General features: G+C 40.2%; 6 gene segments (V, D, J or C); all 6 read left to right on the top strand.

Moving 5' to 3' along the window:
- Positions 1-18,028: 18,028 nt before the first annotated feature.
- On the top strand, positions 18,029-19,284 carry LOC131923902 (Ig heavy chain V region 3-6-like; the record flags this gene model as incomplete). The annotated part of the segment is given in 3 exon segments: positions 18,029-18,113; positions 18,196-18,504; positions 19,265-19,284. Coding segments are annotated over 3 exon segments (372 nt in total), but the record flags the coding sequence as incomplete, so codon positions are not given.
- A 13,019-nt stretch (positions 19,285-32,303) lies between these two features.
- Positions 32,304-34,765, top strand: LOC131923952 (Ig heavy chain V region 3-6-like). The segment is given in 3 exon segments: positions 32,304-32,346; positions 32,434-32,735; positions 34,688-34,765. Coding segments are annotated over 3 exon segments (423 nt in total).
- A 3,177-nt stretch (positions 34,766-37,942) lies between these two features.
- On the top strand, positions 37,943-39,201 carry LOC131923951 (Ig heavy chain V region VH558 A1/A4-like). The segment is given in 3 exon segments: positions 37,943-37,988; positions 38,073-38,383; positions 39,100-39,201. Coding segments are annotated over 3 exon segments (459 nt in total).
- A 9,552-nt stretch (positions 39,202-48,753) lies between these two features.
- LOC131923950 (Ig heavy chain V region 3-6-like) lies at positions 48,754-49,332 on the top strand. The segment is given in 2 exon segments: positions 48,754-48,849; positions 48,932-49,332. Coding segments are annotated over 2 exon segments (444 nt in total).
- A 5,233-nt stretch (positions 49,333-54,565) lies between these two features.
- LOC131923949 (Ig heavy chain V region 3-like) lies at positions 54,566-55,077 on the top strand. The segment is given in 2 exon segments: positions 54,566-54,611; positions 54,695-55,077. Coding segments are annotated over 2 exon segments (429 nt in total).
- An 8,240-nt stretch (positions 55,078-63,317) lies between these two features.
- Positions 63,318-63,776, top strand: LOC131923904 (immunoglobulin heavy variable 3-7-like). The segment is given in 2 exon segments: positions 63,318-63,363; positions 63,466-63,776. Coding segments are annotated over 2 exon segments (357 nt in total).
- Positions 63,777-65,008: the final 1,232 nt, after the last annotated feature.

Below are 65,008 nucleotides of genomic sequence, written 5' to 3'. Positions count from 1 at the left end.
TTTAATATATTAAATAGGCACCTCAGCCATTTGTTCCATGTTTGAAACTTAACATCCCAGCCTTTTTATTCAATGCCCATTATCTTCTTTGACATAAATTGGTGCTGCCAGGATCAGATCATAAAATAGAATCTATGTTCTTATAATATGATAAATGTCATATTCTATATATCTCTGAAGTGTTTGAAGACATCCTGTCTATCTAAAATATATTTGTTTGATCTTGAAAACATACCTAGTATGACTACAAGTTCAATTGTAATAACTAACTACTAACTTTCATTTCTTTATATCCTAATTAGTTGATAATAGTAACCTTCAAAGACTAGCAATTTGCACTATATTGTTAAATGAGCTGTATAGGTACAATACCTTGAACAAGATAATAAGTGTATGTACAGTATTTTCTAACAAATTTAATCTCAACTTTGTATCAATATACAAAATTTATATACAATATACAAAAATCCAATCCAATGTAAATATTTAAAACTAGAGTTGCTTTTTAATAGTAGATTCAATAATCTTCCATTTTATCTTATATCTATATTCCTGCTTTTTCTTTTCAGACTAGATTCAATAATCTTCCATTTTATCTTATATCTATATTCCTGTTTTTTTCTTTTCAGACTAGATTCAATAATCTAACCTTTTATCTTATCTGTATCTTTTTTCAGAGTAAACTCAATAATCTATGCTTTATATATATATATATATATATATATATATATATATATATATTGTCTTCTCTTTTCTTTTCAGAGTAGATTCAGTAATCTATCCTTTTATCCTATCTTTTTTTAGAGTAGATTCAATAATCTATCATTTTATCCTATCATTTCTATATAATACATTTCTATATCATATCTCTCTTTCTTCTTTTAGAAAGAGATTGACTATGACCAATAACAATTTTTAACCAATCTCTAAACAAAGTCAAACATCCATAATCCATTGTTTGGGAACGTGGGCATAGTTTTCTAGGCTACTTCTGCTGACATGGGGCATTGGTTGTTTTATGGAGAAATAAAGAAAATTTAGGACTATGGCCAAGTCCTCATTGGAGTAGTCTATGAGGCTGTATCATCTCAGCTAGCCATCCCAATAATGTCCTGAGCAGTTTGTAGTCCAAAGTTGATTTTGGGGTGGTGTTTGTCAGCTTCGCATTATCATTGTCCTTATGGAATTGTCATTTTGTGGTCCCATCATCTTTTTGGAGACTTCAAAGATTGCTGTTAGGTGTGGTCATGGTTCACTGAAGAAAATCTTTTTTGTAGGACATTTTTTTCTAGATGATTTGTCCTTTTTCTTTAGATGTCTCATTTGTCCAGTGTTCTTCAGATTCCTTAGCCTTCAATCTCCTGAAAGACAGAAACAAAACCCTTCACCAACCCTGACTTTGGGGAGGTTTCCTTCTTAATCTTTATCAATTTTGCTTTATGGTATCTCCTTAAATTTTTGGCTTATTTTCTGAAGCTGTTCTATCATCTAGAACAGTATGGTTTCTTGCAATAGGCATTAGGTTCTTTAAGTGCTCTGGGAAGGGTTTTCTTCTACAGTAACAGGAAAGAACTGAACAGAATTTGACATGAGGGCCTGCAAGAGGTCCCTCAGGAAATGTCCCAGCAGGAAAGGATAAAGATGACCTTATCTGTCACTTGTTGATCTATATTCATATTTCTAATGTCTGCTTTTGCCAATCCATCAGCACAATCCAGAAGGGAGGCTCATTATGTTGGGTTTATTCCTTGAAAAACCATTATTTCTATGAACAGGTACTTTACAGTCTCTTTTTAGATGACTTTGTTTACTTCAATTAAAACATTCGACATTACTACTTTTCTTTAAATCTCTGGAAATCACCTCTCCTATCCAAGCATCATCATGATCATGGGGTTCAACATTAATTTTACCTCAGATCTATCCCTTGAGAGTGCTGATCTTCCTTTAAAGACCTAATTATCCTTTTGCACTGTGAATTAGCATTTTCAAAGGCCAGAGATTCAATTACTATCTGTCTAGCTTCTGAATTTGGTATCATTCTATTTACTGCTAAAGTCAGTCTTTGTAAGAAATCAGTGAAGTTTTCTTTTGGTCCCTGTATAACTTACATAAATGATTCAATTTTCTTCCCTTCTTCATTTCTGTTTCAAGCATTGAAGGCTGCCATGTGGCATAAAGCCAGCATGTGGTCATCATATAGAAATTGCTGTCTCTATTAACATAATCTCCTTCTCTGGGAGATTTCAAGACCTCTAGTTCTACTTCATTGTTCAATGGTCTTAGCCTCATCTCGACAGCAGGACTCCATTGTAATTGGGGACCAGCCTCTGAGACAGCTGTAACCAAATCTCTCCAATCTTGATGAACAATTCTATTACAAGTTGATCATGAGTTTTAACATCTTCAGGAAAGATGAGTAGATGCCATATGAGACTATTGTTTCTTTGACTCCCCTCAAGCCTAATGTTTGCACAAAACTCCAATCAGCTAGTACACAGCCTTGAGCTTTGGCAGTTCCTGTAAGATTACTGGATAGTTTAAATTTGGCTGTTTGAAAACCTTACTCTTTTTCTCTGTAACCATATAGTGCTGAGATTGGTTCACCTTTAAATTCTTCTGTCTGGGTCTTAATATCACTATGATCTGTTTTAACAAGTTTCTCTAAAGCTTTTATCTTGGCACTCATATTGACAAACTTTTTAAATGATAAAACAAAAATGATCAAACAAATAACATTTATGATTGACATTATATTCATCCCATCAACATTAATTATCCTCTCATTTAATTGTTTTATTTTTAGATTGTCTAATGTAATATCAAATAGAAACTAAACACCCTTCCTTGTAAAAATATTTCCCATTTTAATGTTGGTTAAAACTTTCTTTTAACTAATTCCTCCATTTAAGAAATCTTAATTGACTCACCAAATCAATCTGCTGACAGTGATGATGCAGATGACATTGTGGCAGCAACCCAAGGAAGGGGTCCAGAAAAAGCCAAAAGCCACTAGGAGAGGAAGGAAGCAAAAGATTCAGGCATCTCACAGAGAAAATGTGTGAAATGTGGCTGACTTCTGTGATTTTGGGGTCCCCCCAAAATGCTATGGAATTAGCTGCAGTGAGGCTACAACAAAAACTTAGCCAGTGTGTTAGAGAGTCTGACCCACATGGGTTGAAGACTCAGGTCACATGCAGCTCAGGCCTCAAAGGGGGACTGCCACGCCACAGTCAAGTGAACTTTTCATGAATTTGTACCCCATAAGTGGAATGCCAGATGTAACAGACATTTTAAATTGTCTTATAATAAAAGAAACCATGAGCCAGATACTGTGGTAAAAGCTGAAAGATCAGTGAAGCAGAGCAAGCCACAGCCAACTTCACCTCAACAACTCCTCAGCTGATCCTGAAAGCCTCTGGGTCCTTACTTGAAAGGACTCAGTCAAAAAGAGCCTTTTGTTCCTGTCTCCTCATACCTTATACACAGTTTTCCATGCTGCCATATTACTTTCTGGCTCTATTTTCTCTCCTAGAATGACTTAATCTCATGTAGCTCAGTTGGTAGAGCATGAGAAACTTAATCTCAGGGTCATGTGTTTGAGTCCCATGGTGGGCACCAGATGTTGTTTGAATCTTAAGTGGTCTTATTAATAGAAAACCCTGAGGCAGATATTGGGGTAAAAGCTGAAAGATCAAAGAAGCAGAGCAAACCAAAGCCAACCTCACCTGACCAACTACTCACCCAATCCTGAAAGCATTTGAGTCCTCATGCAAAATTCCTCAGCCTAAAAGAGCTTTTTTTTTCCTGTCTCCTCACAACTTATATAACTGTCTTCACCTTGCCATATTACTTCCTGGGTTGAAAGATATGTGTGCTTCCCAAGCAAAGGCGTGAGATCTCAAGTGCTGGAATTAAAGGTGTGTGCCACCACTGCCTGGGTCAGTTTCTTTCCTAGACTGAGTCAATCTCATGTAGTCCAGGGTGTCTTTCAACTCACAAAGATCCAGAAAGACCTCTGTCTCCTGAGCACTAAGATTAAATGCGTGTACTGCCTGACATCTATGTTTAATCTAGTGGCTTGTGCTGTGGGATGTCTTTCTGTGTGCTGTGAATATATGTTGTTCCCATTGGTTAATAAATAAACTGTGTTGGCCTATGGCAACGCAGCTTAGAGGCAGGCAGGAAGTCCAAGGAGAGAGATAGGAAAGAGAAAGTCGATGTGAGTGAGAAGTGATACTGCCATCCTAGAAGCAACATGTAGTGGGATGCAGGTAAAGCCATGGAACACATGGCCATACATAGATTAATAGTTATGGGTTGAGTTAAACTATAAGAGATACCTAGCAAGAGGCCTGCCATAGGCCAGAGCATTGATAATTAATATTAAGCCTCTGAATGATTATTTTATAAGTGATGCAGTATAGATGTAACCATCTTATTAAATAAGAAACACAGAGCCGATTCAGAGAAGAAAGCCAAGAGGTCAGAGCTAAGAGCCTCACCCTTCCTGCTTCAGTGATCCTCTTCAGTCAAGAGAGCTCTCCAAAAGGGGGCCTACTTCCTGTGTGTATGTCTTTATATAGTCTAGCTGTTCTGCCTTCTCATTGGTTGTAAACCCAAACACGTGACTGCCTCGTCACTGCCTGTATGTACCGCCCTCCAGGTCCTTAAAGGTGTGTGCCACCACCGCCACGCACTTGCTATGGCTCTAATAGCTCTGACCCCCAGGCAACTTTATTTATTAACATACAATTAAAATCACATTTCAGTACAAGTAAAATATCACCACATTTCCCCTTTTCTATTTTAATAAAAAGGGAAAAAAAGAAAAAGGTTATAACTAACAAAAGAAAAACTATATACAAAAGAATAATAACTATATACAATATATACAAGTAATAAATATCTAAACAATGTCTAGTCCATTTGTATTTGACAAATTCAGAGAAAATAATTTCATTATCTATCCTATTTTGTTAAGTCCAAAATGTATCTAATTCACTTTCTATCCTAATTAATCTTCAACTATAACTAACCTTCACCTATAACTAACTAATCTTCAAATCCCTCAGAGACCCAAGAAGGAAATAATATTAGCTAACAAAAATAAAAACAGAAAGTGCATGCAAGCAACTTCCAAAAAATTTGTGAGTTGACAGAAACAGCCAGCTGCCTGTACAGTCACCTGAGGTTTCTCCGCAGTGCTGGGGCATCATCTTCAGCCTATAGGCTTAGCATATCTGACAGACTCATTTGTGAAGTAGGATGTACACAAGGTCAACAGTTCAACCTCACATTGGGTGAGAGCAGTCCATGTACCAGAAACACCTGAATTCCACTAGTGTCATGTCATGATTCAGGATTTTAAATTCTGGAAATTGTTGATGGTTTTTTAATTCAGCTGTCCATTCTTCTTGGCTGTGTATATATGGCATCATCTCAGCATCCCGTTCTTCTCCACATCCCTCTGTCAAATGCCAGTCTACTATTGAGAGGCGTGAGCTTAGTTACTCTTCAAGAATAACTGTTTCAGCTGCTGTTCCATAGCACATCAGAAGCCATCGGCCCACTGCCTGTTCAGCTGCCTTTGAAGAAAAGGGCACTGTACCTTTTCCAAATTGCGAAGGCCACTTCAGGGATGGTGCCATATTGTCCTGGCCTCAGAAGATGCCTTTTGATAAAGCCATAACCACACTTGTTTTGGCAAGAATCATTAGTCCTTTGTTTCATGTCCTGTCTGTCCATTTGGTCCTGTTGATTAGAGGATACTTTGTTGTCCAGTGGCTAACTTTTGCCACAATGAAAGTTAACTCCATATGCAGTTTCTTCAATGCCCATATTTTCTCTGAAGTAGATTGGTACTGCCAGGAGCTGACATGTCTCATAGTCATAACAAAAAAGAAAAATTTTCTAAGTTATTAAAACATTTTAAATGCCATATTCTGTAGATCTCTGAAGGTTTTGAAGTTGACCTGTCTAAAATATATCTGCTCAATTTTTAAAACATATCTAATATGACTTCAAGTTCTATTGTAATGTCTAACTACTAACTTTCATTTCTTTATATCCTAATAGTTGGTAATAATAACACTCAAGGATCAGAAAATTGCATTGTTAAATGAACAGTATAAGTACAATTAGAAATATACATATAGCATTTTCTAACAATATCAATTTCAATATATATAATTTGTATACAATATAAAACAATCCAATCCAATGTAAAGTATTTAAAACTAGTAATTGTCTTTTTCTTCTTCTTTCTTTCTCTTTTTTTTAAACAAGAACCTTAAATCTAATCTGCTTAGCCTTTTTCCTAACCCTTGACAACAACTTGTAACCAACTCTCCTAAACAATGAAAATTATCCCAGACCCAAAACCCATTAAAAAGACCAAAAAACCACCCACCCCACACCACCTCTTTGGGAATGTGGGCATCGTATTCTTAAAATTGCTTCTTGCTGGGTATGGGCGAAGTTATCTTTATCCTGAAAGAAAAATTTTAGGTTAATTGTCAAATTCTAGGAAAGGTAACTATATCCTTCATTATCCAGTCTGTATATAATGCCAAAGTTCAGGGTTTATCTCAAGTCCTTAGTCAAGTAGTCTTTGAGACTGGATCATCTCAGCTAGTCATCTCAAAATTGCTCTGAGCACCTTGTAGTTCAAAGCTGATCTGTAGATGATGTTTGTCAGCTTAGTGATATTATTATTGTCCACGTGGAATTGTTGTTGTTTTTGTGGGGCCCCATCTTCCTCCTGGAGACTTCAGTTGATGTTAGGCCTGGCTGTGATTTCCTGTAGAAAACTGATAAGAGACTCAAACACAAAGACATATATATGCAGCTAATTGAAGCCTTTTTTCTAGAATTAATTAATACTCTATATGACCATTCATATCTTAACAAAGTTTAAAATGTATATATATCTATATATCTCTATATATTAATCTTGTAAATTTTGATATAAAATTTATACTTTAAGAAAAGTTTAAAGAATCAGAATAGAATCAAAGAGTTGAGATTAGTAATAGAATAGTCCCTTAATTAATTTGGCTTTTCTCCTGTCCCATAGCAGAAGATGGCTCTTTTATTCTGGCATGATACAGGGAGTTTGCATTTTCCTTTTAACAACATGCTTGAGTTTAAAGAAGGAGAGAGCCGTTCTCCAACTCCAAAGTCAGCTTTAAATTTTAATTGAACTGGGACTATTAGAAGACCAATAGTGTTAAATCTTTAGAGAAAAGCAGAAACAAACATTTAGGAAGACATAAAATTTTTTAGATAATATATACCCATACACCATTTCACTCTGCTTCCTGGGATAGATGATTTGTCCCTTTTCTTCAGTTGTCTTATTTGTCCAGTGTTCTTCAGATTCCTTAACCTTCATTCTCCTAAAAGACAAAAAATAAAACCTTTCCCCAAGACTAATTTTGGGGATGTTCCTTTTTGGCAAGTTATTATCTGGTTAAATGAAAAGACATGTGTTACTGGTATAAGTTAGTTTAAATTGGATGTTCATGCTGGTTGAAGAACTATCACCTCCTCTAATTAAGAGGTTTCTCTTGTTCAAATTGAACCTTTATCAATTTTGATGGTACCCACAACTTATCTTCTCCTGTAGAAACAAAAGCAAAACATTGTCCCCAATGTAACACATATCCTGGTTTCCATTCTGAGGTAAGCACATCCTTAAAGTATATAGGCTGATTTAATTCTGTAGTTTTTTCTATTATCCAATGTCTCTCTGCAGCTGTTGTTCCTTTCTCATTGGCATTAAGAAAATTCAAAGTTAATAGAGCATTATACAGTCTGTTTCTGGGGGTTTTTGTTACCCCTTTCTGTTTATTTAACATATCCTTTAGAGTTCTGTTTGATCTTTCTATAACTGCTTGACCTGTAGGATTATGTGGTATTCCTGTAATATGCTTTATATTGTAATAAGCAAAACACTGTTTCATTTTAACAGAGACATATGCTGGAGCATTGTCAGTTTTAATTTGTGCAGTCTTAACCGCTGCCACGCACTTGCTATGGCTCTAATAGCTCTGACCCCCAGGCAACTTTATTTATTAACATACAATTAAAATCACATTTCAGTACAAGTAAAATACCACCACAATGCAGGACTTGTGGCCAGGTGGGACTGGAGAAACTTTCCAGCTACATTTGACTGACCAACTTGTTGGCTCTAGTTTCCACCTATAACATGAGGGAACTTAATAAGAGATACTAAATTGGAACCAAAATCAGGTTCCTGCTTCATGTCTCATGCTGGCCACCAAATTTTGCAGCGTTCGCGCTTGAGTGCAGCATGGCAGATTCCTGCCTCAGTACACAGACTCCAAGCTGTGTAGCACACTGCATGGTGGGTTTAGCCTTTACTCGTACAGAAAAAAGGGTTTATGGGCCAGCTGCTGGCTACCTGATGGTACCATGGACCCCAGAGTTGGCGGGGTAAGCGTGACTCTCCTGAGTACCTCCACCATGATGAAAATCTGACGTGGGAGGAGTCAGAAGCCAGGGCTGCCACTTCAGTCATAACCATGCTGCAGGTTGCAACGATCCAAAAAGGGTTATAGATACACAAAAGACAGGTTAAAATGGAATATTCCTCTAAATGGTTTACATTACATGTAAAAATGTACATAGGCTTGGAAGAGAGGAAAAAGAAGGTAGAGAGTTATATAAAGAAACAGGTGAGCTGTTAAGTCACTATTGTGAAATTTCTCCAGCTTCTTTAAGTGGGCATTGAATGCTATGAATTTTCCTTTTAGCACTGTTTCCCATAAGTTTGGCTATATAGTACATTCATTTTCATTGAATTCCTTTAAGTCTTTAATTTCTTTCTTTACTTCTTCCTTGACCCATTGGTGATTCAGTTGAGCTTATTTTGTTTCCATTTACCTGGGTTACCCCAGTGACCAGATCAGTGAATTCCCTAATTGTCACCACAGAGCTTTTCTCCAGTGACTAATGGAAGCAGATGTAGAGATCAACAGCCAAAAACCAGACAGAGATCCAAAAGTCCAATTAAAGAGATAAGAGGGATTCTATGAACAAGTGGATCAAGATCATGATGGGTAAACCTACAGAGACGACAAGACCAAAGTAGTGAAAACTCATGAAAGTTGGATCAACAACTGTGGAACCTGCATGGGAGTGGGTTTGGCCCACTGAATGGTGAGCCAGTTGTGTAGCCTGATCTGCTTGGGGAATCCACTGGTAGTAGGATCAGAATCCATCCCTAGAGCATGAATGGGCTTTTTTGGAGCCCACTTCCTCTGATGGGACACCTCGAGCAGCCTTGAGGCATGGGGAGGAGCTTGGACTTGCTTCTACTGGATGTGCCTCCCCATGGAAGGCCTTGTCTTCTTGTGGGGAAGACTGGGGGGGTGGGTTGGGAGAGGGAGGCTGGTGGGGAGGAGGGAAGAGGGGACTCTTTGATTGGTGTGTAAATGAGTGGAAAATTTTTCTTAATTAAAAAATGAAATAGATAATCTTAAAAAATAAAGTCTATAAAGAGACAGTAAAAGTAATACAAAAAATAAGCTATATAAAAATGGAAATCACACAGAAAGTCTGGTTTATATTGTCTTTGGAATTTTTAACTGCAGAAAGACATTTGATTGTAGGCCAGGCGGTGGTGGTGCACACCTTTAATCCCAGCATTCAGAAGGTAGAGCCAGGTTGATCCCTGTGAGTTCAAAGCCAGCCTGGTCTACAGAGCGAGATCCATATAGGAACCAAAACTATACGGAGAAACCCTGTCTCAAAAAAACAAAAAAAAAAAAAAAAAGGACATTTGATTGTAAAGGCTGCTGGGTTAAACCAGTGTGTGTGTGTGTGTGTGTGTGTGTGTGTGTGTGTGTGTGTGTGTATTAAAGGTATATTGACTTCAAAATTAATGTCTAAGGATGTGTTGCTTTGGAAAAGAGGTTCTACTTTTGTCTCCCCATAAGATGAGAACTCTTGGATTGCTTCTAGGCTAATGAGGTTTGACCAGCCAAGACCCTCTGAAAGGTCTCTGATGGCCCAGATGATCCAACATCCATAATCAGCCTCAAAGAAACTGGCTGATATGATCCAGGCTTCACAGAGCACTACAGCCAAGATTTAACTATAATTTTTTCAGGGTCCCCATAAGACTACCTGTGACCCCAATCAGCAGGAAGTAGTATGTATGAAAAGCTACTCCCAAATTCCCAAAATATTGTTCATAAATGTTTATTTTTATTTAAAGAGGGTTGATTATAAATGCAATCTCTTTCTGAAGAAGAAAAGGGGATAGTATAGATATGATAGGATGAAAGGGAAGAGTATTGAATCTACTTTTAAAGAGAAACAACCTGTTTAAATGTTTTACATTGCATAGATTTTAGTTTATTACAAATTTAAAATTAATTTTGTTATACTCTATGTATATTTCTACTCTTGCTTAAAGATTTATGTTTATGCAGCACATTTAAAATTATAATACATAATTAAAAAATACAGACTAATAGTCATCTAAGATAATGAAACTTACAGTCATGTTAGTTAAGCTTTTAGGTATATAAAGGTATATTTCAATTAGGTAGGTAATCTTCAAACACTTCAAAAACTTACAGAATATGGCATTTAAAATGTTTTAAAACTTAGACTTTCTGGACAATGAGACACATCTGTTCCTAGCAGCACCAATTTACTTCAGAGAGGATGATGGTCATTGAAGAGACTCCATATGGAGTTTATCTTCTTGTCACAAAATGGCCTGCTGGGCAAAGAACTTCTCTTGCCTGGATTGCTTGACAGTATGTTACATAAACTGGACATGCAGAACCCTTAGAAAAATGACCACTGAATTTTACCAAAACAAGGTGAGATGGTCCTTCATGTTATTACTTCTCAGAGGAGACTGCCAGATATTCCACAGGACACATGGAGAAGCAACTTAAATCTCTAGGCTTATAAGCTTAAGATGATTGCCCCAATGTTGCAGAGGAACTTTGGGTGGCTGTACAGGCAGCCAGCTGTCTCTGTCATTCTAGATTTGGAAGTTGCTTACAATGTACTTTCTGTTTACTTAGGTAATATTATATACTTCTGGGCCTTTGATGTAGTTGAAGACTAGATAGTTATCATTTTCTTTGGTTATGATAAAAGATAAATTAGATATGAAACTTAAGATACACAAATATAGGATAGATGGAATATTTTCTTTAATTTTGCCAAATTCAAATAGACTAGATATTATAAGTGTAATTCCTGCTTAATAACTATTCTAATGTATGTAATTTTACTATGTTAAAGTTAAAACCTTACTTTTTGATTCTATAGAAAAGGAGAAGTTCTGTTGAATGTCTTTCTGTGCACTGTGAATATATATTCCCATTGGTTAATAAATAAGCTGCTTTGGCCTATGGCAAGGCAGCTGAGAGACAGGCAGGAAATACAAGGAGAGAGACAGGGAAGAGAAAGGCATTGTGGGAGAGACATGAGACTTCCATCTGCCATCCTAGAAGCAACATATAATGGGATACAGGTTAAGCCATGGAACACATGGTAATACATAGATTAATAGTTATGGGTTGAGTTAAATCATAAGAGTTAGCGAGCAAGAAGCCTGCCATAGGTCATAGGGTTGATAATTAATATTAGACCTCTGAATGATTATTTTATAATTGCTTGAGGGACCTCAGGGCTCAGCAGGACTGGAGGAATGTGGGACCACTGGGCTGGGTGAGACCTGAGAAAATTTATGGCTACAGGTTTGTTTTATTCTCTGATCTTCAGGCATACTTTATTAGGGTATACAATATATCACCACATTTTTTTAGTGCTGGAATTAAAGGCATGTGCCACCACTGCCTGTCATTTGAATCTTATAAAAAACCCAAAACCAGATATCAGGGTGATGGTTAAAAGATCAGAGAAGCAGAGCAAGACACAGCCACCACCTACTACCTCTCCAACTCCGTGAATCCTCAGACTGAAATCCTCTGAGTCCTCATCCAAAAGGGTCTCAGCTGAACTGCCTAAGTTCCTGTTTCTTCGTGCCTTATATACCTTTTTCTTCCCTGCCATGACTTCCTGTGATTAAAGGCATGTGTTATTCCCAGTACTGGGATTAAAGGTGTGTTCCAACACTGCCTGACTCTGCTTCCAGTGTTACCTTGAACTCACAGAGATCCAGATGGGTCTCTGCCTCCCAAGTGATAGGATTAAGGGTGTGTGCCATCACTGTCTGGCCTCTATGTCTAACCTAGCATGTGGCGCTGTCCTTTGATCCTTAGGTAAGCTTTATTAGGTTACACAATATGTCACCACAACTGCATGGCCCTGTTTCTTTCCTAGACTGAGTTAATCTCATGTAGCCCAGGGTGCCTCTGAACTCACAGAGATCCAGACAGATGTCTGCCTACCAAGTGCTAGGATTAAAAGCATATGCCACCACTGCCTGGCATCTATGTTTAATCTAGTGACTTGTTCTGTTCTCTGGTCTTCAGGCATATTTTATTAGGGTACACAATATATCACCACATTTTTAGTGCTGGCATTAAAGGTATGTGACTTCCCAAGCAAAGGCATGGGATCTCAAGTCCTGGGATTAAAAGCATGTGACTCCTAGGTATTGGGATGAAAGGTGTGTGTCAACATTGCCTGGCTCTATTTCTTTCCTAGACTGCATCAATCTTATGTAGTCCAGAGTGGTTTTGAACTCAAAGAGATCCAGATCTCTGCCTCTCATGTGCTAGGATTAAAGATGTGTGTCACCACTACCTGACTTCTATGTCTAATCTAGTGGCTGGCTCTGTCCTCTCCTCTAATCCTCAGGCAAGCTTTATTAGGGTGCACAATATATCACTACAAGGGCTAGAAATTTGCATTACATTGTTAGATGAGTTGTATAGGTATAATACCTTGAACAAGAGTAGAAATGTATGTATAGTATGTTCTAACCAAAAAAAACCTTAAATTTGTATTAATATATAAAAATCCATGGTCAATTCAAAATATTTAAAACTAGCAGATGCTTTTTTTGATTTAAAATTAGATTCAACTGTCTCTAGTACCTAGGCTGCGAGGCACAACCCATGCCCCCCCACTCCACCCATTGCTGCTCCAGTTGCTGGCCAGCAGGCAAGACTCCTATGGGGAGACCTTCCCACTAACACCCCCAATCAGACACTGTAATCTATAAGTCCTAATCCATTCCCCAAACCCAACCATCCTCCAAGACTTAAGAAGCTCCCTGAGACACAAACACTGCCAGAACTGATTGGAGGAAGAGGATGGGTAGAAGCCAGTTCAAGAATAAATTCAACAACATAAAGAGCAATATGGCGCCACCAGAACCTACTGATGCTACAACAGCAAGACCTGTACATCCCAACGTAGAAGAAGCAAAAGAAAATGACCTTAAAAATGATTTTATGAAGATGATAGAGACCTTTAAAGAGGAAATTAAAAATTCCCTTTAAGAAATGGAAAAAAAGACAAATAAAAACTTGGAAGAAATCAATAAATCCCTTAAAGAAAACCAAGAAAATGTAATCAATGTAATCAAACAGGTGAAGGAAACAGTTCAAGACTTGAACATTGAAATAGAGGAAATAAAGAAGACACAAACTGAGAAAATGCTGGAAATGGAATGTCTGAGTAAATGAACAAGAATTGCAGATGCAAGCATATCCAGCAGAATACATGAGATGGAAGAGATAATCTCTGGTGTTGAAGACATAATAGTAGAAATAAATTAGTCAGTCAAAGAAAGCATTAAAGCAACAAAGCCATAACACAAAAACGAATAGGTAATTTGGGACTCCATGAAAAGACCAAACCTAAAAATAATAGGGATAGAAGGAAAAGAAAACCAGCTGAAATGCACAGAAAATATATTCAACAATATCATAGAATAAAACTTTCCCAACCTAAAGAATGAAATGCCTATGAAGATACAAGAAGCTTACAGAACACCAAATAGACTTGTAACATGAATCTTAAAAGGTCTTATTAATGAAAATAAACCTAATGCCAGTTATTGGGGCGAATGCTGGAAGATCAGAGAAGCAGAACAGGCCACAGCTAACTTCACCTCATCAATTCCTCAGCTGTTCTTGTTTCCTCCGGTTGTGGTGGCGCATGCTGGTAGGATTTGCTGAAGGAGGCAGAGGCAGGAGGATCACGAGTTTGAGGCCAGCCTGGACTATACACTTTTTCTCAGGGTTATGGATGATGGTTAGGGTTGGGGGTGGAAGAAAATATTAGACTCAGTATTCTAAAAAAAAAAAGAGAGAGAGAAAAAAGGGAAAAGAAGAAATGGAATGGATAGGTATAAGATATTATGGTAGATTATTGTATATACTAGTATACAAATTTAGTAAAATAGCAGCCTTAGATAATTTGTACTGTAATTTGCACTGTTATGGATTCTTATATGTTGATACAAATGTAAACTATTTTTATATTTCTGTTTAAGATAATTTGTATATTGATACAAATACAGAACTGTATTTGTTAATAATGTACATATATTTCTACTCTTATTTGAAATATTTGTATATTGATACAAATGTAAATTTATACCTGTCATACTTTATGTATGTTCTACTTCTGTTTAGGATATTCGGTATATTGATATATATTTAAGATTATTGTCATATTGCATATCGCACTATATATTCCTACCTCTGTTATAAATATCTTGTGTATTGTCACAATTTTGAAGTCATCGTTCTTTACCATACATTTGCTTATAGACTGTTTACCTTGTTTACGTGAAGCCTTAGTCCTTAGGTTATTTCGTTAGATAAGACTTATAAATTTATAGTCACCTATGCTTGTCATCTCTATAGTTACGTTAGTTAGGTTATCCAGATTTACGGATACATAGGTCAGATGGACAGGTAATCTTCAAACACTTCATAGTATCCCATAGAACCTTCCCTAAAATTCACCACATACTAGGTCACAAAGCAAATCTCAACAGATATAAAAAAATTGGAATAACCCCCTCTATCTTATCGGACCATCATGGATTAAAGTTAGAATTCAACAACAACACAAATTGCAGAAAGCCTGCAAACTCAAGGAAACTGAATGCGCTCAACTGAATCACCACTAGCTCAAGGAACAAATAATGAAAGAAGTTAAAGACTTCCTAGAATTCAATAAAAATGAATGCACAATATACCCAAACTACAAGAAACAGAACTAATACTCTCCACTACTTGAGTGACCAAGAATCTGAGACTAAATAGTCCAGGAACCTAGGAAAAGAATAAATATTACTGTTCTATAAAAAGAAGATCACAATAAAATTATTCACAATGACATTCTTCTACACTCAAAGATCAGTGTCTTGCTCAACCATCATCAGAGAAACTTCCTTCTCCAACAGAAGGGAACACATACAGAGACCCACAGCAGGACAATATTCTGAGAGTGAGAGACCTTGGACACTCAGCACTATGTGAGATGTCTTCATCAAATCCCTCAGGGTCGTGGAACACTGAAGAAGAAGAGAGAAGAGTATAAGAGCCAGAGAGGAGAGACCCATCAAGGAAATAAGGCCTCTAAATCAAAAGGATAGTTGCACATATAAATTCAGAGAGACTGAGGAAGGATGCACAGGGCCTGCATGGGCCTGCACTAGATGGGGTCCTAGAGCTGAAATGATAAGTGCAAAGAGGCACCTATCCCTAGCCCAGAAGCTATCTCCAATTGATAACCACCTGAAAATGGAAAAACAGTTTTCTCTAAGGGCATCTCCCTGAGGAAACCACCTACTCTTAAGTGTAGGCTGCATGTCCTGTAGTAGATGGCCATCAGAAATCATATTCAAATGCATTTTGGAGGTTCCTTGTCTCATAATACTGCATGGCTTTTGGTCATTTAACTTATTTGTTTATTTGATTATTTCTTATTTCATCCTACATTTCCCTTGAATATATACTATTGTTTCTAATTTTTGGTTCTTATGGGATTGCATAGTGTGCAAATCAGGAGGTCTCTGCATCTGCACCTGTTTCTTGTGACCTTTCTTGGGCTCTTTTCTTCTGTTTGTTTCTTTTGACTTGATCGGATATGTTAGTTTTTGTTTGATCTCATTTTATTTTATTTTATTATTATTCATTAGAAGCCTGTATATTTTCTGAAGAGAGACAGTGAAATGTAGCATGAATCTTAAATCGTCTTATTAGTAAGAACAAACCCAAAGCCAGGTATTGGGGTGAACGCTGGAAGACCAGAGAGACAGAACAAGCCACAGCCACCTCACCTTGCCAATTCCTCAGCTGATCCTGTTTCCTCAGACTGGAAGCCTCTGAGTCCTCATCCAGAATGAATCTCAGCTGAATTGCTGCTAAAAGCCTAAAAGCTTAATCAGGCTAGTTTCTGGTCCTCACACCTTACATATCTTTCTGCTTTCTGCCATCATTTCCTGGGATTAAAGGCATGAGTCACTGTGCCTGTGTTTCCAATGTCGCTTTGAACTCACAGAGATCCAGATGGATCTCTGCCTTTGGAATGTTAGGATTAAAGGTGTGTGTACCACCATTTTCTGGCCTCTATGTCTATCTAGTGGCTGTTCTGTCCTCTGACCCCAGGTAAGCTTATTAGGATGCACAATATATTGGGGGACACAATATATCACCACAGTGAGATGGTATGTCTGAATGGGAAGAGAGGTCTTCCAGGTCTGGAGAAGTCCCACAAAAGACCACCAGAAATATGCAATTAGCAAGAGTGTTTAATTCACGGGGATACAAAAAGGTCCAGTGTGCTGGTGTCCTACATCTAGTCAGCACAAAGGAAAGATGGCAAAGACCCCATGAGAAGCTTGCAGGCTTCTTTTATACATAGCTACAGGAATCTTAAAGGAAGTAAAATCATTCTCTCTATGACTTTCATTAGCGACAATTGTTTAGGGATAGCAAGGGCAGAACTTTCCATTTGGGCCAGCTGCAATGAGTCTCAAGGTCTTGTCCTTATTTGGTGGGGGCTGGTATGTGCAGTTTAATAGGAAAATTGGCTGTCAGGGGCATCATCAGTGATTGATTGTCCTTTGTTCCTGGATCTCTCAGTAACTTCCTGCTTAGAATCAAAAGGCATGAATGAGGCCTAGTGAGGCCTAATTCTTAACTGAATTATTTGGAGCCTGTTATTACGTATGCCTGGCTTTCTCAGGAATCAGGATAAATTGTATGAGAAAAAAATCTATATTCAATGAAAAAAAAAAGATTTGACCATAGGTAGAAACTACAAGAAAGATGAGAACAGAGGGAAGGACTCTTATGGTGGCCAAACACTGATACATGTTGCAAACTCCAAGAGGAGCCTCAGTCTGTATAGAGACCTGAGCCAGAAGAATGTCCTATTGATTTTAATCCTTAATCTCTGTGGTTGAGCTATCACACACCTGCTCCATTATTCTGTCACATGTCTAACCTGGGTGGGCTTGAACCAGGACAGGATAAAAAAAATGAATGGGATCCCTAAGAAAGGTTCATGGTATGAAGAATTGCAAGCTGCTTCTCTCAGCATGGGTTTCCTCTATATTTCCAGACTGGATGGTTTAAGAAGTAGATTTGGACCTTGTCCAACAACAACAGGACAGTGTGCCAAATTCCCGGAAAGAAGGAAACCGATCTCATCGGTGAGAAAAGGAAGAAAAGCAGGAGCAGTGTGGGCATACTAATCAGAAAGACAGTGCTCAGGAAACTAGTGTGAAAAGAAGGTTGGCACAGACCTGAGACAGCAATAGTACAGGAGCAGAATGGAGGAGGGGAGGGTGGACTAGGAAGTGGAGATGAGGACTTGCCAAGGTGTGTTTCTTGTGATCCCTGTCGTCCCCATGCTCTCTTATTCCAGACTCATAGTACAGGAGGGCAAAGGAAGTGATGACTACATTGTAATAACCAAGCAGAGTCAGTATCCACCCTCCCCATTTCTAAAGACAAGGCTGACTCCCCACATGCAAATACACCTTCTAGCTCTAAGTTAAATCCCTCCTGGACTGTGGGAGCTCACATCTCTCTCACAGGAGGCTGACCTCTGAGCAAAAGGAGGTGTAGCCTAGAAGATGACACTGTTGGGTCTTCTGTACCTGGTGACAGCCCTTCCTGGTGAGTGTTACCATTTCATACATGTGTCCATGAGGGGTTGTGACAACCTGTGATTGACAGAATTGTCTCTTCTTGTCTGAAGGTGTCCTGTCCCAGGTACAGCTTCAGGAGTCAGGACCTGGCCTGATGAAGCCCTCTCAATCACTGTCCCTCACCTGCTCTGTCACTGGTTACTCCATCACCAGTAGTTACTACTGGCACTGGATCAGGCAGACCCCACGGAAGAAGCTGGAGTGGATGGGGTACATAAGTTATGGTGGTAGCACCAACTACAACCCATCCCTCAAGAGCCGCATCTCCATCACTAGAGAAACATCCAAGAACCAGTTCTTCCTGCAGCTGAACTCTGTGACCACTGAGGACACAGCCACATATTACTGTGCAAGACACAGTGAGAGGACTTCAGCATGAGCCCAGACACAAACCTCCCTGCAAAGGAGGTCTGGACCAGCAGGGGGCGTTCAGCTTTAACCAAGCCCAGGAACTCTAAGACTTCAGAGCTGGAAAGAAAAAAATTGTGGTTTTCTCTGTTTTGGGTTCTCATTCCCTAAGGCCTGGGAGGCTTTGGGGTCATTTTTCTCTCTGATTATGAAAACTGTGTTTTTGTAATGTCACATTGCTTATTTCTCATGTTTACCTGATGTGGTTTTCTGCAATATTCTACATCTGCACTTAAAAAGCAAAAGTGTCTTAGGAAGGTCACAGAAGTACTGGGAGTACCTTTGTGATGGGGAGCAGCAGATCTCTATGGTAGGTGGGAAAGGTCAGCCCTGGAGGAAATAAATGGTTAACACAGGTCTTCAAAACATGTTTTTATCATTGCTGAAAGAATAATCTCAGATAGTATTTATATTTATATAGTAATTCTTCTTTTTGAGGGTAAATCTTTGAGCTTTAGGACTGATATACTGTACCACTGAGCTAGGCTTTAGACACATTTTGTTACTTCAATTCAATATAATTATTATTCGTTGAACCTTATCCTAGATTTCTAATTATTATATTTTAACCTTTACCTAATTTCCTATAAAAATATAAATAATTTATGCAAAGACAGGAAGAAAGTTTACAAATAAAGAGTATAGTAATATCATGCTGAAATCTTATACTTCTATGTAAAACTAGAAACTCATACTAAGTAAATTTTCAAGTTTTTTTTAATCCATCTTACTTCTCTATTCTTTTTTAAATACAGTTTCATGTAGTCCAAGCACACCTCAAGCCTACGAATTTCCTGCTCCAACCTCTTGCTTATCATACAATGGTGGAGATGAACACAGGGCTTCAGGCATGCAAAAACTATTCTACCAACTGAGCTATGTCTCCAGGATAATAAGTGATACTTTGATGCTCTCCAAGGACTACAGACTAGAGAGACTATGCCTTGCCATTTTTTTTTCAAAATACATCTGTGATATCAACACTTATCAACTCATGACACAATTATGTGAGGACATATTTATGTGAATGTTTTAGTAGAGGGAGGAGCCACAGTTTCTTGGATTGATTAAATTTCAAAAAAAAAATAATTGAAGTCTCAAATATCTAATGCTTGGTACTACAAGTGCCACCATTGGGGAGAGAAGTAATCCAGCCACAGAAAAAGGAAGATGTAAAATGTAGTAGCCCACTAGGTTTCCTAGTGGCTGTACCCAGCAGGATTGCATAAGAGGTTGGTTGGACCATGGGCTTGGGTACCAAGTGTCTGTAATGGTCTAATTAGCAAGGAATAGGTCTTTTGCTTTACCCCTTGGCAATGTTATAAATAGACCTAAGGAATCAAGTTCTGGGCCAGTGCATAAGGATTCAGGCCCACCTGAGGCTATCCTGTGTGTTCTCTGTTTTCTCTTCCCTCTTTATTTCTAACTAAGTCTCTTATCCTTCATTCCTCAAGAGTCCCTGGGGTAAATAATGGTGGGTCCTAGTCCACCACAGATGGCACCTGAACAGAGACAAAGAAAAAGATAAAAAAGAAAAAAGTAACCCTAGAACTTTGTGAAAGGATTGCAGGGACGTTGTGAGTGTAGGCATGCCGATAAGGAATTGAAAAATGAAGGCAATGGTATTTTATTCTCAGGTGTATATGGTAAATTGTGAAATGCTGTGAGGCTGCAGAGTAAGATTCTGTCTATACAGGATCTCTCTCTCTCTCTCTCTCTCTCTCTCTCTCTCTCTCTCTCTCTCTCATATCTATAAAAAATAAGGAAGGTAGAATGCAGTAATATAGTGAAGGAAGAAATTTAGAGTTAGGTAGGAAATAGAAATATAATGTAAGAATATTAGGAAGAAAATTTAGCAGAAAGATAAACAACTAGACAGAGGAACAATGGGGCTACGAACACAACTGGGAAAAAAAATCCATCTTCTTTGAGTTGTACCAGCAGAGGAAAGCTCTTCTTTGAGCTCACTGGGTAGAAAAAAAGATTCCTATGGAAGCTTTGGCCTGGGGACACCAAAAATGCTGAAAAAGCAGAAGAGGAAAGAGATTTCCCCTGCATGAGCTGTGGACAGAAGCAAAACTCCTCTGCTCCTTCAGCAGTGCAACATCTTACCCTCAGAACTAGTTCCCTCCTGGCCATGAAGCCAAAAAAGTTTAGAGAACAGAAGTCTTAGGAAAAACTTAATCTTTCTCTTTCACACTAAAAAGCTCTCTTAAAAAACTTAATCTCTCTCTTAAAAGCCTTTCAGAACTTTGTTTTCTTTATGTAAAGGATAAAAATAAGAATGACCTAGAGATAATTAGTATGGCAAATCACCTGTGACAAACCTCTTAAAACAGCAAAACCTCTCTAAGTTCTGTCCTTCTTTCAGGTTTTAAAAATCCTCCCTGCAATGATGGAGGCAGGGCTTGACTTCCCAAAAACCTCTCTTCTAAGCTCTGTCTCTTCAAGCTAGTAAAAGGGAGCAGTCAGAATCCCCTGAGGAAGTGCTTGGGAGAAGCCACAGAGAGCAGGAAACTGCTGGCTAGGAAGAAGGCAGTAAATCCTGAACCTCTCAGCTGCAGCTGAGCTGAGGCATCAAAGATTTTGTTTCTGAGTGAGCATCTATCAGAATAAAAAGGTGTTCCTAATCATCCTAATGCAAAGATCCCCTGAAGCAATACAAACCCTCTCTGGTAGCATTGTATCCTGGCTTTGACCAACAACCGTGAGGCTACTGGTCACCACCTCCAAGTTGGAGTGCATTTGGGGGATACTAGGGCTCCGGCAGTTGTCAACAGCTTCCTCAAGCTTGGAGCTGAGGCAGGAAGGTGCAGGACCCGAGAGAAAACTACTAGTGTACAAGCAAAGCCAAAGCCAGTGGGAACAGCAAGATCTCCTGCCTTCCTGTAAGCCTGGGCTTGGTAGGTGGGGCTATGCAGTGTTCACAGCTGCAAAAAGAAATCTCCTTGAGAAAAGCTCTTTCCTATCAGAGAAAGGACCTTTCTGAGAAAAGCTTTGTTTTCACTGACTCCCGGTGAGGAGAGGATATGAAAGCCCTGAAGTCAGGTTATTGCCTCTTGTGATAAGCTCTGTCTGAGAGCACATGGACAATCCATTGGGTGACAGGGACAGGTGAAATGTAGGGAGGTACACCTGTCCTAATGTGAGCTTAGGGAGAACAAAACTCTTCCCTAATAACAAGCAGATCGAGATGTCTGTCTGGGAGAAAAATCTCTCTGAAGGAGCTGTGGGAAATCTCTATTTTAAGTGCTTTGGTTTCTGACTGTCTGGCCAAGGCAAACACAAACCCCAAGGGAGGCTGATATCCAGAGTACTCGCCTCACACTCACTCTAACTGGGTAGTTGCTATTCTATCCAGGGGCCAGTATCAGAGTAAAGAAAAATGCCTGTTGGGCCAGCTCAGGGAGAGCAGAGATCTCCCACTGTCCCATAGTTGAAAACCTAAAATGCTTGGTTCAAACCTCACAGGCAAAAACTTTGAAAGCAAACCTGGTAAAGGGAACTGGAAGTTGACTCCCAGACCCAAAAAGAACTATGGGAAATGGAGTCTGTAAGGAAGCTTGTAACAGCGGACTGATATTGAAAGATGCATTTTGGGAAAGGTAGTTTTTTCACTAAATATGGCAACATTGCCTGGAAAAAACTTTTTTTTTGGGCTCAAAAGGACAGTCATGGTAAACTTAAAATACAGCTTTTAAAAGAATAAGAAGAAGGAAAATAGTTTAAGAGTTTGTTGAGTGTTAGTTCCAAGGAAAAATTGTACAAATACAGAACTTGGAACATTGTGGTTTTTGGCTCCTTTGAGAAAATACCTTATAGCTGTGCAGAGAGATTTTTTATGGTAGTTGTATTACAAAAAAAAGCTACCTATATGTAGTGGGTAGCCATTCTAGCTTTGATCTGGAAGTTCCAACCCCCATTGAGGCTTTGGTAACTGTCATGCCTACAAGGCGGGGCAAAGAGAGGACCCTGAAGACTCAAGATCTGGATGTGCCACCCTCTCTTGGTTCCTGGACCCTGGATGATAGAGGTAGACCGAGCAGAGTTCTCCAGAGAACACTGCCTGACTGTGCTACATCTTCCCCAGACCCTGCAACCTACCTATCCCTTCATTTGTAAGTTATGCCACTAAATAAACCTCCCTTTTAACTACGTGGAGTGGCCTTAATAATTTCACCAGTATCTGGTGCCCAACGTGGGGTGCCATTTGTAGCTGGAGAGTTTTCTCTCCGGGTCCCTCCAAGCCCTGGCAGTCCCTTAGCCCACTTATAAAATAAACATACAGACACTTATATTATTTAAATTGCTTGGCCGTTAGCTCAGGCCTATCATTGTCTAGCTCTTACTCTTATATTCAGCCCATTTCTATTAATCTATACTTTGCCACGTGGCTTGTGACTTACTGGTACCTTACATCTTCCTTGTCCTGGCGGTGGCTGCAGGCAGTCTCCCCGTTCCCTTTCTGTTCCCTCAATTCTCCTCTCTGTTAGTCCTGCCTATACTTCCTGTCTGGCTACTGGCCAATGAGTGTTTTATTTATTAACACATTTGCCATACAGAACATCCCACAGCACCTATAAGAGCAATCAAGTCACTTACAAATATATTAAACTTTCAAGACAAATAGTTTAGCAGGGGAACTTGCTGAATGATTCAGATCTGGAACCCACCTCCAACTTAGGCAATTACTTTCTCCTGAATGGGAAATTGACTATTATGGAATGACTAGTTATGCAATTCAAAAACAAAGTATTCCTTAAAAAGTTTTTTCTTCCTATCGCTTTTCTTTCTTTTTGGGTTTGTTGTAAACTGAGATAGCTCTTAATAGAGTTGTTATAATACAATATTTGCTAAATCCCAGGGTTGAGAGTGCTGTTAAAGAATTAAACTATTGTTTCAAACTCTCAAGAACTTTTAGAATAATATCAAAGCTGACTATAAACTCTGAAATTTACTGTAAACTCTGAACTTCAGAAATGATTTGCATACTTCTGGTCTTGTTAATAATTTAGCTAAAAAATCTTTTCTAGGTGTTAAGAAATATCTTATAGATGTTTGCTTAATATTAAGTTAGTTCTGTTATATGTAAAGTGATAATAGTTAAGAAATCTCTCACAGATATCTTTTCTTTTTTTTGACTCAGAATTATTCTTTATTTCTTTTTTTTTTTATTTTGCAATACAATTCAGTTCTACATATCAGCCACGGATTCCCTTGTTCTCCCCACTCCGGCCCCCCTCACCTGCTCCCCAGCCCACCCCCCATTCCCACCTCCTCCAGGGCAAAGCCTCCCCCGAGGACTGAGATCAACCTGGTAGACTCAGTCCAGGCAGGTCCAGTCCCCTCCTCCCAGGCCGAGCCAACCAACCCTGCATAGGCCCCAGGTTTCAAACATCCAACTCATGCAATGAGCACAGGACCAGGTCCCACTGCCTGGATGCCTCCCAAACAGATCAAGCCAAACAACTGTCTCACCCATTCAGAGGGCCTGATCCAGTTGGTGACCCCTCAGCCATTAGTTCATAGTTCATATGTTTCCATTCGTTTGGCTATTTGTCCCTGTGCTTTATCCAACCTTGGTCTCAACATCTTTCTCGATAATTGGACTCCCAGAGATCAACCTTCTAAATCTCTTCTAAGTATTAAGAAATCTTTAAGTGTTTGAATAGATTTACAGAATTTCTTTAAAACATGTAGTAATAAATGGCCATGTTAATTGCAGATATAATTTTAAATAAGATAAGAAGTATATTTGCTAAGGTAGTACAAGAAGTATATTTATTAAGGTAGTCCTATAGAATGTAAGACTTAGCTAAGGTTTATAAAGCAGTCCTATAGAATGTAGGTTTAAATAATTCATAGATTTAGTAAATAATAATAATAATAATAATAATAATAATAATAATAATAATGATGTAGGTTTATCCATAGCAGACTTGGCAGTTCCAGAAACCACCAGTAATAACAAGAAACAGCTCCAGAGACCGCTAGCTTCAGAAAATGCAGCCAGGTGTCCATAGCTGAGACCCGTGAAGCATCCTAGTTTCCCAAACAGCAGATGCCAAGAGCCAGGGAAAGCAGAGCCAGCACTTGGTGGCGAAGGTCTGCAGGCTTTGGGCTGTGAAGAAGCTGAGGTGAGAAATGGACATGCTAAGCCATGAGAAAGGCAAATGGCAGGCAACATCTTGGAAAGCCTAGCAGCGATGCGACGCCATGGGAAAAGTGAACTGCAAGCAGAGAAGCGGTGAACAGCAAAGGCAGCAGAGACCAGACTGCTTCCAGGGCCGGAGAAGCAGTGTTAGTGCTGGATGAGCAGCTGGAGACATGCAGGAACTGCTGAATTCTCCAGGCTGAACAGCCAGACCAGGGATCTGCGACCAGGAACTGGTTTGCTGAGCACTGGGACCGTCAACGATGCAGGTAATGGTTTTCCCTCCAAAAGCCAGGATTGCTGTAGGAGAGCCACAGTTTCAGCGCATGGCAGCTGAAGGAACCTTGAGCCCATATGGCTGTGAGGTGAAGCACTATAGCCTGGTCCGGGAGCGACTCGGTTGAATTAAGTTGAAAGAGCTAGCTAATATAAGCTGGAGCCATAGGCCATACAGATTGCAATTAATAAAGGCCTCTATTTTATAAGTGGCTGCGGGACTTTGGGTGGGAGAGTTTTGTCTGGACCATGGGACCGGGTGGGAAGGAGAAACTTAGCCTATATATCATGCCCACTTGCAGATATAGTTGATTGCTGCTGCAGTTATAATTCCCTGTGAATGGCAGTCTCCGTCTCTTTCAGCCTTCCAAAACAGACTTAATATCAGAGGATCTTCTTATATTGTATCTACAGGGAGCTTCCAGGCCCCCAACCCTGATTAGTGACCTTTAAGGCATCCAGTGTCATGAACAGAGCAGCTACCAAGTTCTATGAATACCTAGTGGGCAGTCAGTGGGAAGATAGCCATGGGTTATAAAGTAATATTGCAAATGTGTGTTCGTGTTTCTACATTCCCTTGGTTCTTTCCCTGAGAACACCCTTCCTAGTGCAGGGAATAAGTTCTACATTATACAAATGACTAAGACAACTAGATAATAAGAATATTGATTCAAATCAGGTGAAAGAATAGACGATATTTTTATGGAGACCAGACTGTGAATCGACAAAGTCATAGCAGAGCATCAATTTCTCTAATCACCAGAGCAGTGAAAACTAAAGTCACAAGGAGATGTCACCTCCCACCTGTGGATGTGTTCAAGGTGAGATGTGTGTTCACTTCTGTGACTGTGCTGATGGTTAAACAAGTTTCCATGTGTATGGATGCTTAGCACGTGAGACTACAAATATGTAGCTTTCTCCTATCAAGTACATTTTCTGAAAATAAAACATGTATCCAAACTTGCAGGAACTACTAGAATGAAAGAAAATCAAAAGAGTCCCCACCACAGTGAGGGGACATTGAAACTTCACCAGACACATCTGACTCTGACCAAGAGCTGTCCCAGGTGTCCAGCACCAAGAAGCACAAACCCAGGCACTAGGATGACACACCAGACCTGAGCTTCATCCAGAAATGTGACAGTGTGTGATGCCTTTTCAATTGTATGTTTTTTAAAAGGAGACCACATTACTAGATATAATGTATGACTTGTGTACAAAAAAGTATGAAATGGATAAAGTGTGGTGAAACTTTAACTAGAAAAAGTATATAGAACAACTTCATGATTTCAGCCAGATCTTCCCATCAGCTCTAAACACAGACCAGTCACCATGGAAATGTGACTTATATGGGTTTTTATTGTTGCTCTTATAAAAGGTAATTTATAGGGAAGAGATTCTCTTTGTGTAAGAGGACATGAGTAAGTGAGATAATGGATATATGTGACAGATTTCTGACTATGGTTCTCTGTGTTTTCAGGAGTCCAATGTGAGGTGCAGCTAATAGAACCTCATGGCAGCTTGGTACAGTTAAACAATCTTGTGCAGCCTCTGGATTCACCTTCAGTGATCACTGGATGCACTGGTTTCGTCAAGCTCCAGGGAAGGGGCTGGAATGGGTAGCAACTATAAAATATGATGGAAGTGCAAGATACTACGCAGAGTCTGTGAAGGACCAATTTACCATCTCCAGAGACAATTATAAGAACTCATTGTACCTGCAAATGGGCAGTCTGAGAAATGAAGATACTGCTATGTACTGCTGTTTTACACAGAGAGGAAGGAATTGTAAGCTAAGACACAAACCTCCCAACAAGGTGTTCAAGTCCAGCAGGGGGCACTGAGCACACAGGGAGCTCCAGGTCAGCAGCAGAAGCAGCAAAGGGACATGAGGGGTTAAAATACTCTATGTCTGTTGATTTCAAATCGTAGATCACATTTCCCAGGATTCCTCTATACAGGCATAACCTCTACTAATCTTTGAAATAAATAAATCTCTAAACAAGTCTGTCTTCAGTTCTGATGTACACATTTAAATACACAACACACTGTAAACAGAACAAAATGCTGAGCACTACTCAGAAAAGATTTGACTCTGCTGTGAGTACCAGGATCACATGCTGAGGAAGCATGGAACCAGCCATTAGTTTTAAAAACAAATGAAGTTGGGGGTGAGGGGGTATTTGATTTTCTTGATTATTGAAAGACATGTCATATGTTCCAGAAAGAGCTGGGAGAATCCAGGCCCAGGTTTATTGTTGACACCATGACTAACAAGTTAATAAGTGCATCCTGAGGTAAGATATGCTTATAATTTTTTTAAACAGTATTATCGGATATACTATAGACAATGCCAAATCCCACCATCAGCACCATTGTATTGTGCCTTGCCTCTGTGCCTTGCTTCTAATACTGACTGTCCTTTTGCATAAGGAATTGTTAAACAGTGAGTAGATTTTCCTTCATGAATTTAGAGAGTTTCCCCCTGTGTACTGAAATCCAGAAGACAGCCTGTCTGTTCCTCAGAACTCTGCTGCACCCATGAACCTAGATTGACCAAGGAGGCAAGAGACAGATGCTCATCCTATCTACCTCAAAGGTGCAGAACCTCCTATGGTGATAGGATGATGACCTTCTGGCAATGTGCATCTTCCCTCTGCAATGAATGATGTTTGGGTCTAACTCTGGGTTCCAATTGGAGATGCCTATTAGTCTGCCACACCTGTGCTGCATACAACAGCTTACCTCCTCAGACTGCAGAGGATGTATTGTTCACTACTGACTTACATGGCATTGTCCTTATGTTAGTTAATTAATTACAACAAGTGTTATCATGTAATCCTTCCAGTACAACCAAGGAGTAAATGAAGGAATACAAAATAGTATAAAAATATGGGAAATATGGGTATCAAGAGTTGCTAGAAATTTCACTTGAATGTCTAAAAATGTGTGAACACAAATATTTAAACTGCCATCTTTTGCTGCTGAAATGAAGGAAATCGCTAAGCACAGGAAAGTTTACTTTTCTCACAGATTCCTTAGTGCCTTTGATTTCCTACATTTTCTATGAAGTCTAATGAATTCATCAGTAAAAGGTGCATACAGAAGTCCTTTAGGTAAAACTGATTCATGGTATTCTAATGACACATCACTACATTGTATCATTTTCCATGAACTGGACACAGCTGCCATTGTGGACAAGAATAGGAACTTCATACTAATGGAGCCAGAGCAGTGTGAAGATGGGGGTATTTCCTGTGAGTGTTGGTATCTCCCTTCTGCAGAGAACCTCCTTTCTCTTTCCTCATTTTAACATTCAGTCATTTCTATTGTGGGAGGGAGCAGCTCGTAAGCATCATGGTAAGTGATAGAGGTGCAGGCCAGAGGGTTGTAAAATCTACCACAGCAGGCTTTCTATAACTATACACATCACCCAGAGGTTAAGAGTTTATCCCTGTGGTGTTAAGGCAATGCAAAGGAGCTCATTGAGAGAAATCAGTGCAGCTGCCTGGGAAAGTATCCACTCCCAAGTCGCACACCCTGTCAGAATTTTACTGACTGACACTTTAAAGGATCAGACTATGATCAGTCAGGTTCCAATCTCAACCTCAATCACCGTGACCTTCCTCACTCTGCTTCCCTGCTGCTCTGATCCTCAGCAGCGCAAAGAGCTCCAGCAGACAATCCTGAGCTGACAGTTTTGTTAATGGTTCACGGTTCACGTACCCAAAAGACAGAGAGAGCATCCCAAGTATGTGGAGTGTGAAACTCAATACAAACACATAAAGGGGGTTCTTTCTTGATTTGTTGGCAAAACCTACACAGTTATCTCCTAAGCCATTGAAAGGCCAAGAATGAATTCCCCCTACAGACAGACAGCAGTGGTGCTTTGAGAAATTCACAGGGTTTTCAAGGGATGGAAACACAACTATTACACAAACAGCTAATAAGCTTTTCTTACAGTTTTCAACATCTTGATCCAAAGTGAATTGCAAATTAAAAAAATAGATTTAGATTTCATCTTATCCCTGTAAGAATGTCATTTATTAAGGAAACAAATGGCACCAAATGTTGATGATTAATGGGAGAAAGGGTAATCACAATGCATGGTTGGTGAGAGTGTGAACTGTTGCTGTCCCTATGAAATTTTGTCTGAATTTCCTCCAAAAGTTAAAAATAGAAATGTCATGTGACCTAGCTACATCACTCCTGGGCAGACACCGAAGGACTCACTACTGCAAAGATACCAGATCTTTTTTATTCAGTGTTTCCCTCTTCACGGCATCTGAGAACTGGAATCAGCCTAGAGGCCCATCAGCTGATGAATGGACAATAAAGATATTGTTGAAGCCTGTCTTCTATTCTATGGAGGAACCTGCCTGACTCCATTTTAAAGGCGGGAGCCATTATGCTGTATTTTCAAAAATAAATTTTTATTTGCTGTGAGAGTTGAGTTGCTCTCTGTTTCCTGGAAACTGACCTTTCCCAACCCATGACCTCGATTTGTTTTTGAGAATACCCTGACCCTTGCTATCTAATCAAATGGAGGGTGGCCATATGATGTTTTTTCAGGTTTTTGTTTTTTCCTTATTGCCCCATTGACTCCATTAGGTAAAACTATTCAGGATTTTACTCCTCAGAGGGTCCCAAGAGGTGGATTCAGGGATGCTCTCTTTAACCTGACTTAGAGGCAGTAACTGACCTGGTCTTGGGTGCACACCAATAGAAATCAAGCTTGCCTCAAATTTGGCAAATTGTGATCTTGATTTTATTCTTGCCCTTGGAATTAACACTATCTGTACAAGTATTCAGGTTAATACTCCTTCTCATTAAACTCCTTAGATCATTCATGGCAGATTCAACAATAATACAGGATAGCCAATTATATTTCTAACAAAACAGTATGTTTAATATTTCTAATTGCCAATGAAAGTGATAATCCCTAGTCTGTGATCAGAAATGTTGTGTGCCTTTAAATGATACAGTCTCCATCAACTCCTGTATTTGTTCTTGTACCTCCTGTCAAGAATGAATTATGCAGAGCCAGAATTGAAAACCCAGATTCACAAGAGAGATCTTTAAGTCTTAAGGGATTGTGGTGGAGAGGATAGATCTTCTACAGGAAAACTAAATAGCTTAGATAGTTGTGAGTGCACCGGGGGACAACTAGAAGGGAGGATCAAAGGGGAGGGTGAGGAAAAGGGGAGCAACAGAGAAAATAAGGGGAAAGAGAGCTAAAATTAAGGGCCATTTGAGAGGTAGTATGGAAACCTAACACAGTAGATGATTCCAAAGGAGAAAACTAATACCAACATAAGCTAAAACGCCTTGGATTTATAATGGTATCCAGCCTCAAGACATGCTAGGTCAGTGGTGGAAAAAGCTTCTGGGAGTAATCAACAATATATGAATTGGCAAAAGACCCCTACATGAAACAGAACCCGTACTTTATATTACTGAGTGACCAAGAATCTGAGACTAGATAGTTCAGGAACCTAGGATAAAAATAAATATTATTGTTCTATAGAAAGAAGATTACAATAAAATAACTCTCAATGGCATTCTGCTATACTCAAAGATCAGTGCCTTGCTCAGCCATCGTCACAGAAGCTTCCTTCTGCAGTGGATGGGGACACATACAGAGACCCACAGCCAGAGAAAATTCTGTGAATGAGAGACCTTGGACACTCAGCACTATATGAGATATTTTCATCAAATCCCTCCCCTCAGTGCTCATAGAACACTGAAAAAGATGACAAAAAAGCATAAAAGTGAGATGTGATAGAAGGACCAAGGAAATAAGGCCTCTAAAGAAACAGGATAGTTGCACATAAAGATTCAGAGACACTAAGGCAGCATGCACAGGGCTTGCATGGGTCTGCACCAGATGGCATCCTAGAGCTGAAAGGAGAAGTGACACATGCACCTATCCCTAGCCCAGAAGCTATCTCCAATTGATAACAACTTGCAGATGAAAATTCAGTTTTGCAAAGGGAGTCTGACTGAAGAAATCAGCTACTCTCAAGCATAGGCTGTATTTTCAGCAATAGACGGTCATCAGAAATCAAGTTCAAATGCATTTTGGAGGTCCCTTGTCTCATAATATCACATGGCTTTTGTTATTTTATTTATTTCTTATGTTATCTGACATTTCCTTTGATTATATAGCATGTCTTCTAATTTTGAGTTGTTATGGGATTCCAGGGTGTTTACATCAGGAAGTCTCTGCATCCGCACCTGTATCTTCTGACTTTTCTTGGGCTCCTTTCCTTCTGTTTGTTGGTTTTGTCCTGTTCAGATGTGCTAGTTTTTGTTTGAACTCAATTTATTTTATTTTATTATTGTTCATTAGAAGCTTGTTGGTTTTCTAAAGAGAAACAGCAAGATGATGTATCTGGATGGGACGGGGAGGGAGGACTTGGGAATTGAAGAGGGAGGAGAAACTCTAATTGGGATATATTATATGAGAAAAAAAAACTTTATTCAAGGAAAAAAGACTTGCCCATAAATTAAAAACTACTACGAGGATGAGAAAAGAGGGAAGACTCATATTTTGCCCAAGCACTGACACATGCTGCAAACTCTAAGAGGAGCCTCAGTCAGTACAGAGACCTGAGGCAGGAGAATGTCCTCTGTATCCATAGTCACTGTGGCGGGGCTATCACACACCAACTCTGATGATACTATCATGTGTCTAACCTGGTGCCCTGTGACCCAAGACAGGATACAGAATGAATGAGATCCCCGAGTGACGTTCAAGGTGTGCAGAGTTCCCAGCTGCTTCTCTCAGCATCTTTTTCCTCTACGTTCCACAGACTGGATGGAGCAGGAAATATGGTTGGAACCGGTGAAGCAGCAATATGACACTGTCCCAATTTTCCAGGAAATATGGAAACCCATCTCATGTGTGGGAAAAGGAAGAAAAGCAGGAGCAGTGAGGGCTTACTAATCAGAAAGACAGTGTTCAGGAGTCTTGTGTGAAAAGAAGGTTGGCATTGACATGAGAATACAAAAGTACAGGAGGTGGGGAGGATGGACTAGGAAGTGGAGGTTGGTTGTGCCAAGGTGTGTTTCCTGTGATCCCTGTAGTCCCCATGCCCTCTTATTCCAGACTCACACTACAGGAAGTCAGACACAGTGATGGCCTTATTGCAATAGCGAAATGGAGTAATATCCACCCTCTCCCTTTATAGACAAGGCTGACTCCCCACATGCAAATGCATCTTCTAGTTCTAAGTTAAAATCCCCTCCTGGACTGTGGGAGCTCACATCTCTCTCACAGGAGGCTAACCCAGAGGAAAAGGAGGTGTAGCCTAGAAGATGAGACTGTTGGGACTTCTGTACCTGGTGACAGGCCTTCCTGGTGAGTGTTAACATGTTCGTAGATGTGTTTATGAAGTGTTGTGACAACCAACCTATGATTGACAGAATTGTCTCTTCTTGTCCGAAGGTATCCTGTCCCAGGTACAGCTTCAGGAGTCAGGACCTGGCCTGGTGAAGCCCTCTCAATCACTGTCCCTCACCTGCTCTGTCACTGGTTACTCCATTACCAGTGATTACTGGAACTGGATCAGGCAGTCCCCAGGGAAGAAGCTGGAGTGGATGGGGTACATAAGTTATAGTGGTAGCACCTACTACAACCCATCCCTGCAGAGCCGCATCTCCATCACCAGAGAAACATCCAAGAACCAGTTCTTCCTGCAGCTGAACTCTGTGACCACTGAGGACACAGCCACATATTACTGTGCAAGAGGCACAGTGAGGGGATTTCAGCATGAGTCCAGACACAAACATCCCTGCAGAGGAGGTCGAGACCAGCAGGGGGCGCTGAGCTCTAGCTCAACCCAGGAACTCAAGACTGCAGAACTGGAAAGAAAAACTCCTTGTTTTCTCTGTCTTTGCTTCTAACTCCCTAAGGGCAGGGAGGCTTTGGGGTCACTTCTCTCTCCGATCACTAAAACTGTGTTTTTGTAAAGTCACATTTGCTTATTTCTCACTGGGACTCTCAAGATGGTGTTTGTGGTAATATTTCATGTCTTTTTGGTTATGAATCTTGCCTTTACCAGCAGTGGCATCTCTAGTCTTAGGAATAATTTTTTTAACGAAAACAGCTTTTGAAACACAGCTGACTTTGACATTATACTTGTTTTCCCATTAAGAAATAAATTGTCCTTTCTATTCTCCATGCCCTCCACTTTGAGATACCTCTGTATGTCAGAGTACTTTCTAGAGTACTGACACAAAGCAGTTGCTGTTATGCCTAAGGAATGTGTCATAGACTGGATGGGGTTCACACATCACTGAAGCTTTATTACCCACCCTGTAATGCAGGGCAGGGATTTCATGAGGTCAACTGTGCATGGCTCAGCTCTAAGGACTTTGCTCTCAGGGGGTGTTTCATTCCAAAAGTTGGTATATTTTGTACAAATAGTATATAGTTTTTCATTGTGATTAAAAACATTATATTAAACAAGTACTCATGTGTTTACACCAATAATTACTATTTTTAAATGTGTCAGTGAAGAAACCACCTGAAATACAGCAAAGAACTATAAGTTATGTGTGCAGATAAGCCTGGGCCTGCACCATTAGTGTTTGAGCTGTGATTGGTGATCTCCTCTTACAAGGTTTCATAGGAATTGAAATCTAACCCAAGTGCAGACACTAAAACACAGTGCCTCATCCAAGAGATAAAATCAAATCGGATATAGCATATGCCCCCTACCCAATTGACAAGATTGACAATCAGTTCTGTGACTTTTTTTTCAGATTATGAATGATCACTAGGAAAATTCCAAACAACCCCAAGATGAGAGATAATGTGTAAAAAATATCCCTGAAATTCTCATAGAGTCACAAAGAAGGCGGCACCATGTGCATAGTGGTGGGGATCCCCAAAACCCTGCACTGCACAGCTGTCTGTACAGTGTTAGGACCTGGTTTCCCTAAGGCCACCCACAGACCAAAGATCAGAGATAAAGACACAGGGACTCAAAGATGAGATTTCCAAAGATGAAAAACTAGATGGACATCCAACTAGGTCAGCCAGGATGCACAGACTGTCCTCAGTTGTGAGGATTCTCTAATGATGGTCATGCTTCCAAGTAAGCAGTGCAAAGTGGTCATGGGAAGAATTCACAGCCTGGAGGATGAAGGAAAGAGAGGAGGCCATCTTCATGTTCACAGAGCAATGTCTAGATGGCAGGATCCACATCATTTCTGACTTGTATCAGAGATGGTTAAAAAGGCAGGGATCAAGAAACTATCCCTGGGATCTGTGCCTCTAGTTCTTCTAGTCAACACCAGGTAAATCACCCTGTCTTGGAGCAACAACTGACCTACACTCTGCTCACCTTTTATATACTCTAGTGACTCCACCATGAAGAAAACCACCTTGTCTTAGACTGAAAAGCTGAGCCCTGGTTGAGGTGCCCTCATCTTTTTACAGGAGTCTACATCAAATTTTGTATGTTCTGGAACTGCTTTTCGGCCTGGTGGCTGCTCCCTACAGTGAGTGTCACAGCATTTAAGGAAAGGAAACTGGGCATGTGGCCCAAGTTTGAGTTTACTATTGATGGTGATGTTCACTATTTTCAGGCGAACTGTCCCAGGTGCAGCTGCAGGAATCAGATCTATCCTCATAAAACCTTTGCAGACCTTGTCACTCACCTGTACTGTCTAGATTTATGTAACCAACCATCATTTTCTTTGGGTCTAACAGCATCCAGGAATTTAGAATATACTGGTACCATACTGTGGACTACTGGAGACACAGTTTGTAATTGGGACTTCAACTCTAGCATCACTTATCAGTAGGAATACCTCAAATAGCCATTTTCCTTGAATCTGCATTATCTGCCATGTCTACTGTTCCAGAGAGAGACACTGGAGGAGACTTCAGTGTGAACTCAGACAGAAACCTCCCTACGAAGGAGCTCAGGAACAACAGAAGCACTTAAGAACTGAGTAGCCTACTCAGAACTACTAATTGCCCCTCACATCATAGGCAGTACTGAATTGCCTTTATTTGCTTCCTCATAAAAAAGCTTATGTCCGATTACATTTTAGACTATGTGGTTTCCACTTCCTGTTCAAAAAGTCTTCTAAGGAGCCTTTGCTGTGTCATAATCTATGATAATTACTATTTGCTTAATCTCTAATAAGCGTATCATTATTTCCTCATGGTGCATGTAAGATATCCCTTTGCCACTTGTTATCGTATGGAATAAATATAAGAATAAAATTTCTATATTTTTCAAAAAGGTCTGCATTTTTAAGACTTGGTAATGATCACAGGGAAATTTAAGTAGTCTGAAAAACTTTCAATTTAATTCCTCTCATGGGGAGTAGAATCCAGATCTTCCACGAATTAATGTTATTACCATAGATAGATGGCGAAAAAAGTCGTTTACTCTTCCAGCTTCCAGTGGGTTAATTCTCTAATAGGGTAGAGGTAATTAACATTTTTCGTACAATGCATATTGGGAATATGCATGCTTGTAAAGATTAATTTAAACCCAATGTCCCATGTAATGATTCCTTTGAAGATGTTGCTTATGCCCTGGGCTTGTGGAAAAGTCTGAGTGACCATTGTGCACATGCCAGTGACATCATCTACACTCTGTGTTCTAACTCCCTTCCATTGGCAACAGAGTTTCCTTATCACAGTTTTCTGCTTTTTTTGCTGATATTTTCTTGTTAACATTGGCTCCACATTCACTACAATGGAACTCTTTGTTGTGGGTAAAGGTACGAAAGCTGGAATGTTTATCTGAGAATTAGAAAAGCATCTTTGGGAGAAATGATGTTTGATGTTGCTTCATTTGAATTACATATTTCAGGTCTTTGTAACAGGAAAGAGAATTTACTTATTCAGGCAGGCCTTATCCTTCTCAGGATAGCATTATAATGACCAAGCTATGTGCAAGATAGTTTGGGGAACAAACAGACTATAAAATATGGAGTTAATGAGATCAAGACAAACACAACTCTTCAGATAGCACAGTGGGAAGGTGAAAACCAAGGGAATCACAGTCTGTTGCCTAATGCCAGGGTGAATCAGCTCATATAGCTGCCAGTGACATGTGATGACCACAGTGAGCCTGCAAGTTGGGCACACTCTGGACACCAGGAGTCTGTGGGTTAACTTCTCAATATCTCCCAGGTATACTATAGAACAGAAATAGATGTATGAGCAATATTAATGGATGTGAAATGAGCTTTTTTCTCCTAGCATTTAGACAAGTAATTCTTCAACAATGATATAAGTCCAATTGATACAATCCTTGTAAGCACCAGCACTTACTTACCAAGCCAGGGTTTCCTGATAATGGTCAGTGAGAACTGAATTGTAACCAGGCCAGAATGGAGGAGCAAAGCAAGACTGATGCTGTGACAATCCAACATTTTATACTTTTATCAGAAACAAAATATAATGGCAGGTATTAGAATTGTTACCATAGTTTCAGGATGCAAATATGCTTGTAAGTTAAAAGGATTTAAAATATTAATGTCTAAGACCAATTGTCCTGTCAAGCTTCTGTATGCTTCATAGACTTCTAGGGAACATAGAGAAACAGAGGTATCTTGAAAGTTTTCCTGCCTGAGGGAGCAGCTTGGTTTATCAGGAACTGGAAGGTACACAGTACTCCAGGAACTATAGACTCTAACCTGAAAACCTATGACAGGTGCCTCTTATGGCAGCAAGACTAGACCAACTACATGATTTTCTGCCAAATATGATGACCCTGAGAAAACAAGATGCTTATTTTTCTTAGGCACAGTGATTTGGCATGTTGTAATTATCTGTAGTGACTCTATAGTATCAGTAGATGATGTGGATTTGGATCCAACTATCAGCAGAGAAGACGATGGCATTAAGAAGAATATTAATAACAATAGAGGCACTTAAAATCAATGTCTGGTACATCTGTTCAGTCTCTCCAGAAAATAAGAGCTATTTTTCTCTGCAGCTGAGCTCTGTGAGCATTGAAATAGCATTGATATGGTATTGTTCAAGAAAGTAACTAAAACTTTGGTGTAAGTTTTGACATACCAAACTGCAAGGGAGCTCAGGATGGACGGGCCCACAGTGGAGCCAATAATCAACAGGACAGAAATGAGATAAGGCATGGAAGGATCCCAACAGCCTCTGTGGACTCCTTTCTTAGTCTATTAGCTGAACAACATCTGCTATCATTGATATGTGAAGTTTCTAATTTTCAAACACATTAAAAATATTGCTAAATATTTCACAGACTTTTTATTTTCTTGATTATTGTATTAAGGTTTATTCATTTATTTCTGATTTTTGAAAAACATGTTTTTTATGCAATGTATTCTTATCAGTTTCCATACCCAACTCCTCTCAAATCCTTCCCATGTTGTTACACTCAACTCCACAACCTTTCCTTCTCTCTATAGAAAGCGAACACATAGACAAAATTAAAAGGATTTTACAATGAAAATAAAGGAAAAAAACACCAGGAATACACACCTCCAACCTGCTGGAAAAGAAAATACTAATTACTTACACATTAAAGATTACAAATTCTGCTAATTTAGGAGTTTTTGAAAATTCCATTCACATTTATCCTCATCACTATGATGACTTGTAAATCAATTTTTGTCAGAAATAGGACTAAATGTCTCAGGTTGGGATTCTGTTTTTAAACTGAGAGATTAGGCCTTGATGTTAAATCCACAGGGCTGCAAAGGTCTCAAGAATGGATACTTCCTCAAACAGGATTAGGATTTAGACATTAGCATCCCGTTGCTTGCCAAGGTTTCCTCTACCTCTTTCTTCTCCAGCTGGACTAGGTCCTTATCTAAGAAGTGTATTGCCTCATGAATATGTAAATCATGTGAGTATATTGTGTTAAATACACAGATGTCCACACCCCACAACAACATATGATCAGTGTTCTCTCCACAGTCACTGAGCACACAAGATCCTCACCATGGAATGGAGCTGGATCATCCTCTTGCTGGTGGGAGTAGTTACAGGTAAGGGCCTCCCAAATTCCAGACATGAGGAGGGGGTCATATACTCAGGTAGTTATAATATCCACACTGCCTTTCTCCCCACAGGTGTCTACTCACAGGTCCAGCTGCAACAGTCTGGAGCTGAGCTGGTGAGGCCTGGGGCCTCAGTGAAGTTGTCCTGCAAGGCTTCTGGCTACACCTTCACCAGCTACTATATTACCTGGGTGAAGCAGAGGCCTGGACAGAGCCTGGAGTGGATTGGATGGATTTATGCTGGAAGTGGTAGTACTAACTACAATCAGAAGTTCCAGGGCAAGGCCACACTGACTGCAGACACATCCTCCAGCACAGCCTACATGGAGCTCAGCAGCCTGACCTCTGAGGACTCTGCGGTCTATTACTGTGCAAGAGACACAGTGTTGCAACCCACATCCTGAGTGTGTTAGAAACCGTGGAGGAGCAGGAAGCTGCCCTGGGACTGAGATGACAGAGATCAGCCTGGAGACTTGCTCAGAAATAATCATTCTGAGTGTCCCTTTATCAGTAACTTCACATTCCTATTAAGTCTTTATCAACTTTTCAAAAGCACATTAGAGAATGAAGTGATGCTGGTTCAGGATGCCCTACTGTGCAGAATACCTTGACTAAATCTTTATCAGTGACCACCTCCATTCACATGCTCTTCTTTAATGAAAGAAAAGATAACAAGCTCTGGCGACATATTATGGTACATATATAAATAGATAGATAGATAGATAGATAGATAGATAGATAGATAGATAGATATCCATTAAATATAAATATAAATATATATATATATATATAAAACCATTAAATATAAGAGACTAGAACTGTTGGTGGATGTGCTGTGAACACCCTATAATATGAATTTGGCCAGTAAAATACAATCTAAAATATCAGGGCAAACTAAGACCCCTTTCAAAATTCAGTTTGATGTACTTAACACCACAACGAACACTTCATTGGAAGTTGTCACCATAGATTTGTGGGGAGTCACTTTACATTTCCTCATAAATCTAATTTTGTATATTTATTTATGAGTAAGTCTCACCCTGAATTGCTTTTGGTAATAGTAATCAAATTTCTTATTGTTTTAGATTTGGAGATGTAGCTGCATGTCATCCTGTGGAGTCCCCAGGGTGTGGAGTATGCAAACTTTGGCAACATTTTGGGTTTGGGGCCAGAGCAGTGGGATTCAAAACTGGGAATGTAAGAGACTAGTTGACATTATCCAAAGCCCTGTGTGTTCATTACCCTGTTTCATGAAATTGGACTGTCTTTGTCTCAAGTTTGAGACTGACATTGACTGACATTGAATGGATGTCAGTGTATGGTGCACAATGATCTCCCTCCCCCCCCCCCCCACATACACACACACACAAAAAAAAACACTCAAAGAGAGATACACACATACATGTGCAGCAAGGCCCACTTAGAACTTTTCTTGATTCTTGGCTCTGTTATAGCTTTGATACATCTGCTTCCAATCATTTCTGTCTATGTGTGTTTTTTTTCTTTTGTTTTATTTTCAAATTAAGAGAATTCATATAAATTTTGGCTACACAAATCAAGAACAAAATAATACTGCCATTGATAGCATGGCTGTAATCTGAATATTTTCAGATTAAAACAATAATAACAAAAAAAAGAAAAAAGAAAACAACACAGTGGACAATGAGATTCTCTGTTGTAAACAGTTTCATTTTCTATCATCCATCTATCATCTATCATCTATCTATTTATCTATCTATCTATCATCTATCTATCTATCCACCCACCTATCTATTTATTTATTGTTTCAGATCAAGCCAACAAGTTGTATAAATAAGATCTTGTGCCTAGAAAACCCAATTTGTTTCCCATCTGACCTGGCTCCTGCACGTGCATGAGCGCCCTCAGGTTGAGAATTGTTTGGAATGTTGTTTTCTTGGCAGTACCTTTATTTTCATATTAAAATTTATTCTCACAGTTCATCATTATATCTTCTGGACCTTTGCCTGCAGATCACATGACACAGAGGAAGGCTCTCCTGCCTGAGTAGAAGTGGACAGAAATTCCTTGTCCTCCAAAGCATTGTGTCCTTCTGCTCTCATCTTTGCAACATAAAGTGTCAATCAACACCACCATGAACTCGTTGTACAAATATAAACCAGAGTCAGAATAGAAAGGAAAGAGGGGTTCCCTCACCTGTGAATCCTGAGGAACCATCAGCAGAAAGACAAAGAGTGGTATGAACATTGGATTGTTGTTAGATTTGAACTGGCTGGACACATGCAAGGTTCATAGGGATGATTTCTGTGGGGATAGGCTGGATTTCTCAAGGAGAGTGAAAGCTTCCATCCTCCACAGAAATCCATCTTTTTCCTTCCCTGATTGATCACAGTAACAAAGATTCCTAGGACAACCTTTCTGATCTGAACAGGATTGCTGAAAGAGTATAAAACTGTGTAATAACATTTCAGAACAATCCCTACATGGGAGTTTGATTAATCAATTGGAGAGCATGTTCTGTCAAAGTAAACACAGATGGACACAGTCTGATATTGAATATTATGATTTTCAAATGATATCAATTCCATATGATCAATAACATTACTAAATGCTTTTACAATAAAACAGCAAATAGTAAAACCAAAATAAATTAGTTATGCAGAGCATGAGGAGCAGGTGAAGAGGGGCTAGCAAAGATGTTTCCTAACTCTACTCTCAGTTTTTTACTCTCATTGAACCAAACACAAGGACCAGAAGACCATCTCTTATGGCAGTTAGAAGCCTTCCCCAGAAGGATGCAAGATCTGACATGGAGAAGTTAAATTAGTTCCTGGAATCTCTGCCACTATCCTTAGAATACTACAATAACAGAAATGACCCATTTCAAAGGCCCTGTCAATCACCCTGTAGAGAGTATTTTTCATAAGAGAATGAATTCCTCTATTGGAAAACTAGGACCTGGCAATCTTCTCTAATGGGGAGGCAATTCCAAGTTTCTTCATGCTGGGACTTACCCTCAATCAGTATACTGTCATGTCCTTGGGAGGGGACGGGACTGGAGAGATGGAAGTACATCAGAACAGGGCCCTAGAGTGGAGGCTCTAGATTTCTGTCCATGTTTTGGAACTCATATACACAGTTCCTTTATTACTTTGAAAATGTTTAAAAATAGTGACCTGATGTACAAGAGTGATACATCTAACATAGCTAACACCAGAATAGCAATAAATATAAATAGAAAGGTTCAAATTTTTAGAAGTTATTTACATAAAAAGAATAGTATATAGAATTTACACATCATTGTTTTTCAATACTGGGCATCACATACCAGTCATTTTGCATGAACAAACACTAAATTACAAACTTGAAAGGTACTTCTCCAATTTCATATCTGGATTCAGCATTCATAAATCTTTGCTAATCCTTTTAAAATTATCAACATTGCCTCTGTGGGACAAATGAGGCAGACTGTTGTCTCTGCTCAAAAACACAATAAAATAAGATTTTGAATTATATCACAAACATGTAGTAAATAATAAATAATTATTTAATTCTTTTACTACTATTCAGTTTTGTCTCTTTCCTTTTCTCTAGGCATTCATATTTCTAATAATTCCACTGCAAAATTCATTATACTGCATTAGAAAACACAAACAAGGCCTCCCTTGGCTCATGAAAACCAGCCCAGCCCTGACACTGCAGTTCAAGCTGAGGAGCCCAGCCATACATTCCCAGGTCTTCCAATTCAGCAGTAGAACTGAACAATAAACAATGGCCAAGGGGTTGTGTGTGAGAGGAGATTTCATTGTTTCATTTAAAGTTTTTTAGTTAAAATATTTTTGAGAATTTTTTAAACTTAGTATTGTACCCATCAATTCCCCACTCAAATTCTGCCCATATACAAAGCTCAGTCCTTCTAGAATTCATGACTTATTTAAATTTTGTTAACATTTACCAGTCTCTCCAATTCAGCAGTAGAACTGAACAATAAACAATGGCCAAGGGGTTGTGTGTGAGAGGAGATTTCATTGTTTCATTTAAAGTTTTTTAGTTAAAATATTTTTGAGAATTTTTTAAACTCAGTATTGTACCCATCAATTCCCCACTCAAATTCTGCCCATATACAAAGCTCAGTCCTTCTAGAATTCATGACTTATTTAAATTTTGTTAACATTTACCAGTCTCTGTCTCTGTCTCTGTCTCTGTCTCTCTCTCTCTCTCTCTCTCTGTGTGTGTGTGTGTGTGTGTGTGTGTGTGTGTGTGTGTGTGTGTAACATATTGAGCTCAGTCGTAATTACGTATATGTACATGTGTTTATAGTAATTTACTTGGGATTGAATAACCTACCAGGAGATTGTCCTTAAAGGAAACTGATTCTTAAAGGAAACTGATTGTTCCTCTCTCAGCATTCATTGATTACCTGTAGCTCTTTATTTAGGGGTGGGGACCTGAGAGGTTTCCCCTGTACTATGGACATCTAGTTTACAATGTTGTCAAGATTTCGTGTGTGCAGCACCCTGTCCTATCTAGTAGATACCATCTCATAGTGGCATCCTGGTCCTTGAGATCCTATAATCTTTCTGTCCCCTCCCCAGGACTTTTCCTGAGCCTTTATTGTAGGGTATGCATTGAAGAATTATCAACTTTGCTTGGAAATCCCAGGGTCACTTGTTCTCTGCATGCTTTCCTGATGTAGATCTCTGCAATAGTCTCCATCTTCAGTTAAAAAGCAGAAGCTTTGTGGTGATATATTGTGTATCAAATAAAGTTTGCCTGAAGATGAGAGGCTAGAGCCAGCACTAGATTAAACATAGAGGCCAGGTGGTGGTAGCATATACCTTTAATCCTAGCACTCAGGAGGCAGAGATTTGTCTGGATCTCTGAGTTCAAAGCCACCCTGGACTACATGAGATTGATTCAGTCTAGGACAGAAACACAGCCAGGCAGTCTGGGTGGCACACACCTTTAATCCCAGCACTTGGGAGTCACAGGTCTTCAATCCTAGCACTTGAGATCTCATGCCTTTGCTACCACCAGTATTTGGGAAGAACATAAGCCATTAATCTCAGCACTAGGAAGGAAGTGAAATGGCTAACTGGAGAAAGGCATATAAGGCATGAGGAGACAGGAACTAGAGCCTTTTGCCTGATGACTCAGAGGCATTCAGTCTGAGGATTTGTGGAGATAAGATCTTGCCTTCCTTTCCATTCAGCCTGAGATTGGGTAGTGGTGAGAAGTTTCTCTAGTGGCCTGTTCCTTTGTCTGTCTGATCTTTTAGCATTTGCCCAATATCTGGCTCTGGGTTTTTTATTATAAGATCCTTAGAATTCATACAACAGAGATTTATTAATGAGTGAGTTAGAGCTTAAATCTGAGGATATAAGGATAAGTTTTTAGAACACAGTTAGAAAATATATTTCTGTCTTGCAGGAAGGACACCATTATAGATCAAAGGGGGTTTATAACTAGGTTGCTGTTTACCTTTTTACTTTGGTACCATGCAGGCAAAATACCTTCTGTTAGCAAAACCAACCAACATCTGATTGTATTTCAGGATTATTCTGTGAGATTACATCTATTCCTGATACTACTCAGATGGCCTAGAAGGAGAAAAATCAAATACTACTGTTCTTGAAGAAGACAAGGGGAAGAAAGATTCTGAAAAAATCAGGCAGTTTAGCAACATGTAGAAGCCAGAACTTTGAGGAATAGGAGACCTATGTGCTAAGTAATAATATCTTGCCCATGTCTTGAGACTTTGCTTCTCCTTTCCCTAATGGCAGAGAGGATCAACGGTCATTTCTCTCTCTTATTCTGAATATTACCTTTTCATAAAGCCACATTTGTTTATTTCTCACTGTTTCTCTCAAGATACAGTATACAGTAGTATTTCTTGTCCTTTGGTCACGAGTTTAAGCTTTACCAGCTGAGTCATTTCACTGGTCTTAAGAATATGTTATTTTAACATAGAGAAATGGGAGGGTCAAGCTGGAACAGGGACATAGTGGGAGGGCAGGGAGGGAGATACCATAATAAATGAGGACATCATGGGAATAGGAAGAGGCAGGGTGCTGGGGAGGCTCTCAGGAATCCACAAGGTTGACCCCACCTTGGTCTGCTGGCAGTGGCCCAGAGGGGGCCTGGACCGGTCTACACTGATGACCAGCCTAGCAAAAAACCCAGCTGTTATCATAGAGCCTTTGTCCAGTGACTGCTGGAGGCAGATACAGAGATCCACGGCCAGACACCAGGCTGAGCTCCGGGAATCCAATTGATGAGAGAGAGGAGGGATTCTGCAGGTGAGGGATGTCGAGAACATGATGGGAGGATGTGCAGAGATGACTGGCCACACTAGTGGAAACCCATGAACTGTGGATTGGTGGCTGTGGAGCCCCCATTGGACTGGACTAGGCCCTCTGGATACAGAAGAGGGTTGATTGGCTCGAACTGTTTGGGGGAGGGGCACCCAGGCAGGGGGATCGGGATCTGTCCCTGGTCTATGGGCAGGCTTCTGGAATCCAGTGCCTGCGGTGTGACACCCTGCACAGCCTTGGTGCAGTGGGAAGGGGCTTGGACCTGCCTAGGTTCAGTGTGCTGGGCTCTGCTGACTCCCCATACGAGACCTTGATTTGGGGGATGTGGGGATGCGGGGTGGCTTGGGAAAGAGGGCTGGGGTGGGAGGAGGGAGGAGGGGGGATCTGTGGATAGTATGTGGAGTGAGTAGAAAATTTCTTAATAAAGAAAAATGAAAAGAAAAAAAAAGAAAAAGTGACATCAAATGTTAATGATTAATTGGAGAAAGAGTAGACATAATATACGATTGGTGAGAATATGTCCTGTTGCATTTCCTATGAAATTTTGTCTGAATTTCCTCCAAAAGTTAAAAATACAAATGTCATGTGACCTAGCTACATCACTCCTGGGCAGACACCGAAGGACTCACTACTGCAAAGATACCAGATCATTTGTATGCAGTGTTGCCATCTTGACAGCATCTAAGAGCTGGAATCAGCCTAGAGTCCCATCAGCTGATGAATGGACAATAAAGATGTGGTTGAAGCCTGTCTTCCATTATATGGAGGAACCTGCCTGACTCCATTTTAAAGGCAGGATCCATTATGCTGTATTTTTAAAAATAAGTTTTTATTAACTGTGAGATTTGAGTTTCTCTCTGTTTCCTGGAACCTGACCTTCCCCAACTCATGAACTTGATTTGTTTTTGAGAATACCCTGACCCTCACTAATGCTCCCTGAACCCTACTAATCACATGGTGGGTGGCCACATGTTGTTTTTTAATTTTTTTTTTATTTTTCCTTATTGCCCATTGTCTTTCTTCTATAAAACTACTCACGATAATACTCCCTAAAAGGGGTCCAAGGGGTGGATTCATGGCTATTCTCTTTAACCTGACTTGGAGGCAGTCATTGGCCAACTTTTGGGTACATCCCAATGAAAAGCAACCTTGATTCAAATTTGGCTCAAATTGTGGTAGTGGTCATACTCTTGCCATTGGGATTAACACTATTTGTATAAACATTTAGGTTAATGCTCCTTGCTAATCTTGTTAGGTCTATCATTGCAGATTCAATAAGCACACAGGATAGCCAATTATATTCTAACAAAACAATTGTTTTAATATTTCTAATTGCTAATCAAAATGATGACCCTAGTCTCTGAACATAAATTTTGTGTGCCTTTAAGGGATATGGTCTCCATTAACTTTCTGTTCTAATTCTTGAGCCTCCAGTCAATCATAAATTATCCAGGGCCAAAATTGAAAACCTGAATTCACATGAAAGAGCTTTAATTCTTAAGGGATTGGGGGCGGGGGAGAGGATAGATCTCCTGTAAGAAAAGGAAATAATATAGACAGTTTTGTATGCATTGGGATGTGTGGGAGGGAGGATCAAATGGAGAGTGTGAGGGAAGGGGAGAAAAGCAGAGAATAAGGGGAAGGAGAGCTAAAAGTTAGGGCCCCTTGAGAGTCAATATGGAAACCTAATAGAATAGAAGATTCTAAAAGAGAGATGTAACATCAACATAAGCTACAACTCCTTTAAATTAAAATGGTATCTGGCCTGCAAGATATGCTAGGTCAACGGTGGAAAAAAGCTTGTGGAAGTAACCCACATTATCTGATTTGACATAAGGTGCCTTCAAGAAATAGAACCCATATTGTATAGAACTTGAATGACCAAGACTCTGAGACTAGATAGTACAGGAACCTAAGATGAAAATAAGTACTACAGTTCTATAAAAAGAAGATTGTAACAATATCACTCACAATCACATTCTGCTACACTCAAAGATCAGTTCCTTGCTCAGCCATTATGAGAGAAGCTTCCTACTGCAGCAGATAGGAACATATACAGAGACCCACACTCAGACAATTTTCTGAGAGTGAGAGACTTTAGACACTCAGGACTGTTTGAGATATGTTCTTCAAATCCCCTCAGTGCTCATGGAACACTGAAGAAGAGGAGAAAATAGTATAATAGCACGAGGTGATAGAAGCACCAAGGAAATAAGACCACCTAAGAAATAGGATAGTTGCACATATGAATTCAAAGAGACTGAGGCAGCAATTGCAGAGCCTTCATGGTGCACCAGATGGGGTCCTAGAGATGAGAGAATTGGACCCACATGCCTATCCCTAACCCAGAAGCTATCTCCAATTGATGACCACTTGCAAATGAAATATTAGTTTTCTCTAAGGGAGTCTCACTGAGGAGACCAACCACTCTTTTCTTTTTTTTCCCTTATTTTTATTAAGAAATTTTTTCATTCATTTTACACACCAACCAAACATCCCCCTTTTTCCTCCTCCCCCCCAGCCTCCCCCTCCCAGTGCACACCCCTGTCCCATCCATAAGAAGGCAAGGCCTCCCATGGGGACTCACATCCAGCAGAGGCAAGTCCAAGCCCTTCCCCCTGCCTCAAGGCTGCAAGAGGTGTCTGATCATAGGTAGTGGGCTGCATACCCCCCACTCATGCACCAGAGATCAGATGGATTCTGATCCTATCTCCAGGGGGCCTCCCAAGCAGATCAAGCTACACAACTGTCTCACCATGCAAAGGGCCTAGAACAGGGAGGGAGTGGGAAAGCAATGAAACAGATACCATGATAGAGAGAGATATCATGGGGATAGATAGAAACCCAGTGCTAGGGAAGTTACCAGGAATCCCCAAGAATGACCCCAGCCTGGGCTACTAGCAATAGTGGAGAGGGTGCCTTAACTGAACTGGCTTACCCCAGAGATCAGACAGATGAATACCCTAACTGTCATCACAGAGCTTTTCTCCAATGACTGATGGAAGCAGATGCAGAGATCCACAGCCAATCACCAGACAGAGCTCCAGGAGTCCAGCCAAAGACAGAAGAGGGATTCTATGAGCAAGTGCATCAGGATCATGATGGGGAAACATGCAGAGACGACCAAAACAAACGAGAGGGAACTCATGAAAGTTGGATCAATGGCTGTGGAGCCAACATGGGACTGGAAACCAACCACTCTTAAGCATACGCTGCATGTCCAAAAGTAGATGGTCATAGAAATCAAATTAAAATGCGTTTTTGGAGGTTCCTTTTCTTATAACATCACATGGTTTTTATCATTTTATTTATTTGTTTATTTAATTATCTCTTGTTTTATCCTACAGTTCTGTTGCATACATAATATGGCTAATAATTTTGTGTTTTTATCCAATTCCAGAGTGAGTACATCAGGAGGTCTCAGCATCTGCACCTCTCTTCTGTCTTTTCTTGGGCTCTTATCCTTCTGGTTGCTTATTTTGACCTGCCCTGATGTGTCAGTTTTTGATTAACCTCATTTTATTTTATTATTATTCATAAGAAGCCTGTTTGTATTCTAAAAAGAGCCAGGTGGATGGTTTATCTGCAGGGAAGGGGAGGAGGGAAGGATTTGAGATATGAAGAGAGAGGAGAAACTAGAATCATGAGATATTATATGAGAAAAAAATCTATATTCCATGAAAAAAAGACTTGACCATAGGCAAAACATACTAGGTGTTGAGGAAAGAGAGAAGGACTCACATTGCACCCAAACACTGACACGTTGCAAACTCCAAGAGGAGCCTCAGTCTGTACAAAGACCCGAGGCAGAAGAAGGTCCTATTTATTTTAATCCTTTATCTCTGTGGTTGGGCTATCACACACCTGCTCCCATGGTTCTGTCAATGTCTAACCTGGGTGGGCTTGAGCCAGAACAGGATAAAGAATGAATGGGGTCCCTGAGTAAGGTTCATGGTGTGCAGAGTTCCCAGCTGGTTCTCTCAGCATCCCATAGCCTGGATGGAGCAAGAAGTAGATGTGGACTCTGGGTAACAACAATATGACAGTGTGCCAAATTTCCAGGAAAAATGCAAACCTATCTCATGTGTGGTAAAAGGAAGAAAAGCAGGAGCAGTGAGGGCTTACTAATCAGAAAGCAGGAGCTCAGGAACCGAGTGTGAAAAGAAGGTTGGCACTGAACTAAGACTGCGAAAGTGCAGGAGGAAAAGAACGTAAGTGAAGAGGTTGTGCTAGAAGTGGAGGTTGGTTGTGCCAAGGTGTGTTTCCTGTGATCCCTGTAGTCTTCATGCTCTCTTATTCCAGACTCACACTACAGGAAGTCAGATACACTGATGGCCACAGCATAACAGACAAGTAGAGTAGTATCCACCCTCCCCATTTCTAAAGACAAGGCTGACTCCCCACATGCAAATGCATCTTCTAGCTCTAAGTTAAATCCCCTCCTGGACTGTGGGAGCTCACATCTCTCTCACAGGAGGCTGACCTCTGAGCAAAAGGAGGTGTAGCCTAGAAGATGACACTGTTGGGTCTTCTGTACCTGGTGACAGCCCTTCCTGGTGAGTGTTACCATTTCATACATGTGTCCATGAGGGCTTGTGACAACCTGTGAGTGACAGAATTGTCTCTTCTTGTCTGAAGGTATCCTGTCCCAGGTACAGCTTCAGGAGTCAGGACCTGGCCTGGTGAAGCCCTCTCAATCACTGTCCCTCACCTGCTCTGTCACTGGTTACTCCATCACCAGTGGTTACTACTGGAGCTGGATCAGGCAGACCCCAGGGAAGAAGCTGGAGTGGATGGGGTACATAAATAATGCTGGTGGCACCAACTACAACCCATCCCTGCAGAGCCGCATCTCCATCACCAGAGAAACATCCAACAACCAGTTCTTCCTGCAGCTGAACTCTGTGACCACTGAGGACACAGCCACATATTACTGTGCAAGAGACACAGTGAGGGGACTTCAGCATGAGCCCAGACACCAACCTACCTGCAGAGGAGGTCTGGACCAGCAGGGGGCGCTCAGCCCTAACCAAACCTAGGAACTCTAAGACTTCAGAGCTGGAAAGAAAAACTGATTTTCTCTGTTTTGGGTTCTCAGTTCCTAAGAGCAGAGAAGCTTTGGGGTTATTTCTCTCTCTGATCATGAAAAACTTTTTCTAGAGTCACATTTGTTTATTTCTCATTGTTACTCTTAAGATGATGTATGTGGTAATATTTCTTGTCACTTTTGGTTATGAATCTAGCTTTTACCAGATGAGCCATCTCTCTGGTCTTACAAATATTTTTTTTTAATCAAAACATCTTTTTGAAACTCAGCTGACATTGGAATCACAGAATCTCCATACCTTCCACCCTCAGATACTTCTGTATGTCAGAGCACTTCCAAGATTATTGACACAAAGCAGTTGCTGTTATGCCTAAGGAATGTGTCATAGAGTGAATCAGGTTCACACATCACTCAGCTGTATTACCCACCCTGCAACGCAGGGCAGGGATTTCCTGAGGTCAACTGTGCATGGCTGATGTCTGAGGACTCTGATTTAAGGGGGTTACTCACTCCCAATGTTGGGATATTTTGTACAAAAAGTGAATAAATTAGCACTGTGATTTAAAACAAATTATTAAACAAATAGTCATGTTTTTACACTGATAATTACCATTTTTTAAATGTGTCTGTGAAGAATCTATCTGTGATATAGAAAAGAACTATAAGTTGTGTGTGCAGATACACCTGGGCCTGCACCATTAGTATTTGATCTGTGATTGGTGATCTCCTCCTACAGAGTTTCATGAGTTTGGAAACCAAACCCAAGTGCAGACTATAAAACACAGTGCCTCATCCAAGAGGCCAAATAAAATCAGCAGAGTTAAGGGCCTTAGAGCAAGTGCCCCCATTCAGTTAACAAGACTGACACTCAGTTCTGTGATGTTTTTGTCTAGTTCTGAATAACAATTAGGAAAATTCTAAACAAATCCAAGATGAGAGATACTATGTAAAAAATATCCCAGAAACTCTCATAGAATCACAAAGAAGGTGGCACAGTGTGCATGGAGGTTAGAGTCCCTAAAACCTTGCACTGCACAGCTGCCTCTCCAGTGTTAGGACCTGGTTCCCCTAAGGCCACCCACAGCCCACAGGTCAGGCATAAAGAAACAGGGGCTCAAATATGAGATTTCCAGAGATAAACAAGTAGATGGACATCCAGCCAGGCCAGCCAGGACTCAGAGACTGTCCTCCATTGTGAGGATTCTCTAATGATGGCCATGCTTCCAAATAAACAGTGAAAAGTGGTCATGGGAGGAAGTCACAGCCTGGAGAATGAAGGAAGGAGAGAAGGCCATCTTCATGTTCATAGAGCAATGTGTCTGGACCGCAGGATCCACACCATTTCTGATTTGTCTGGGAGTGGGTTAACAGGGTAGGGACCAAGAAACTGTCCCTCAGATCTGTACCTCTAGTTCTTCTAGTCAACACCAGATAAATCACCCTCTCTGGGAGGTAGAATTGACCTGCACTCTGCTCACCTTTTATACCCTCTAGCAACTCCCCCAAGAACAATAACACCCAATGTCAGATTGAAAGCTGAGCCCTGGCTGAAGAGCCCAAATCTCCTTCTCACAGGAGACTACACCAAAGTATGTATGTCATGAAACTGCTTTTCTTCCTGGTGACTGTTCCCTACAGTGAGTGTCACAGTGTTTAAGGAAAGGAAATTGGCCATGTGGCTAGTTTGTGTTTATGATTAATGGTGGTAACCAATATCCTCAGGTGCACTGTCCCAGGTGTAGCTGCAGGAATCAGGTTTGTCTTCATAAAATCCTTGCAGACCCTGTCACTCACCTGTACTCTCTGGATTCTATGTAAACAATCATCATATTCACTGGGTCATCATATTCACAGCATTCAAGAAATGTTTAGAGTATGCTGATACAATACTTTGGACTACTAGAAACACTGTTTGTAATTGGGACTTCAGCTCCAGCATCACTATCAGTAAGCATACCTTCAATAAACAAGTTTCCTTAAATCTGCACCATCTGCCATGTCTCACTGTGCCAGAGACATAGGAGGAGACTTCAGTGTGAACTCAGACACAAATCTCCCTATAGAGGAGCTTGGCACAGCAGTGGCACCTAAGAACTACTGAAGATACTCAGAACTACTAGATGTCCCTCACAACATAGGCAGTTCTGAACTTCCACCATGGGCTTCCTCATGAACAAGCATGTAGTGTGAATTCTAATTGGTCTTAATCATGAAAACCCAGAGTCAGATATAGAGGTAAATGCTGGAAGATCAGAGACACAAAGGAGCAGCCATCCACAGTCAGCTCTTACCTCACCAACTCCTCATCCAAAAATGTGGCAAGCTCCTGTCTCCACCCCCCCCTTATATTCCTTTCTTTGCCCAGCCATCACTATCTGTTCCCTCCTTCCATGTGCTGGGATTAAAGGTGTGTACCATCATGGCCTGGCTTCTATGGTTAACTAGTGAGTATCTCTGCCCTCTGACCTCCAGATAAGCTTTATTTTTAGAGCACAAAGTATCACCACAAAAAGCATATGTCTGTTTACATTTTAGAATATGTGGTTTCCCCTTCCTGTTCATAAAAATCTTCTAGAGACTCTTTGCTATATCATAGTCTAGGACAATTGCTATTTGATTAATTTCTAATAAGCATAATATTATTTTGCCATGGTGCATCTACAATATCAATTTGCAAAATACTATCAGATTTAATAAACATGAAAATAAAACGTTCCATGTTTTTCACAAAGGTCTGTAATTTTAAGACTTGGTGATGATGGGTTCAGTTGGAAATCACAGGGAAATTTAAATAATCTAAAAACCTTTCTAATTATTTCCTCTCATAGGGAGTAGAACCCAGATCTTCCATGAATGAATATTATTACCACAGATACAGGGGAAATAAAGATATTTATTCTCTACAGTTTCCATTATGTTAGTGCTCTAACAGGGTAGAGGTAATTAACATTTTTCATACAATGCACATAAGAAATTTGCATCCTTGTAAAGATTACTTTCTGTCCCCATGTTCCATGTAATGATTCCTTTGAAGATGTTTCTTATACCCCCAGCTTGTGGAAAAGCCTGAGTGACCATTGTGCACATACCAGCTCATGTCATCTAAGATCTCTGTTCTAACTCTCTCCCACTGGCAACACAGTTCCTTAATACTTTTTTTTTCCTGCTGTTGTCTTTTTAACGTTGTCTTCATGCTTACTGCAATGGAACTCTGTGTTGCTGCTGAAGGTAGGAAAGCTGGAATGTTTCAGCTGAGAGTTAGAAAAGCATCCTTGGGAGAAATGATGTTTGGTGTTGGCTCAGTTGTGCTACAGATATCAGGTATCTGTAAAAGAAAAAGAGAATATGTTGATCCAGGCCTGAGCCTTCTCTGGATACATTTATAGTGTCCTCAGCTATGTCTGAAGATATTTGGAGAACAAACAGACTATAGAATATGGGATTACTGAGACGAAGACCAACACAATTCATTGAACAGCACAATGTGAAGGTGAAAACAAAGTTATCCACAGTCTGTTCCCTAATGTCAAGGAGAAGGTCAACTCACATGGCTGCCAGTGACATATGATGACCATAGTGTACCTGTAGGTTGGACACACTCTGGACATGAGAAGTCAGCAGATTAACTTCTCAGTATCTCCCAGGTACATTGAAGAAAAGAGATAAATGTGTGAGCAATATTGAATGATGTGAAATGGCCTTTTTTGCTAGGATTTGGGAAAATGATTCTTCAACAATGATAGGAGTACAATTAATACAAACCTTGCAAGCACCAGCACTTACTTACCAAGCCAGAGTTTCCTAATTATAATCAGTGAGAATTATGAATTATAACCAGGGCAGGATGGAAAGACTGAAGCTGTGACAAGTTTATTGGGTGTAATCTGACTTTATATACTCTTAACCAGGTCAGTGCAAATCACCACATACCAATCTGCAGAGGAGCACAGGACTGTTGCTAGAGTTTTCCTACCTGGCCCACGGTCAGGGCAAATCTCTCTCACCTGCCAGTCCCACAGCCGCTCAGACCCGACCAAGTAAACACAGAGACTTATATTGGTTACAAACTGTATGGCCATGGCAGGCTTCTTGCTAACTGTTCTTACAACTTAAATTAATCCATTTCTATTAATGTATACCTTGCCACATGGCTCGTGGCTTACCGGCATCTTCACATGCTGTTTGTCATCTTGGCGGCTGGCAGTGTCTCTGACTCAGCCTTCCACTTCCCAGCTTTATTCTCCTCCTTTTCCTGCCTAGCCACTGGCCAATCAGTGATTTATTTACTGACAAATCAGCAACACACTTGACATACAGACCATCCCACAGCACAGGACCAACAGGGGGCACAGTGCAGCCAATAATCAACAGAAATAGTTAAGTGGCAGGTACTCAACTATTGTATGGTAATCCACGCCATAGCTCTGTGGACTCCCTTCCTAAAGTCTGTTAGCTGAACAACACCTGCTGCAGTTGATATGTGAAGTCTCCAGTTTTCAAACACAGCAAAATTCTAAGATTGCACAGACTTTTATTTTCTCCTTTATTTTATTAAGATTTGTTTATTTATTTTTTAAAAATGTGCTTTTTTCACACATCGTATCCTGATCAGTTTCCAGGCCCAATCTCTGTCATATCTTTCCAACATCCCTACCACTAAGCTCCATAATTTTCTTTCTCTCTATAGAAAGCAAACAAATAGACAAAAAAAAAGAAAAAAGGATTTAAAAAAGAAAAAACTCACCAGGAACACACAACTACAACCTGCTGCAAAAGCAAATATTAATTGCTTGTACATGAAAAAAAAATATTAGAAATTCTCCTAATTTAGGAGTTTTTGAAATTTCAATAAGCAATTATCCTCATTACTACCATCACCTGTAAATCAATTTTATCAGGATAAATACAAAATGTCTCAGGTTGGGATTCTGTTTTTAAATTGAGAGATTTGGCCTTGTTGTTATATCCACAGCGTCTGCACAGGTCTCAGGAATGGAAACTTCCTCAGACAGGATTAGGATTTGGACTTCAGTATCCCCTGCCAGAACCAGATATCCTCTACCTCCTTCTTCTCAACCTGGACTGGCACCTTTTTAAGAAATACCCTGCCTCATGAATATGCAAATCATGTGAATCTGTGGCGGATAATACAGGGATGTCCACAGCCCACAACAACATATGATCAGTGTCCTCTCCACAGTCACTGAACACACAAGGTCCTCACCATGAAATGTAGCTGCATCATCCTCTTCCTGATGGCAGCAGCTACAGGTAAGGGCCTCCCAAGTTCCTGACTTGTGGAGGATCCATACACACAAGTAACAATGATATTCACTCTGACGTTCTCTCCACAGGTGTCCACTCACAGGTCCAGCTCCAGCAGTCTGTGGCTGAGCTGGTGAGGCCTGGGGCCTCCGTGAAGTTGTCCTGCAAGGCTTCTGGCTACACCTTCACCAGCTATTATATTACCTGGGTGAAGCAGAGGCCTGGACAGGGCCTGGAGTGGATTGGATGGATTTATCCTGGAAGTGGTAGTACAGACTACAATCAGAAGTTCCAGGGCAAGGCCACACTGACTGCAGACACATCCTCCAGCACAGCCTACATGGAGCTCAGCAGCCTGACCTCTGAGGACTCTGCCGACTATTACTGTGCAAGACACACACAGTGTTGCAACCACATCCTGAGTGTGTCAGAAACTCTGGAGGAGCAGGAAGCTGCCCTGGGAATGAGATGACAGAGAAGATGAGCTTGGAGACTTGCTCAGAAATATTCATTCTGAGTGTCCATTTGTCAGTCATCTCTCCAGAGTACTATAGGGTATTTGTCAACATTTCAAAAGGACATCAGAAAATGAAGTTATGCTGATACAGGTTGCTCCCTACACTGCACCATACCTTGACTAGATCTTCATCAATGACCACCCCATTTTACATGAAACAAAAGACATAGCAAGCTCTAGCAACATATTATATTAGATTTACATTTATTTATATATATCCTTTAAATCTAGGAGACTAGAACTGTTGGTAGAGTTGTTGGGAATACACTATAATATGAATTTTCCCTGTAAATACAAATCAAAAATGCCAGGGCAAACTGAAACCCTTTTCAAAATTCAATTGGATGTACCTAACACCATTTACCAAATACTTCATTGGAAGTTGTCCCCATAGAGTTGTGTAGAGTCACTTTATCTTTCCTCATAAACATAATTTTTATATTTATTTATATGTGAGTCTCATCCTGAATTGTTTTGGTAGCATAAATCAAATTTTGTATTGTTTTAGAATTAGAGATGTAACGGCATGCCCTTCTGTGGAGTCTTCAGAATGTAGAGTCTCCTACTTTGGCAACATTTTAGGCTCCTGCTCAAGTAATACTGGGGCCAGCGCTGTGGCATTCCAAACTGGGAATGTAAGAGACTGGTTTGTGTTATCAGGAACTCTGACTGCTCATTAGTGTGTTTGCTGAAACTGGATTGTCTTTGTCTCAAGTTCTAGATGGACAGTGGTTGACACTGAATGGACATCAGTGAATAGTGCACAATGCTCCCCCGCATACACACACACACACACATACACACACACACACACACACACACACACACACACACACACACCCCTTTTGTTTTTAGAGGCAGCAAGGCTCAATTAGGACTTCTCTTGATTCATGGCTCTGTTATAAATATGTTATGTCTGAATCCAATTATTTCTGTTTCTGTATGTTTATTTGTTTTTATTTTGTTTTGTTTTGTTTTAATTAGGAGAATGCACATATATGTTGGCTGTACAAGGACTGAATGTCAGGAACAGAAATAATACTGCCATGGATAGCATGTCTACTATCTCACCATTTTTGATTAAAACAATAATTGCCTCAACAATTCTCGCTCACGTAAACTCTCCTCGTTCTCGCTAATTGGACTCCCAGAGATCCACCCGGGGCCTAGCCATGGATCTCTGCATCCAGATCCCTCAGTAGTTGGATGGGGTTTCTAGCACGACAATTAGGGTGTTTGGCCATCCCATCACCAGAGTTGGTCAGTTCGGGCTGTATCTCGACCAAGCACAGGGACAAATAGCCAAACGAATGGAAACACATGAACTATGAACCAATGGCTGAGGGGTCACCAACTGGATCAGGCCCTCTGAATGGGTGAGACAGTTGATTGGCTTGATCTGTTTGGGAGGCATCCAGGCAGTAGGACCAGGTCCTGTGCTCATTGCATGAGTCGGCTGTTTGAAACCTGGGGCCTATGCAGGATCACTTGGCTCAGCCTGGGAGGAGGGGACTGGACCTGCCTGGACTGAGTCTACCAGGTTGACCTCAGTCCTCGGGGGAGGCTTTGCCCTGGAGGTGGGAATGGGGGGTGGGCTGGGGGGAAGGTGAGGGGGGCCAGAGGGGGAAGAACAAGGGAATCCATGGCTGATATGTAGAACTGAATTATATTGCAAAATAAAAATAAAAACTAAAAAAAAACAATAATTGCAAAAAGAAAAAGAAAAGAGAAAACAACTCAGTGGACATTGGGATTCCTGGTATAAACAGTTTTATCTATCTATCTGTCTATCTATCTATCTATCTATCTATTGGCTCAGCAAAGCCAAAAAGTTGCATAAATAGAAATCCCAATTAGTTTCCCATCTGACCTGGCTCCTCTCACATACATGAGCGCCCTCAGGTGGAGAGATGGTTGTAATATCTGTTTTCCTTCCAGTGCATTCATTTTCCTCCTAGAATTTATTCTCACAGTTCATGATTATCCTTTCATATTCTCTGGGCCTTTGCCAGCAGAACACAGGATATTCATGAAGTGCCTCTTGCACCAATTAAATATGGACAAAAGTTCCTTGTGTTCCAAGTCCTAGTGCCTTTCTCAAAACTCTTGATTGTGCAATGTAAAATAACAACACCATCATGAACTCTCCCATTCAAATATAATCCACAGAGTGTTGCACGAATCCTAACAGTCTTACAAGAAAAACACAGAGCCAGATATTGGGGTAAATGCTGAAAGATCAGAGGAATCAAGCCATAGCCACTTCTCACCTCATCAACTCCTCAGCTGAAAAAGATCCTGTCTTCATGAATCCTCGGATTGAATGCCCTTGAGTCCTCAGTGGAAAGACTGAGTTCTTGTCTCCTGCTTTATGTGCCTTTTTCCACCCAGCCATATCACTTCCTGTCTCAACCTTCCTAGTACTGGGATTAATGGTGTGTGTCCTTCCCAAATTCTGGGAACAAAGGTATGAGATCCCAAGTGCTGGGATTAAGGGTGGGTACTACCACTGCCTGGCTTCTATGTTTAATCTTAGTTTCTGGCTTTGTCCTCTGATCTTCAGGCAAATTTTATTTGCTGGAGTACAAACAAAATATCACCAAAATAGAGTCAGAATAAAAATCAAGAAGGGTTCCCTTATATGCAAATTCTCTGGAATCATCAACAGAAAGAATAAGAGTGGCGTGAATGTTTTGTTTTTGATAGATTTGAACTGGCTGGACCCTTGCAGGGTTCATAGGGCTGATTTCTTTGGGAACAGTCTGGATTTCTAAAGAATAGACAAAGCTTCCATCCTTCAAAGAATTTCATCTTATGCCTGTCCTGATGGATCACAGTCATACAACATTCCTAGGACGATCTTCTTGACCTGTACAGGATTGCTGAGAGAGTATGAAACTGTCTAAAAACATTTCAGACTAATTCTACATGAGAGTGAGATTAATCAATTGGAGACCATGTTCTGTCGAAATACACACAGAGGGACACAATCCAATATTGGATATTATGACTCTCAAATGGCATCAATTCCATGTAATCAATAACATTGTTAAAAATTTCTGCCATAAGACAACAAAAAGTAAAATCAAAATAGAATAGTTACACAGAGCCTGAGGAGCAGGTGCAGAGGCTAGCAAGGGTGTTTCCTGATTCTACTTCACAGTTGATTCCCCTCATTTAACGGCAGACAAGACCCAGGAGACCATCTCCTATGGCAGTTAGAACCCTTGTCTGGAGGATTAGGAAATCTGGCATGCAGAATTTCAGTTAGTTCCTAGAATCTTTGTGACTCTCTGGGAATGCTACACTAACAGAAATGACCCAGTTCAAAGGTCCTGTCAGTCACCATGAAGACAGTTTATCTCACAGTAGAATGAATTCCTCTATTGGAAAACTAGGACATGGCAATCTTGTCTCATGGAGAGGCAATTTCAAGGCTCTTCATGCTGAGACCCCCCCCCCCTCAATTATTGTAGAGTGTCATGTCCTGGGGAGGGAGCATGACTGGTTAGATGGAAGTACATCAGTGCAGGGCCCTAGAATGGAGGCTCCAGATTTCTCTCCATCTTTTGGAACTCACAGACATGGTTCCTTTGTTACTTTGTTTAAAAATAGTGACCTGATGTACAAGAGTGCTACATCGAACACAGGCCACACCAGACTAGTAATTAATACACACAAAAAGGTTCAAACATTTAGAAGTTATTTACAGAAAAATGATAATATATAGACTTTACATAGCATTGTTTTTCAATACTGGGCATCACAACCAGTTGTTTTGCATGGATCAACACTAAGCTACATGCTTGAAAACTATTTCTTCAACTTCATATCTGGATTCAACATTCATAAAACTTTGCTAATCCTTCTATAATTATCAACCTTGTACTATAATGGCCTCTATAGAACAAGTAATGCAGAGTGGTGTCTCTGGTCAAAAACACAATAAAATAAGACTTCGAATTATATCACACATAATAAATAATGGTTAATTCTTAACTATTACCCAGTGTCTTTCCTTTGTTTTAGGCATTCATATGTCTAATACTACCACCAAAAAAACTCGATATACTGCAGCAGGAAATGCAATCAAGGCCTCCCTCTGCTCAAAAAACCCAGCCCAGCTCTGTCCCTGCAGCTCTGAGAAGCCCAGCCCTGGATTCCCAGTTCTTTTAATTCAGTCAGAGCACTGAATGAAAACCACTAAACAAGGAGTTGTGTGTGAGAGATTTCATTATTCCTTTTAAATTTTTATAATTAGAATATTTTTGAGAATTTTTAAAACTGAATACTGCACCCATCAATATTTCCACTCAAATTCTTTCCATATCCAACTCTCACTCCCTCTAAAATTCATGACTGCTTCATCTTTAGTTAACATTTACCAGTCTCTCTGTTGTCTCTCTTTCTCTCTGTGTGTCTCTTTCTTTGTGTGTGCATGTCTCTGTGTGTGTTTAATTGTGTTTGTGTGTAATATTGAGGTCAGTTACAGTATATATATATATATATATATATATATATATATATATATATATATACATGTCTGTAGCTGGAAGTTTTCCTGTGTCCCGCCTGGCCCGTGGTCAGAACAAATCTCTCTCACCTGCTGGTCCCACAGCCTCTAAGACCCAAGTAAACACACAGAAGCTTATATTACTTACAAATTGTATGACCATTAGCTCAAGCTTATTATTGACTAGCCCTTATACTTAAATTAATCCATAATTCTTGTTTATGTTTAGCCATGTGGCTTGGTACCTTTTTCCAGTTCTGCCTTCACATCTTGCTTCCTCTGTGTCTGGCTGGCAACTCCTGACTCAGCCTTCATCTTCCCAGAATTCTCCGTGTCTGTTTATCTCACCTATATTTCTTGCTTGGCTCCTGGCCAATCAGCATTGTATTTATCAACACCATTCACAGCATACAAAATGACATTCCACAGCACATGTGCTTACAGCAGTTTCCAGAGGACTGAATAACACACCAGGGAGCTTGTTCTTGAAGAAAACTGATTTTTCTCTCATTGATTACCTGTGGTTCTTCATTTAGGGGTGGGGGCCTAAGAGCTTTCCTTCTATACTATGGATGCCTAGTTTAGGCATCAATATTGTGAAGAATTCATGGGTGCAGCATCATTGTCCTGTCTAGAAGATACCATTTCACAGTGACATGCTGGTCCTTTAGATCTTACAATCTTTCTTCTCCCTCTTCAGGATTTCCCCTGAGCCTTAGGTGTAGGGTTTACACTGAGGATGTATCAAATGTAGTTGGGCATCCCAGGATCACTTGTTCTCTGCATGTTTACCTGATGTGGCTCTCAGCAATAGTCTCCATCAGCAATTAAAAACTAAAAGAGTCGTTAATGAAGGAGTTAGAACTTGTATCTGAGGGTATACGGTTAAGTTTTTCGAACACAGTTAGAAAATATATCTGTGTCTTATACATAGGTCACCATTAGAGGTCGAAAGGGTTTGTAGCTGAGTTGCTGTTTACCTTTCTACTTTGGTAACATGCAGACAGAATACTGATTTTTTGCATAACCAACCAATATATGACTGTATTTCAGGACTACTCCATGAGATTGTGTCTATTCCTGACACTGTTCAGGTGGCCCAGAACCTAATACTAGATAGCACCAAAACCTAGGAGAAAACAAAGTACAATTCTTCTCCTAAAGAATCATGGGGATGAAAGATTCTGAAAAAGCCAACAAGTCTGGAAGAACTTAGAAGCAAGAACGTTGAGGAGTAGGACGCCTGTATGCTAAGTAAGAACAATGCCTACCTAGCATTTCAGAGATGCAAGACCACGGTGAAGACTGCCTAAGATGTGGGAAAGAGCAAAGACAACATGGTGGCATGGGGGAGGAAGGTCACAGGAAGAGAGTACACTGTGGGAGAGGAAGGAGAGGGATGACCTGGTGGGGCAGCACAGGCAAGTCTCTAAGAGGCCGGGTGGATCTTTGACTTAAAAAACGAACAGATATAGCCACTGGTGAGAAGAAGGCAAGTTACTGAGGAGTCAGAGAGCAGAAGGATATGTCATGGAAGGAAATAGGCCCACAGGGTGTTTTAGGGATGTCACAGAGGAGCTGGGAATACATTTGTGATGTGGAGCAGCAGGTCTCTGTGGTAGGTGGGCAAGGTCAGACCTGGAGGAAATGAATGGTTACTGCAGGTCTTCAAAATATGTTTTCATCATTGTTCAAGGAATAATATCAGATAGTACTTATATTTATATAGCAGTTCTTTTATTTTTTTGAAGATCAGATTTAGAGCTTTAGTGCTGATATACTGTACTATGAGATATGGCCTCAGACACATTTTGTTAATTCAATTTAATGTATGTATTCATTAGTCACTGAATCTTATCTTATACAACATTTATTAATTATATTTTAGTATTTGTTATATTACTTTCTATGAAAATATTAATAATATTCAAAAACAGCAAAAGATTTTACAAATATAGAGTATAGTAAAGCAATGCTGAAATCTTGTTTTTCTATGTAAAAGTAGAAATACATAATAAGTAAATTTCCATGTTTTTTCAATCATTCTTCCTTCTCTATTCTTTTCCACAGTTTCATATGGACCAAACACAATACAAACCTTAGTTTCTTGTACTCCAACGTCTTCTTTTTCATACAAAGGTGGGAATGAACACAGGGCTTCAGGCATGCAAAAAACATTCTACCAATGGAGCCATGTCCCCAGAACAGTAAGTGACACTTTGAGCTATCCAAAGACTACAGGCTGGAGGAACTACGCCTTGCCATATGTTTTCAGAATACATCTGTGATACAGACATTGGCATCTCAGGACACAATTTTCTATTGTGAGGACATATTTGAGCCTGAGCCAATGCTTGCACAGATGGAGGAGCCATGCAATCTAGGATTGATTAAATTTCAAAAAATATTTGAAGTCTCAAATATCCATTGCTTGAGAGGACTAATGTTTCCATGCCCACGGCTAGATACAGAAGATTCTTGCTGCTGCTATAATTCCCTGTGAATGGCATGCTCCTTCTCTTTCAGCTTTCCAAAATGGACTTAATATCAGAGGAGCATCTGATATTATATTGGCAGGGAGGTTCCAGGCCCCAGGCAATGATTTGTGATCTTTAAGGCATCCAGTGTCATGAATTGCCATGTTCACTGAATCTCTAGTGGGCAGCCAGTGGGCAGATAGCCATGATATAAAGTAAAATTGCATTTGTGTGTTGATGTTTATACATTCTATTGGTTCTTTCTCTAAGAGCGCCCTGCCTAGTACAGGGAATAAGTTCTGTATTATATAAATGACTAAAAAATAGATAATAAGAATACTAATTGAAATCAGGTGAAAAAAATAGAAGACATTTTTATGGAGACCAGGTTGTGAATCAACAAAGTCATAGCAGAGCGTCAATTTCTCTAATCACCAGGACAGTGAAAAATAAAGTCACAAGGAGATGTCACCTCCCACCTGTGGATGTGTTCAAGGTGAGATGTGTGTTCACTTCTGTGACTGTGCTGATGGTTAAACAAGGTTCCATGGGTATGGATGCTTAGCATGTGAGACTATAAATATGTAGTCATCTCCTATCAAGTACATTTGCTGCAAATAAAATATGTATTCACACTTTCAGGAAACTCTAAAATGAAGCAAAATCAAAAGAGTCCCCACCACAGTGAGGGGACATTGAAACTTCACCAGACATGTCTGACTCTGACCAAGAGCTGTCTCAGGTGTCCAGCACCAAGAAGCACAAACCCAGGCATTGGGATGACACACTAGACCTGAGCTTCATCCAGAAATGTGACAATGTGTGATGTCTTGTAAATTATATGTTTTTAAAAAGGAGACCACATTAATACATAAAATGCAAGGCTTCTATACAAAATAAACATGAAATGAATGAAGTGTGGTAAAACTTTAACCAAAAAAAGTGTGTAGTACAATATCATAACATCATAACTCTGTCACTGTTGTCAGTTACCACGAAGTCCCTTGCATCTGCTCTGAGCACTGTCTTCTCCCTTAGTTCCAACCTCAGAGCTTACTATATAGCAGGAAGAGATGCAAATAATGACTTCCACTGCTCATGAAAACCAGCCCAGTGCTGAGCCTCACCTGTGACAGTGGAGCTGAGCCCTGGATCCAGCCAGGTCTTCCCATTCAGTGACCAGCACTGAACATAGACCACTCACCATGGAATTGAGACTTGGGTTGGTTTTTATTGTTACTCTTATAAAAGGTAATATACAGGGAAGAGATTCTGTTTGTGTAAGAGGACATGAGTAAGAGGGACGATGGATATATGTGACAGATTTCTGACTATGGTTCTCTGTGTTTTCAGGAGTCCGATGTGAGGTGCAGATGATAGTATCTCAGGGCGGTTTGGCACAGTCTGGAGGGTCCATTACACTCTCCTGTGCAGCCTCTGGATTCACCTTCAGTGATCACTGGATGCACTGGTTTCGTCAAGCCCCAGGGAAGGGACTGGAATGGGTAGCAACTATAAAATATGATGGAAGTGCAAGATACTACACAGAGTCTGTGAAGGACCGATTTACCATCTCCAGAGACAATTATAAGAACTCATTGTACCTGCAAATGAGCAGTCTGAGAAATGAAGATACTACCATGTACTACTGTATTACACAGTGAGGAAAGGGAATTGTGAGCTCAGACACAAACCTGCTTGCAATGATTTCAAGTCCAGCAGGGGGCACTGAGCACACAGGGAGCTCAAGGTCCACCGTATAAGCAGGGAAAGGACATGGAAGGTTAAAATACTTTATGTTTGGATGGTTTCAAATCATAGATCATATTCCCCAGGGACCTGCTCTACAGGCACAGCTTCTACTTATCTTTGAAATAACCAAATATCTAAACAGATCTGTCTTCAGTTCTGAAGTACACATTTAAATACAGAACACAGTCTAACTTCACTGAAATGCAGAGCATTACACAGGGAAGATGAGACTCTGCTGTGAGCACCAGGATCACATGCTGAGGAAACATGGAACCCAAAATAGTTTTAAGATCAAATGAAGTTGGGGGTGAGCGGTACTGGATTTCCATAATGGTTGAAAGACATGCCGTATATTCCAGAGAGCTGGGAGAATTCAGGCCTTGGTGTATTGTTACACACCTTGAGTAACAAGCTGAGAAGTGTATCCCAGGGTAAGGTATGTTCAGAACATTTGTGTAAAAACAGAATTATTGGATAAACTATAAATACTGCCAAATTACACCATCAGCACAATTGTATCTTACCTCACCTCTGTGCCTTGCTCCCGATACCGACTGTACTTTTTCATAAGGAATGGATAAACAATGAGTAGATTTTCATTCATGAGTTGACTGAGTTTCTCTCTGGTCTCAGAACTCTGCCACTGTGTCCCACTGAGGAGCAGAGATTGGCCAGTGGTGCGAGAGTCAGTTGTTCATCCTATCTGCCTCAAAGGTGCAGAGCCGCCTACAGTGATAGGGTGATGTCCTCTGGACAATGTGTACTTTCCCTCTGCAATGAATGATGCTCAGGTCTAACTCTGGGTTCAGATGGAAAGGACTGTTTTTCTGCCACACCGGTGCTGCATGCAACAGCTCACCTCCTCGTTCTGCAGGGGATGAATCAATCACTCCTGACTCACATGGCTTTGTCCCTCCTCTAGTTAATTGATTACGATGAGTGTGACCATTTAATCCTTCCAGTACAACCACGGAAGAACTGAAGGAATACAAAATAGGAGAAAAATAGATATTGGTAATATGGGCCTCAAGAGTTGACAGAAATTTCAGCTGAATGTCTAAAAGTGTGTGAACATCAATAGTTAAAATGCCATCTTTGCTGCTGAAATTAAGGAAATCACTAAACACAAGAAAGTTCCTTCAAA

Source organism: Peromyscus eremicus, chromosome 14, assembly GCF_949786415.1.
Source record: "Peromyscus eremicus chromosome 14, PerEre_H2_v1, whole genome shotgun sequence".
Taxonomy (NCBI): Eukaryota; Metazoa; Chordata; class Mammalia; order Rodentia; family Cricetidae; genus Peromyscus; species Peromyscus eremicus.
The sequence above is the reverse complement of the archived record's forward strand: the minus strand, read 5'-3'. Positions and strand labels throughout refer to the sequence as shown.